Consider the following 71,281-nt stretch of genomic DNA (forward strand, 5'->3'; position numbering starts at 1 on the left):
TTTGCTCTGAAATCTACTTTCTTCCATACTAATATAGCACCCCACCCCCAGCTTTCTTTTGAGCAGTGTTATCATGGCACATCTCTTTTACATACTTTTACTTTTAACCTATTTGTGTCTCTGTATTTAAAGAGCATTCCTTATAGGCAACATATGGTTGGGTCTTGCTTTTTTTTTTTTTTTACCCAGCTTTACCATCTCTACTCTGTAACTGGGGTGTTTAGACCAATCTACATTAAAAGAAAAAATTTTTAAATGCTTATTCATGCTTTGAGAGAGAGAGAGAGAGAGAGAGAGAGAGAGAGAGAGAAAATTATGAGTGGGGGAGGGGCATAGAGAAAGGGATACACAGAATCTGAAGCAGGCTCCAGGCACTGAGCTATCAGCACAGAGCCGGACGCAGGGCTCGAACTCATGAACCATGAGATCATGACCTAGCCAAAGTCAGACGCTTAACCAACTGAGCCACCCAGGCACCCTTAGACCAATCTATATTTAATGTAATTGTTAATATGGTTAAGGGTTTTTTTATGTTAATGTATTTATTTTAAGAGAGGGCGTAGAGGAAGGGCAGAGAGAATCCCAAGCAGGCTCTGTGCTCAGTACAGAGACCAATGCGGGGTTTGATCCCACGACCATGAGATCATGACCTGAGTCAAAATCAAGAGTCAGACACTTAACCCACTGAGCCATCCAAGCACCCCAATATGGCTAAGTTTGAGTCTGTCATCTTGCTTTTGTTTTCCCTTTGTCCCATCTCTTCTTTGTTCTCTTTTTCCTCTTTTTTCTACCTCCTTTTGGATTGATCAATATTATTTTAATTCCATTTTATCTCCTTATTGGTTTATTAGCTTTACATCTTTGTTTTATTATTCTAGTCGTTGCTTGTAGGTTTATTATGTATAACCATAACTTAACAGTCTACTTTCAAGTGTTATTATACCACTTCATGAAGTTATAAGAAACTTATGTTAATGTACTTCAATTTCTGTCTTCTTGGATTTTACATTATTGTTATGCATTTTACTTGTACCCCACAATACACTGTTATTATTTTTGTTTAAACAGTTATTTTTTAATAGACTTTTTTTTTTAAGTAAACTCTACCCCCAGCATGGGACATGAACTCATGACTCTGAGATCAAGAGTCACATGCTCTACAGACTGAGCCAGCCAGGCACCCCAGTAGACTTCACTTCTTACATCAGTTTTAGGTTCACAGCAAAACTGAGCAGAAAGTACAGAGAATTTCCATATACCCCCTGCCTCCAAAAGAGTCATAGCCTACCCCACTATCTCAACATCCCACACCACCAGAGTGGCATATTTGTTACAGTTGATGAACCTACATTAATACATTATTACTACCCAAAGTCCATAATTTAGAGTTCGTTCTTGGTGTTGTATATTCTATGAGTTTTGACAAATGTACGATGACATATATCCACTATTATAACAGCATACAGAATAGTTTTCCTCTTCTAAAAATCCTCTGTGGTCTGCCTATTCATTCCCTTCTTCCCCCAATCCCTGGCAACCACTGATCTCTTTACTGTCACTATAGTTTTGCCTTTTCCAGAATGTCATACAGTTGGAATCACAAAATATGTAGACTTTTCAGATTGGCTCTCTCACTTAGTAATGTGCTTTTGAGGTTCTTCCATGTCTTTTCATGGACTGATGGCTTGTCTGGATTTACCACGGTTTATTTATCTGTTCACCTTCTGAAGGACATCTTGGTTGCTTCCAGGATTCAGCAATTATGAAGAAAGCACTATAAACATCTAAGTACAGGTTTTTGTGTGGTCATAAGTTTCGCTCATTTGGGCAAATTGAGTGTGATCGCTGGCCCAAATGGGCAATTATCTTTTTTTTTAATTTTTTAAATCTTTATTTATTTTTGAGAGAGAGAGAGACAGAGCACGAGCAGGGGAGAGGCAGAGAGAGAGGGAGACACAGATCCAAAGCAGGCTCCAGGCTCCAAGCTGTCAACAGAGCCCGATACAGGGCTCGAACTCATGAACTGCGAGACCATGACCTGAGCCGAAGTTGGACGCTCAACCGACTGAGCTACCCAGGCACCCCGGGAAATTATCTTTTTAAAACATCTTTATTGAAATAAAAATTTACATACAATTAATTCACTCATTTTATTTATTTTTTATTTAAAAAAAAATTTTTTTTTAACGTTTATTTATTTTTGAGACAGAGAGAGACAGAGCATGAACGGGGGAGGGTCACAGAGAGAAGGAGACACAGAATCTGAAACAGGCTCCAGGCTCTGAGCTGTCAGCACAGAGCCCGACGCGGGGCTTGAACCCACGGACCGTGAGATCATGACCTGAGCCAAAGTCGGACGCTTAACCGACTGAGCCACCCAGGCGCCCCTAATTCACTCATTTTAAATGTACAATTAATGATTGTCAGTATATTTACAATATTGTGCTATCATCACAATATGATTTTAGAACATGTTCATCACCCCAACAAGATCCCTCTTGCCCAGTTGCAGTCACTCCCTGTTCCCAGTACTGGGCAACCACTAATCTACTTATTGTCTCTACAAAGGTGTCTTTCCTGACTATTGCCCATAAATGGGATCACACAATATATCATCTTTTTGTATCTGATTTTTTTTCACTTAGCATGTTTTTGAGTTTCACCCACGTTGTAGCACGTATCAGTACTTCATTCCTTTTTATTGCCAACTTACATTTTTAATCAAATTTACAGAGGTATAGTTTATATGCCATAAGCTCATTTTAAGTTTACAGCTTGATAACTTAAAAAAAATTTTTTTAAGTTTTTATTTATTTAAGGGGCACCTGGGTGGCTTAGTCAGTTAAACGTCCAACTTCAGCTCAGGTAATAATCTCATGGTTAGTGAGTTCAAGGCCTGCATTGGGATCTCTGCTGACAGTGCAGACCCTGCTTGGGATTCTCTTTCTCTGCCCCTTCCCTACTCTCACTTGCTTTCTCTCTCTCAAAAAAATAAATAAATAAATAAACTTAAAAAAAAAGTTTTTATTGAGACGCCTGGGTGGCTCAGTTGGTTAAGCATCAGACTGTGGCTCAGGTCATGATCTCACAGTTCGTGGGTTCGAGCCCTGTGTCGGGCTCTGTGCTGACACCTCAGAGCCTGGAGCCTGCTTCAGATTCTGTGTCTGCCTCTCTCTCTGCCCCTCCCCCACTCATGCCATGTCTTTCTCCATCTCTCAAAAATGAATAAACGTTAAAAAAATTTTTTAAAAAAATACCAGCCAGATGTCACAAAAGATGGCAGAGCAGGACGCTCTAAGAATCCATCCATCCTCCTAAACAATTATTGAATTGGCAGGAACTGTCAATTGTAACAACTTGGAACTATGGAGTGTAGTTAAATACTTGCAGAGTCCAGGGGAGAGCTTCATAAAGAGGCTTATCAATTTTGGTAAATTTCTTCAAACATTGGCCTTTTACCCAGTAGTTTTCATCCCCCAGCACTAAGGCAGGTAGGTAAGAGAACAGTTCCTAGTGCAGCCTCCTGAAGCTTGAGTGGGCAATAAAGACATTGTCCTTCAACTATCAGGATCATGTGGTTTGATTGCTGATTGATGTTTTTGATGGCTGAGAGACTGGAACAGAGGCTGACCATTGTTTCAAACCACGTGGACTGAAGCAGATTACAGGGGGTTTAAAGAAACAGTACTTGGGTTTTTTGGTCTTTTGCTTCTTTCCCCACTCTGGGGACAGAGACATTTAAGGAAATCTTTGTCAGGTAACTGGCTGACCACAGAGATAACTGAACAGAAACTTCAGTGACCATGTACAACAAATAATACACACTTTACTATTCAAAATGTCCAGTTCTCAAAAGAATTTACAAAATATACAAATAAATATGAAAGTATGGCCAAGTCACAGGGAAAAGAGGATTTGAAAGAGGAAGCCCAGACAGTGGAATTACTAGTCAAAGATTTTAAATCAATGGTCTTAAATATGTTCAATAAGCTCAAAGAAACCGTGGATAAGAATTAAGTAAAATCAGGTAAACAATGTATGTAAAAAATGAGGGTATCAATAAAAGAGAAATTGCAAAAAAAATCAAACTGAAATTCTGGAACTGAAAAGTACAACAACTGAAATGAAAAAACTCACTAGGGGTCAATAGAAGATGTGAGAAGGCAAAAGAGATCAACAGACTTTAAGATGAGACCACTGGGGTGGAGGATGAGACCACTGGAGGGAGGGGAGATGAGACCATGATTTCTTTGAAATCATTCATTCCAAGGAAAAAGAAAAAAAAGATGATGAAAAATGAACAGAGCCTCAGTTGGTTAAGCATCTGACTCTTGATTTTGGCTCAAGTCATGATCTCATGGTTCATGAGACCAAGCCCCACGTCAAAGCCCCACATTGGGCTCTGCACTGACAGTGCAGAGCCTGCTTGGGATTCTCTCCCTCCCTCTTTGCCCCTCCCTGACACTCACATGTACTCTTCTCTCCCTCTCTCTCTCTTGCCTTCTCTCTCAAATAAATAAAACATTTAAAAAAATGAATAGAGCCTGAGGGACCTGTAAGACATCATCAAATGTACCATGGTACACATACTCCACATAGAAGTCCTGGAAGGAAAAAAGAGAGAGAAAGCAGAAAAATTTTTTAAAAAAATAATAGCCAATAATGTCCCAAATTTGAGTAAATACATGAATATATATGCCCAAGAAGCTCAATGAAATCCACATAGGACAAATTCAAAGTTCTATATCAAGATATATTATTAAGTTGTTGAAACCCGAAGACAGGGGCGCCTGGGTGGCGCAGTCGGTTAAGCGTCCGACTTCAGCCAGGTCACGATCTCGCGGTCCGTGAGTTCGAGCCCCGCGTCAGGCTCTGGGCTGATGGCTCGGAGCCTGGAGCCTGTTTCCGATTCTGTGTCTCCTTCTCTCTCTGCCCCTCCCCGGTTCATGCTCTGTCTCTCTCTGTCCCAAAAATAAATAAAAAAACGTTGAAAAAAAAAAAAAAAAAGAAACCCGAAGACAGAATTTTTATTTTTTTTTTAATTTTTTAACGTTTATTTATTTATTTTTTTTGAGACAGGGAGAGACAGCATGAACGGGGGAGGGTCAGAGAGAGAGGGAGACACAGAATCTGAAACAGGCTCCAGGCTCCGAGCCATCAGCCCAGAGCCTGACACGGGGCTCGAACTCACGGACCGTGAGATCATGACCTGAGCCGAAGTCAGATACTTAACCGACTGAGCCACCAAGGCGCCCCAAAGACAGAATTTTTAAAGCAACAAGGGAGGAGCACCTGGCTGGCTATCCGTTAATCATCCAACTCTTGATATTGGCTCTGGTCAAGATCTTGCGGTAATGAGATCAAGCCCTGCATTGGGCTCCATGCTAAGCATGCTGAGCATGGAGCCTGTTTGGGATTCTCTCTCTCCCTCTCTCTCTGCCCCTCCCCTGCTCACACCCTTTTTCTTAAAATGAGTAAATAAACTTGAAAAAAAAATAAAAAAGAAAGGAAGAAGTAAAATTATCCCTGTTCACAGATGGCATGAGCTTATATGTAGAAAACTCTACACACACACACACACACACACACACAACTGTTACAGCTAATAAACAAATTCAGCAAAGTTGTAGTCTACAAAATCAATACACAAAAATCAGCTGCAATTACATACACTATCAATGAAAACCACAAAGCACTGCTGAACTAAATTAAAGAAGACATAAAAGAATAGAAAGACATCCTGAGTTCATGGATTGAAAGACTTGGTATTGTTATGATAAAAATACTCCCCAATGTGACCTACAAATTCAATATAAATGTAATCTTGGGGCGCCTGGGTGGCTCAGTCGGTTAAGCGTCCGACTTCAGCTCAGGTCACGATCTCGCGGTCCGTGAGTTCGAGCCCCGCGTCGGGCTCTGGGCTGATGGCTCAGAGCCTGGAGCCTGCTTCCGATTCTGTGTCTCCCTCTCTCTCTGCCCCTCCCCCGTTCATGCTCTGTCTCTCTCTGTCTCAAAAATAAAAAAACGTTAAAAAAATAAAATTTAAAAAAAAAAAAAATAAAAAAAAAAAAAATAAATGTAATCCAAATTAAAATCCCAATGTATTTTTTTCTTGAAGAAATAGAAAAATCCATCCTAAAATTCATGTGGAATCTGAAGGGACCCTGAATAACCAAAACCATCTTGAAAAAGAACAAAGTTAGGGGCACCTTGGTGGCTCAGTCGGTTTAAGCATCCAATTCTTGCTTTTGACTCAGGTCATGATCCCATGATCCGTGGGATTGAGCCCCATGTCGAGCTCTGTGCTGACAACGCAGAGCCTGCTTGGGGTTCTCTCTCTCACTCTCTATCTGCACCTTCCCTGCTTGCATGTGCTCTCTCTCTTGAAATAAATAAATAAACTTAAAAAAGAAAAAGAAAAAGAACAAAATTACAGGACTGACGCTTCCAGATTTCAAAACTACAAGCTGCTACAAAGCTACAGTAATCAAAACAGTGTGGTACTGGCATAAGGATAAACATATAGACCAATGGAATACAGAGCCCAGAAAAAAATCCTCAAATATATAGTCTACTGATTTTCAATAAGATGTCAGAAAATTCAGTGAGAGGGTAGCCTGGGTGGCTCAGTCGGTTAAGCTTCCGACTTTGGTTCAGGTCATGATCTCACAGTCCATGAGTTCAAGCCCTGCATTGGGCTCTGTGCTGACAGCTCAGAGCCTGGAACCTGCTTCTGATTCTGTGTCTCCTTCTCTCTCTGCCCCTCCCCCACTTGTCCTCTGTCTGTCTCAAAAATAAACATTAAAAAACAAAAAAGAAGATTCAATGGGAAATTGACAGTCTTTTCAACAAAAGCACAGACAACAAAAGAAAAAATAGATAAATTGGAATTTATATAAAAATTAAAATATTGTGTGTATCAAAAGATATCAAGAAAGTGAAAAGATGGGGTGCCTGGCTGGCTCAGTCAGTAGAGCATGCAACTCTTGATCTCAGGGTTGTGAGTTTAAGCCCCACACTGGGTGTTGAGCTTACTTAAAAAAAAAAAGTGAAGGGGTTACTGGGTGGTTCAGTCAGTTAACCATCCGACTTTGGCTCAGGTCATGATCTCTTGGTTCATAGGTTCAAGCCCAGTGTCAGGCTCTATGCCCCGAGCCTGCTTCAGATTCTGTGTCTCCTTCTCTGTCTGTTCCCCACTCTGCTTGTGCTCTGTCTCTTTCTGTCTCTCAAAAATAATAAACGTTAATAAAAATTAAAAAAATCAAGTTAAAAGACAACATATAGAATGGGAGAAAATATTTGCAAATCATTTATCTGATAAGAGATTAACATCTAGAAAATAGAAAGAACTCCTACAAGTCAAAACAAGAAAACAAACAACCCAGTTCAAGAATGGGCAAATGACTTGAATAGATAGGTCTTCAAAGAAGACATAGCCAAACAGCCAATAATCACATGAAAAGATGCTTAATTCAGTAGTCATTAGGGAAATGAAAAACAAAATCACAGTGAGATAAAACTTCATACTCATTAGGATGGCTATGACTTAGAAAATGGAAAATAACAAGTGTTGGTGAGAATGTGAAGCAATTGGAACCCTAGTCAATTAATTTATGTCAAAGGAGGCAAGAATACACAATGGTGAAAAGACAGTTTCTTCAGTAAATGGTGCTCAGAAAATTGGGCAGCCATAGCCAAAGAATGAAACTGGACCACCATCTTACACATTACACAAAAATTAATTCAAAATGGATTAAAGATTTGAAGGTAAGACCTGAAACCATAAAACTCCTAGAGAAAACACAGCTAATAACCTCCCTGATACCAGTACTGGTATTGATTTTTTGAATCGGACACCCAAAACCAGGGCAACAAAAACAAAAATCAAAAAGTGGGACTACATCAAACTAAAAAGCTTTCACACAGCAAAGGAAATCATTACCAAAAAGAAAAGGCAATCTACTGAATAGGAGAAAATAACTGCAAATCATATATCTGATAAGGGGCTAATATTCAAAATATACAAAGAATTCATACAACTCAGTAGCAAAAAAAGAAAAAAAAGAATCTGATTTAAAAATGGGCAGGGGTGCCTGGATGGCTCAGTTGGGTAAGCAATCGACTTCAGCTTGGGTCATGATCTCACAGTTCATGGGTTCAAGCCCTGCATCAGGTTCTGTGCTGACAGCTCTGAGCCTGGAGCCTGTTTGGATTCTGTGTCTCTGCCCCTCCCCTGCTCACACTCTGTCTCTGTCTCTCAAAAATGAATAAACATTAAAAAAAAATTTAATGGGCAGAAAATCTGAATTAGACATTTTTCCAAAGAAGACATATAGATGGCCAAAATGTACATGAAAAGTTGCTCAATATCATTAATCATCAGGGAAATGTAAATCAAAACCACAATATCACCTCACACTTGTTAAGATGGCTGCTATCAAAAAGACAAGAAATAAAAAGTGTTGTGAGGATGTGGAGAAAAAGGAACCCTTGTACACTGTTTGTGGGAATGTTAATTAGTGCAACCATTACGGAAAACAGTCAGGAGTTTCCTTAAAAAGTTAAAAATAGAACTACCATATGATCCAGCAATTCCTTTTCTGGGTATTTAATTTTCTTTTTATTTTTGTAAGTAAACTCTACTCCCAACGTGGTGCTTGAACTCATGACCTCGAGTTCAAGAGTCACATGAGTTTTACCAAGTAAGCCAGCCAGGCACCCCTCTTCTGGGCATTTATCCAAAAGAAATGAAAACACTACTCAAAAAGATATATGCACCCACTTGTTAATCGCAGCATTATTTTCAATAGCCAAGGTATAGAAACAATCTAAGTGTCTTCCAATGGATGAAAGGATACAAAATTGTGGTACACACACACACACACACACACACACACTCACTCACTCTCTCTCTCTCTCTCTCTCTCTCTGAATGGAATATTATTCAGCCACAAAAAAGAATGAAATCTTGCCATTTGTGACAACAAATGTGACAACAAAATAGATGGATCTCAAGGGCATTATGCTAAGTGAAATAAATCAGATAAAGAAAGACAAATACTCTATGATCTCTCTTATATGTGGACTCTAAAAAAAACCAAAAAACAAAACCAACCTCATAGTTGCAGAATCCAGAATGGTAGTTGCAAGAGGCACGGTGTGGGGGGGTGGGAGAAATGGGTGAACTGTTTGTGTGTGTGTGTGTATGTGTGTTTAAACAAATTGGATAAAAATTTTAAAAAATAACTGGAAACATCATGTATTGCTGATGGAAATGTAAAATGTTTATAGCCACTGTGGAAATTGGTTTGGTGATTTCTCAGAAAGTTAAAAAAAAAAGTTACACATAGGATTACCATATGATCCAACACTCCTACATATATACCCAAAGAAATTGAAAGCAGAGACTCAAACAAATACTGGTTCATCAATGTTCACTGCATACTTGTACAGCAACATTCGCAAATAGGCAAAAGGTAGAGATGATCCAAGTGTCCGTTAACAGATGAATGCATAAATAAAATATTGTATATGCATGCAATAAAATATTATTCAGCTATAAACAGGAATACAATTCTGATACATGTTATAATAAATAAAAACCTTGAAAACATGATGCTAAGGCACAATAGTTCAGGCACAAAAGCTCAAATAAGCCAGGCACAAAAGTTCAAATATTGTACTATTCCACTCATATAAGGTACTTGGAATAGGCAAATTCATAGAGACAGTAAGTAGAATAGAGGTTACCAGGGGCTGTTGGGAATGGACAATGAAGAATTATTGTTTAATGGGTAGAGTTTCTCTTAGGGATGATGAGCAAGTTCTGGAAATAAATAGTGGTGATGGGTTATAAAACATTGTGAATGTACTTAATGCCACTGAATTGTACACTTTAAAATGGTAATTTCACGTTATATATATATTTTGCCATTAAAAAATAAGAAAGTAGGGGCACCTAGGTGGCTCAGTCGGTTAAGAGCCTGACTGGCTCAGGTCATGATCTCACAATTCATGAGTTCGAGCTAGACATTGGGCTCTCTGCTATCAGCATGAAGTCTGCTTTGCATCCTCTGCGCTTCCCCTCTCTGCTCTTCCCCTGCTCATGCTCTCTCTCTCTCAAAATAAATAAATAAACTTAAAAAAAGAAAATATATTTTAACCCATTTGACAAAGGCCTGATTTTATTAGTATACAAAAAGCTTTCCAAAGCAATAAGAAAAAGCAAAATGGAAAACTAGGCAAAGGACATGAGCAGCATACACACACACATTCACACACACACAAAGGAAAGACATGTGACTCTGAAGCATATTAGAAAGAAACTTAACCTTACTCCTGATAAAAAGATTGTGTTACAAATACAAGGAGATAACACTCTTTTCCTATAAAAATGGGGATACCAGAAAGTTTGAGAATACATTGTTTTGGCAAGGGTGTAAAGACACAGACACTCTTGTATTTTGTTGTTGGAATTGTAAATTGGTGTAACTTTTGTAAGCCAACTTATCAAAAACTTTTAAAAGTACATTTGACTTTTTAAAATGTTTATTTTTTTATTATTTATTTTTTAATGTTTATTATTTATTTATAGAGAACGAGCCAGGCAGGGAGCAGAGAAAGGGAGACAGAGGATCTGAAGCAAGCTCCATGCTGATAGGAGAGAGCTCAATGTGGGGCTCAAACTCACAAAATGTGAGATCATGACCTAAGCCAAAGTCCAACAATTAATGGACTGAGCCACCCGGGTGCACCAACATTTGACTTTTTAAAAACATGTTTATTTATTTACTTATTTATTTATTTATTTATTTATTTATTTTGAGAGAGAGAGAGAGAGAGAGAGCAGGAGAGGGGCAGAGAGAATCCCAAGCAGGCTCTGCCCTATCAGCACGGAGTCCAATGCAGGTCTTGAACCCATGACCCTAGCCGAAACCAAGATTCTGACGCTTAACCAACTGAGCCACCCAGGCGCCCCACATATGACTTTTTTATAGGTAACAGAAAACCCAACTACAATAGGTTCAAACAATAAAGCAGATTTATTGGTTCATACAAATACAAATTCTAGGGGATCAGAGACTTTGCAGTTGATTTAATTCCATGGATCAACAATATCACCAAGGACCTAATTTCTGTCAGATCTGTCTTCCAAAGTGTGAGCTTCATCATAAATTTCACTTCCTTCTTGGTAGCAAAAGGAATGCAGCGTTTGCAGCTTCCCATCAGCCACACCACACTGTCCAAAAGAAGAGACAAAGCTGGCTTCTGTTCTCTCTCTCAGAAGATCAAAGAACAAAACCAAAACCAAAAACCTTCCACCAAATACTTCAACAAACATCCTCTAATATTTCATTAACTTGAATTGGGTCAGTGGCCCATTCCAGAACAATCCCCTTGACAGGACAAGGGTATGCATTCATTGGCTATAGCCTGGTTGCCTGAACCAATCACTGAGGCATGGGGGATGGGCTTACCCTGATTGGGTTACAAGAGTGGTACACCCCAGCCAGAAGCTGGGGGTGAGTTCAATACCACCCCTTCAAACTTTACCACTGCTAAACAATGGGGAAGATACAGAATGGATGTTGGGCAGGGAATCACATCAACCACTAACTACTTTGATCCAGCAACCATACTTCTAGGAATTTATCCTATAAATGTACTGGCACATGTGTACCAATAAGTATGTTCAAGGAGATTATAATAACAGGATATATTGGAAATAACAAAAACGCCTGGGACTGGTCAGATCAATGATGAGGTAGCCATCAAAAAGAAAAGACAGCTATAAATGTTTTAATGACACAATCTCAAAGATATGTTAAGTGAAAAAAACAGAGTGAATAGCCTGCTGCCATTTGTGAAAAAAAGGGAGAAGAGATGCATATATATATATATATGCATATATATACATATACATTTTTTAAGGGGAAAGAGGAAAGTAAACTTCCATTTTCATCAATAAACCAGGCCAGATAGACAGAGATATCCAAACACATGTGCACGTGTGTGCGCGCGTATACACACACACACACACACACACACACACACATTTATACTTGCATATGCATGATTTGCATAGAATATATCTGGAAGATTCATGAGAAACTGACAATAGCAGTAATCTCTGGAAAGGGAACCAGGGGAACTAGGGACTAGAGGTAGGGGTAATGTGTAACTTTCATTGGGGCACCTGGGTAGCTCAGTGGGTTAAGAGACCGACTCTTGATTTCCACTCAGGTCATGATCTTATGGTTTGTGAGATCAAGTCCTGTGCTGGGACCCGTGCTGTGAGCACAGAGCCTGCTTGGGATTCTCTCTCTCCCCCTTCTCTGCCCAACCCCCACTTGCATGCATGGTCTACCAAAGATAAATGTTAAAATACATATATATATATAACTTTCATTGTATATCCTTTAATTTTTTTATTTCTTTTTTTTAATGTTAATTTTTGAGGGGGGAGGGGCAGAAAGCGAGGGAGACACAGAATCAGAAGTAGGCTCCAGGCTCTGAGCTGTCAGCACAAAGCCCAACGCAGGGCTTGAATTCACAAACTGTGAGATCATGACCTGAGCCAAAGTCAGATGCTTAACTGACTGAGACACCCAGGTGCCCCTGTATATCCTTTTATATTGCTTGAATTTTCTTATCATGTGCATGTATTTTCACTTAAAAACATGTATTAATTACAGGTTTCTATGTGTTACTTGTCATGTTGGCAAAGGTAAAAGTATTTGGTAATAGTTGGCAAAGATAGGATGCCTAGGTGGTTCAGTCGGTTGAGCATCTGACTTTGGCTCAGGTCTCACAGTTGATGGGTTCAAGCCTCGCATCAGGCTCTGAGCTAACAGCTCAGAGTCTGGAGCCTGCTTCCGATTCTGTGTCTCCCTCTCTCTCTGCTCCTCCCCTGCTAACACTCTGTCTCTCTCTCTTTCTCAAAAATAAATAAAGATTTAAAAAAATTTAAAAAAAGAAGGCACAATTCTACACAGCAATGAAAAAGAACTACTGATATATTCAACATAGATGAAACTCACAGAAAATGAATAAAAGATGTCAGAGGCAAAAAGAGTACATACCATTTATATGAAATCCAAGTACAGGCAAAACTAATCTATGACCATAGAAGTCAGAACTATTCTTGGGAGTGGGTAATAACAAATAGGGAGCACAAGGAGCCAGCCTTCTGTGGTGCTGTAAATGTTCTGTATTTAGACTTGGGGGGAGATTACATAGATGTATACACATATAGAAAGATCTACTTAAGATTCATGCATTTTACTAGACAAGTTATACCTTATTACATGATAAAAAGGAATGAGGTAGATTATATAGTGATATGGAACAAATTTCAGGATATATTTTTAAGGGTGTGTGATTATATATATATATATCATATCCATTCCATATACACATATATGGTGCACTGACAGTAAACAATGAATAAACACAACTCTGCTGGGTAAGTGCTAGAAAAAACTTTTGTTCTAAAGTCCTCTGATTCCTGGTAGCCTACAGCTTACATTTAAAAGGCCTCATGCTGGTACAGCAGCGTGGCTCAGTTGGTTAAGCAGCTGACTCTTGATTTTGGCTCAGGTCATGATCTCTTGGTTCTTGGGATCGAGCCCCGAGTCCAGCTCTATGCTGACAGTGTGGAGCCTGCTTGGGATTCATTCTCGCTCTCTCTCTCTCTCTCCCTCTCTCTGTCTGTCTCTGCCCCTCTCCTCTCACATGCTCTCTCTCTCTCTCTTAATAAAGATGAAAAATAAATAAATAAAAAATAAAAGGCCCCATGCTTACAAGTGTCCAATTGGAGTTCAGGTGAAGAACAGAGAAAACAGCGGAACGGCAGTATTTGAATAAAAAAATAGCTGAGAATTGATGAATCAATACAAGATTCACGAGTTCCAAACAGGAAAAACAAAAAAACAAAGAAAAAAAATCCCCACTCAAACACATTGTAGTGAAACTTCAGAACATCAAAGAGAATATTTTAAAAGAAGCAAGAGGCTTGGTGTCTACCTATAAAAGTATACAACACTATACCTATGACATATTATTGTCCCCCAAAAGAGGAAAAAGTAAAACCTGAATCTAAATCTAATCAAGGCTTAGATCTAATCAATATTCAGGAAATAAAAAGAACAGGGAATAACACCACAGGGATGCAATCACTAAAATCCATTCTATGGGAAGCACTACAGGACGAACAACCCAGTTTCTTCCACAAATAAATTCCATGGGGGTAAAAAAGGAGGGAAAGAAAGAAGGGGCATCTATAGATTAAGAGATTTAAGAAACAGGGGTACCTAGGTGGCTCAGGTGGTTGAGTGTCCAACTCTTTTTGTTTTAATTTTTTTAAATGTCTATTTATTTTTGATAGAGATGTTTATTTTATTTTGAGAGAGAGAGTGTGAGCAGGGGAGGGACAGAGAGAGAGGGAGACACAGAATCTGAAGTAGGCTCCGGTCTCGGGGCTGTCAGCACAGAGCCCGACACAGGGCTCGAACCCACAAACCGTGAGATCATGACCTGAGCTGAAGTCAGACGCTTAACTGACTGAGCCACACAGGCGCCCTGAGTGTCCAACTCTTGATTTCAGCACAGGTCATGATCCCAGGGTTGTGGGATAGAGCCCTGCATTGGACTCCATGCTCAGCATGGAGCCTGCTTAAGATTTTCTCCCTCTCCCTTTGTCCCTCTCCCCAACTTGCTCTCTCAAATTAAAAAAAAAAGAAGAGCACCTGGGTAGCTCAGTAGGTTAAGCATCCCACTTCAGCTCAGGTCATGATCTTGCAGCCCATGAGTTCAAGCCCCATATCAGGCTCTGCTGACAGCTTGGAGCCTGGAGACTGCTTTGGATTCTGTCTCCCTCTCTCTCTGCCCCTCCCATCTTTCTCTCTCTCAAAAAATAAACAAACATTAAAAAATTTTAAAAAATAGAGATTTAAGAAACATATCAACCGTGGCACCTGGGTGGCTTGGTCAGTTAGGCCTCCGACTTCGGCTCAGGTCATGATCTCGTGGTTTGTGAGTTCAAGCTCCATATTGGGTTCACTGCTGTCAACACAGAGCCCGCTTAGGATCCTCTGTCTCCCTCTCTCTCTCTGTCCCACTCGCACTCTGTCTCCCTCAAAAATAAATAAAATATGGGCTCCTGGGTGGCTCAGTTGTCCAAGCGTCTGATTTTGGCTCAGGTCATGATATCGTAGTTCATGGGTTCAAACTCTGTGTGGGCTCTGTGCTGACACCTTAGGGCCTGAAGCCTGCTTCAGATTCTGTGTCTCCCTCTCTCTCTGCCAAAAAGAAATAAAACACTAAAAAATAAATAAATACAAAGGTGACTAGGTGGCCCAGTCAGTTAAGCCTCTGACTTCGGCTCAGGTCACGATCTCATGATTCATGGGTTTGAGTCCCATGTCGGGCTCTGTGCTGACAGCTTGGAGCCTGGGACCTGCTTGGATTCTGTGTCTCCCTCTCTCTGCTCCTCCCCAACTCATGCTATGTCTCTGTCCCTCAAAAATACATAAACGTTAAAAAAAATTTAAAAGAAAAGAAACATATCAACCAATTGCAGTGTATAGTCCTCATTTGGATCCTGACAATCCTTGACAACAAACTAAACATATAAACGTTCATGAGACAACCAGAAAAATGTGAATAGTGACTGCACATGTGAGGATATTAAAAGAATTGTTAATTTTCATTATCAACAATAGCCAAACAATGGAAAGAGCTCAAATTTCCATAGACTGATGAATGGACAAAGAAGATGTGGTATATATACACAATGGAGTATTACTCAGGCATCAAAAAGAATGAAAGCTTGCCATTTGCAACAATGTGGATGGAACTAGAGTATATTGCGCTAAGCAAAATTAAGTCAGTCAGAGAAAGACAAATACTGTATGATTTCACTCATATGTGGAATTTAAGAAACAAAAGAGATGAACATATGGGGGGGAGAAAAAAGAGAGAGGGAAACAAACCATAAGAGACTCTTAAAGATAGAGAAAAAACTGAGGGTTGATAGAGGGAGGTGGGTAAGGGATGGCCTAGATGGGTGATGGGTATTGAGGAGGGCACTTGTTATGATGAGCACTGTGTGTTGTATGTAAGTGATGAATCACTGAATTCTACTCCTGAAGCTAATATTGCACTGTGTGTTAACTATCTGGAATTTAAATAAAAATTTGAAAAGACAAAAACAAGAATTGTTAATTTTTTAGAGGTGGTGGTTTTATTGTAACGTTTAAGAAAAGTCCTTATATTTTAGAGATACATACCAAAATATTTATGGATAAAATGAAATAATATGATGTATGATATTTGTTTCAGAATAATCTTGGTGGTGCAGATAGGAGAGCAAGGGTTAGGGGAATATAGATGAAACAAGACTGGCCATGAATCTGGGTGACAGGTACATGGGGATTTACTATACTATTCTCTTTTACTCTTGTATGTTTGAAATATTCCATAATTAAAGTAGGAAAAAACAGAGCTAGAAAGATAGATTACCTACAACAAAACAACTGACAGCTGATTTACCAACAAAAAAGAAATCAGTGTTTAGAAAGTGTTTATAGTATGACACTCTTTGTGTAAAAAAATAACATCAACTTATATATTTTTTTGCATATATTCTTGTATTTGCATTGATTTATCTCTGGTAGTTCACATAAAAATTGTTAATAGGAATTACTTCTCAGTAAGGGAACTGGGAAATTGGGGAACAGAGATGGCAACTCTTCACATACCCTTTTGTACTATTTGAATTTTTTCACTTGTGTTTGTAATACCTTAAAAATATTTTCTCAGTAGGCTAGGAACAGGAGAATTTATAACTTGATACAGAGTATAGGTGACAACTAAAATCATCATACTCAATGATGAGATATAAGGGGCATTCACCTTTAAGTCAGAACATATCAAGAATATTTTTTAATGTTTATTTATATATTTATAGAGAGAGTGTATGCGTGCACATGCAAGCAGGGGATGGGCAGAGAGGGAGAGAGAGAATCTTAAGCAGGTTCCACGCTGTCAGGGCAGAGCCTGACACAGGGTTCCATCTTGTGACTGTGAGATCATGACCTGAGCTGAAATCAAGAATCAGATGCTTGGGGCGCCTGGGTGGCTCAGTCGGTTGAGCGTCCGACTTCTGCTCGGGTCATGATCTCATGGTTTGTGAGTTTGGGCCCCATGTCGGGCTCTGTGCTGACAGCTCGGAGCCTGCAGCCTGCTTCGAATTCTGTGTCTCCCTCTCTCTCTCTCTGCCCCTCCCCTGCTCATACTCTGCCTCTCTCTGTCTCTCAAAAATAAATAAATGTTAAAAAAAAATTAAAAAAAAAAAAAGAATCAGATGCTTAATTGACTGAGCCACTCAGGTGCTTCCAAATCAGAACTATTCACTTGTTTTTACAAATACCATGCAACACTGCTCTGCAGGTTCTAGTGAAAACATTAAGACAAAAGAAGGTAAAAGTTATACATATTGTAAAGAAAGAGTCATAAAATGTCCTTGCTTACATAGGATATATAATCTAAGAAAATCAACTGAGAATTAAAATTAAACAAGAAAAGAGTTTATTTTAAATCAATAACTTCTCTATATAAAACCGCTGTCTATAAAAATATCCAATGAGAAAATATAATGGGAAAGAAGATTCCATTCATAGTAGTGGGAAAAAATGACGGAAATAAATCCAACAAGAAGTGTATAAAAGGGAGTGCCTGGCTGGCTCAGTTAGTAGAGCATGTGACTTCTAAAAAAAATTCTTTTTACGGGGCACCTGGGTGGCTCAGTCGGTTGAGCACCTGACTTCGGCTTAGGTCATGATCTCGCGGCTCATGAGGTTCAAGCCCCACATCGGGCTCTGTGCTACGGCTTGGAGCCTGCTTCAGATTCTGTGTCTCCCTCTCTCTCTGCCCCTACCCTGCTCGTGCTCTGTCTCTGTCTCTCAAAATAATTAAAAACATTAAATAAATTTAAAAAATTTTAACGTTTATTTGTTTTTGAGACAGAGAGAGACAGAGCACAAGCAGGGGAAGGACAGAAAGGGAGACACAGAATCCAAGGCAGGCTCCAGGCACTGAGCTGTCACCACAGAGCCCGACCCGGGGCTCGGGCCCATAGACTGCAAGATCATGACCTGAGCCGAAGTCGGATGCTTAACCGACTGAGCCACCCAGGCACCCCGAGCATGTGACTCTTGATCTCGGGGTTATAAGTTCAAACCCCATGTTGGATGCAGAGATTACTTAAAAATAAAATCATAAAACAAAGAAATGTACAAAACATTTACATAAGTAAAACTACAAAATATTGCTGAAGGCTATATGTATGAAGATATGAAAAACAGACGTACAATATTCCTGAAAGACGTTTCAGAAGTGAAAAAAATTTCAAATAACTATCACTTTCTATAACAATCTCATTGGGGTTTGGGGGGATAGGGTGGGAATACCAGACAAGTTGGTTCTGAAGTTTATCTGGAAGAATAAAGTAAAAAACTTGTTAAAGATGGAAATAAGGGGGGGGGGGGAAGAAATAAGGGAAGGCTTGCCTACCAAATATCAAATTACTGTATAAGGTTGTGATATGCTTCAAGAATAGACAAACAGATAAGTGGAACTGAATAGAGAGGCAGTTACGTGTGGGAATTTATTTATTTATTTATTTTTATTTTTTAAAGTAATCTCTACATCCAACGTGGGGCTCAAACTTAAAACCATGAGAGCAGGTCTCACGCTCCACTGACTGAACCAGCCAGGCACCCCTTATCTGGGAATTTAGTGTATGACAAAAATTGCATTTCAGAACCCTTCTGAGACACCACTAAAAGTGGTACATAAAATATGTACAACCCAAAAGGACAAAAAGTTTCAGGTATTCTCTAGAGGCAGGAAAGCCATTTGAGAAATGGTACGTGAAACAGTAGCTAGGAAGAAATTCTGGTCTAGTGCAAAAAAGGATACAGATGAGAAGGGGCCATTTTGCCAGTAAAACTATGGAAAGGCTCCAGAATCTGAGACAACAAGGTATAGCAGAGGGTGATCATGACATACAGGACTGAGAACTAAGTGTAATTAAAAGCCTGTACATGAATATTCAGTAAGACAAAAATGTTCACCCTTTCTTATAATCAGAGGAAATGCAAAATAAAAATGAGATACCATCATTTGCACATCTGGTCGGTAAAAATGTTTTAATTGACAACAAAGTGTTGATAAAGGTACTGGGGAAACTGGTACCTCATATACTGTTGGATGGCCATGTAAATTGGAACAGTCTTTGTGGAGGGATATTTGAGCAGTATCTATTTACATACATACATACATACGTACATTTTCAGTAATCTCTATACCATTGTGGGGCTCGAACTCACAACCCTGAGATCAAGAGTAAAATGCTCTTCTGACCAAGCCAGCCAAGCATCCCTCTCTCTATTAACATTTTAGATGTATATGCCTTCTTTCCAGCAATCCCACTTCTAGGAATCTATCTTCAAGAAATATTAGCACAAATAATCAAAGATACATGTAAAATGATTTTCATTGCTGCATAATTTGTAATAACAAAAAATTGGAAACAACCTAAGTGTCCATCAGTAGTGGAACAGATAGATAAATTATGGCATATATGTAGAATCAAGTACTTTGCAACACAAAAAAGAATGTCAGCGATGTATACATATTGATGTGAAAATATCTTCAAGGACTATAAAGTGGTATGTTTAATGATTAAGCAAGCTACAGAAAAATATTATAGAATGATTCCAAATTGACCAAAAAGAAAAAAACAAGTTTCTCCATATGTATATAGATAGCTACTCATACTTTTACTATGTTCCTACATGTTATATGCCAATATGCTTGCAAATGCATTGAAAATATTTGAAAGGATATACACCAAACTGACACTGACTTCCTCTGAAGAATAAATTTAAGGGTTCAAATATTTTATTCTCCATTTTATTCACTTTTGCTTTTTTTTAACGATGAAGGAAGCTCATTACCAGAAAGTTGAATATTTAATTGTCACATTGAAGATGGTACTCAAATCTATTTTCAATGCTTTTTTCATGAATTCCAATTTTGCATTTACAATTAACTTTCTGCTAGCAATTCCACTCATGTTTTGCCATCATTTCAAATTCATATCTAAAATAAAGTTCATTATCAGGGCGTGTGGGTGGCTCAGTCAGTTAAGCAACCAAATTCAGCTCAGGTCATGATCTCACGGTTCATGAGTTCAGGTTCATGAGTTCGGACCCCGCACCAGGTTCTGTGCTGACAGCTCAGAGCCTGGAGCCTGCTTCGTTTTCTGTGTCTCCCTCTCTCTCTGCACCTCCCTCTCTCTCTCTAAAATGAATAAAGAATAAAAAAATAAAATAAAATTCATTATCAGACTATTTAACTATTAGTTCTAGTTCCTGCCTCTATTTTTGTTAAAAGCACTAGCTTCTACCTATTAATATTGAAGTATGCATCTTATTCCATTCCATCCCTTATCAGAAAAAAAAAATCACTAAGTCCAAGGTTTATTTCTTCATTTTTAAGAATATCTCACATGTCTTTTTCCTGTCTATTCTTTACCATTCTAATTCAGACCCTTCATTCAACAAATATTTATTGAGCATGTATTATATATGTGCTAGGCAGTTTTACGTTCTGGGAATAGTGAATAAATACAGAATTATATTCTGGTGAAAGAGAGAAATAATGTACAAATAAAAAGCCAATTATTCATTAACAGTGTTAACCTTTTTATAATGCTTATCCTATACCAGGCACTATACTAAGCTCTTTCGACATGTTAACTCATTTAATACTACTAATGACCTTATGATATAGGCAGTTATTAATCCCATTTTATAGTTGGGGAAACTGAGGCACATAGCTCTTAAGTAGTCTAAGGTCATATAGCCAGTAAGTGGAGGAGTCAAGATTTGAACCCAGGAAGCCTGACCTTGGGTTCATCTTTCTGGTATGACTATAGGATAGACACGATGTCTGGCGTCTCTTTATGACCTTAGAAGCTATTGATCCTTACTATTTATATCTATTTATCAAGGATTGCCAAAGTAATGTTCTGATTTTATTATTTCTTTTTATTCATTGGAATAGTTTTGTAAAAAGATACATCCCCCCATCTGCTATTTTGTTCAGATTGGAAAGGCAGGATAAATGTTTGATTCTCTCTTTTTATTGATGAATTCTCTTTTTAAAAAAATGTTTTAAGTTTATTTGTTTATTTGAGAGACAGACAGACAGAAAATCCCAAGCAGGCTCCACGCTGTCAGCACTGAGCCCGATGCAGGGCTCAAACTCAAAACCGTGAGATTATGACCTGAGCCGAGATCAAGAGTCGGATGCTTAACCAACTGAGCCACCCAGGTGCCCCTATTGATGAATTTTCAAGATAATGAATTGGTTACCTATCATGAACTGAGACATGAATGACAGGAAGGAGCCAGTTATTCAAACACCTGGAAGGAGACTATTCCAGGCAGGAGAATCAGATATTACAGAGGCACTGAAGAAGGAGTGAGCTATTTAAGTTCAAGTAACATTACTTTCACTCCTACCTGTGGAACTATTTTGTTACAGACTGAATATGTCCCCCTAAAATTCATATGTTGAAATCTTATCCCCCAGTATGATGGTATTAGGAGATAGGGCCTTTGGAAGGTAATTAGGATTAGATGAGGTCATGAATAAGGTAAGATTAGTACCCTTATAAGAGTCATGGGAGAGCTTGCTTCCTCTTTCTGCTCTCCACCTGGTAAAGGGCCCTCATCAGAATTCAACTGTTTTGGCACCCTGATCTCAGATTTCCAGCCTCCACAATTGTGAGAAATGAATTTCCGTTGTTTATAAACTACCTGGTCTATAATACTTTGTTACAGCAGCCTGAACTAAGACATATCTCTTAAATCTATGACTCTCTCCTCCATTCTTATGACCACACCCACTTAAGTCTGGGGTCTTATCTTTCTCCCCTGGACCACTGCCAATTATCTTCAATTAGTTTCACTGTCTCCAAATATCTCTTCTACCCTACTCAATTAACTCCTTACTCATCAAAAGTTTTCAATTCAGTGTATCATTATTTTCAGTGATAATGCATCTATAATTTTATAACAGATTTCACTGGCAGATAGGATTCATTTAGTGGAGGGAGGTGTTTGCTGGAAAGTACTACTTGGACACCAAAGAACACAGGCTTTGTAGTCAAGACCTAGATTTGAGTCCCAGGCTCTGACTCTTGATAGCTGTGTGACTTAGGGAAATTTATGTAACCTCCCTGAACCTCAATTTCTTCATGTATTATGAAAATGATAATTACCATGCTTTTAGGGGCACCATGCTTTTAGGTGGTTCAGTTGGTTAGCATGTGAGTCTTGATTTTGGCTCAGGTCATGATCCCTGGGTTGTGGGATGGAGCCATACATCAGTCTCCATGCTAAGCTTGAAGCCTACTTAAGATTCTCTCTCCCTCTCCCTCTGCCCTTCACCCCCACTCTGTCTCTCTCTAAAATAATAATAATAAGGGGCGCCTGGGTGGCTCAGTCGGTTAAGCATCCGACTTTGGCTCGGGTCATGATCTTGCGGTTCGGGAGTTCAAGCCCTGCGTCAGGCTCTGTGCTGACAGCTTGGAGCCTGGAGCCTGCTTTGGATTCTGTGTCTCCCTCTCTCTCTGCTCCTCCCCTGTTCGTGCTCTGTCTCTCTCTCACTCAAAAATGAATAAACACTTAAAAATAATGATGATGCTTTTAATACACTGTTGTGAGAATTAAATAATATATATTATCATTTGAGATACATGTGTATAATATACAGAGACAAAAAAGATAAAAGAATAGACAGATTATTATTACAGTGCTTAGATCACAGTAAAGGCTCAATAAAGAGTAGTTTCTTTAATTTTTTGTTACTCCTCCCACCATGTCTCTTGCAGAAGCTCCAATTTCAGTGATGAATTCCACCTGCTTAAAAACCCAGTCATTTGCGAAGAGCTGTTCTAGAACCATTTGAGAATATCCAAAACTTAAGGACCCCACTGGGGTCCTAGAAGAGGAGCTTGATACCATGCCCCTCTAGCTTAAAAGAGTCCCTTTGACAAGCCTATCTAGGAACCAGTGAGGCCCTTGGTTAATCAATGATATCTCACATTGATGTAATACTTTTCCAAATAACTTTTAGGTCTCTGATCTCTTCATCTCTAACCTCAGTGGGACCCTTACATACTTTACCTCTCACTTCATCCAGATCAGTAATTAATTATCTCCCAGTTACACCAGATTCAGTGTTTTGGTCTCTGGGATCCCTGTTTCCACTGTCCCCTCTCTCCCTTTCTGCTCTCCAAATCCCAGGATACTGCTACAGGGAGAAACAAGCAGACCAATATAACTTCATGCTGTCCAATTTCAACTTGGCCCTTGCAGCTCTTTTATTCGTTTCATACATTCCCTGGCACTCTCCCCACAGAGGCTGTTTCAGACCTTCCTCATTCTCCTCAATCTCCCTGCTTCTACTTCCACAGAATTCATAGTAGACAATTTCATCAGATTACCTGGCACACCTGCAACAAATCAGTAAATTCTTTCTCCCTTCCAGCCCTGTCCTCTAGCCATCTAGTTCCCTTCTTGGGAAAGCAATCAATATTCTTGATCTCTTATTTAACCTTTCAGAGATATTTTATGACTCTACAAGCAAAAATATGGAAAACAGAGAACTTTCACTGTTCATTAAAGATAAATAGGATTTGGATACATGGAGAGAAAGGAGGTAATATTCTAAGCAGAAGAAACATCCAGGGCAAAAGCACAGAGGTGGGAATGAATGAATAAGTTACATTTAGAAAACAGGGTATATAGCAAGTAGAGTAATCCCCTGAGAAATAATCCCAACTGCTGCCTCAAGTACTACCTCTCCTTTCCCAGTTCTGACTTCAGCCCGATCACTGCTTCTTTGCCTGTTCTGCTCCACATACCAACAGAGTGGAAATCTGACACTCCATGGCCCCTCACTCATCCTCTCTTGCCTGGATCTCGGTTACTATTTATTGAGCTCTGACCCCAACCATCTGTTTCAGTGCTGCTAAAGAGTCCTAGCTCTTTTCTGAGTCACTTGCCAAGCCAAACACATTGGCAAGTGTTTCTTTGGTCACATGGACAATTTCCCCACCCTACTGAAAATAGGACAATGAATATAGAAGATGCATTGTATAGACATTGACTTTGCCAATATACACAACAGAGGTCAACGAAATATGTTAGACTATACAGCAGAGATGCAATCAGCAAAACTCAGACTGTGTGAAACTCTACTGAAAAATGATCTGAGTTCCTCAATAAAAAATTGTAAGGAAAAAAAAATAGATGAAAAGGAACCTTTAGTTTAAAAGTGACATATGGGGTGCCTGGCTGGCTCAGTGGCTGGAGCATGCAACTATTGACCTCTGGATCGTGAATTCAAGCCCCATATTGGGCATAGAGCTTACTTAAAAAATAAATAAAATAAAATAAGATAAAATAAAATGAACAAATAATACATATCCACCAATCACAATGTGTGGACTTTATTTGGATATTGAATCAAATAAAAAACCTATAAAAATTCCTTAGATATTTATGAAACTATTGGAAATTTACTGATTGGTAATAAATGATATTAAGGGAATATTGTGCTTATTTATGTGTGCTAATATTATTACAACTATGGTTTTTTCTTTTAAAAAGGATCCTTACCTTTTAAAGAAACATACTGAAATGTTTAGGTATGGAATATCATCTCTGGGATATGCTTCAAAATGATGGGGAAAGGAGGAAATGATGAAACAAGTGCATGGAGTTGATACTAGTTGAAGCTGAGTGTTTGGTAAATTAGGATTCATTATAATATTCTGTCTACTTTTGTACATGTCATAAATTCTCTATAAAGAAGCTTTAAAACAATGTTATTGAATTGTCAAGCATCTTGTGAAAGCGTGTATATGAGTCTAAAGGAGCGGAACAGGAGGAGCTGGAATTTGAGAAGAGGAAGGTCTGTTAAGATCCTCTGTGGGATGAGTGCCAGGGAACGTAGGAGACAAATAAAAGGGTTGCTGAGCAGCTGCCAGGGCCAAGTTGAAATTGGACAGCATGAATTTATATTGGTCTGCTTGGTTCTCCCTCTAGCAGTGTTGTGGAACTTTGTGAGCAGAAAGGGAGAAAGAGGACAGTGGAGGCAGGGATCCCCAAAACAGTAACACTGAATCTGGTAAATACATTGGAAAAGTGTCGCATCAACATGAAATAGCACTGATCAAAGGCCTCACTGCTTCAATAGGCTTGTCAAAGGGACTCTGCCAGGCTAGAGGGGCATGGTGTCATGTTCCTCTTCTAAGGCTTCTTTTTTCAGACCCCAGTTGGTCCTTATGTTTTGGATGTTCTCAAATGGCTCTATGACAGCTCTTAGCAATGACTGAGGTTTTAATTAGTAGCTATGTTACTTCCAAAGCATGCAATTTCCTTCCCTGAGTGTTGCTTTCCTCATTTATAAAAATTTGGGATAATACCTACCTCACAAGGCAGGTGTGAAGATTAAGTAAAATAATGTGGGTAGAAGTGGTGAGCACCGTGGCATTCTATACATGAGACTTTATTCCATCAGCAAGTGAATACAATCTCCCTTAATCCTGGAGCTGAAGAAATGGTATGTTAAATATGTTATCACTTTGTAGACCAGCAAGACCTGTCAAGAAAATCCTATTTTCTTATTGAAACATTATAAAATTGGATATTGGAGATGTGTCCCTCCTCTCCAAGAGAAAAAAAAAAACACCCCAACTTTCCTAATAGTCTGAAGTGAAAGCTTTTAGTAGAGAGAGGAATAATAGTAGTACTAATAATAGCAAACAGTTATATAGTGCTTACTATATATGTCAGGCGCTGTACTAAATATGTGTTAGCTATTATTTTTTCTAAGTTCATTAACTTATTTTGTGAGAGAGCACGCACGTGCACACACAGCAGGGGAGGGGCAGAGAGAGAGAGGGAATTGTGTCAGCTATTACTACTATAATATACAAATCTGGATCTCAAAGGAAAGATATGGCCTAAAGATAAAAATGTATGAGTCATCTACATGTGGGTGGTATTTGAAGTCATGGGCATAATCGAGAGTGTCTAGAAGAGTCATATATAAGAAGATAGGAAGATCAGGACTAAGTCCTGAGGAACTTCATCATTCAATGGCCAGGTAGAAAAGGAAGAACCCTGCAAAAGAGACTGAAAGGAATGGCCAGAGAAGTAGGAGGACAACCAAGAGGAGTGATGGGTCATAGAAGTCAATGTATTAAAAGTATTTTACGGAAGAAACCATCATGAGTGTCAAATTTTGTTTGTGAGATCAAGTAAGACAAGGACTAAAAGCATCCATTAGATTTAGTGACTTGATGGCCAAAAGTGACCTTATCACCACAGACTGAGCGGGTTGGAAGTCAGATAGAGTGTGTTTTGATGGTATCAGGAAGGAGGAAATAGAAAATCAATAGTTATTTCAAGAAGTTTGCTTATAAAGGAGAGAAGAGAGTTTAGCAGTTGGAAAGGGTTGTGTAGTCAAGGAAAATTGTTTTTATAAAATTGGAGAGACCTGAGCATGTTTAGATGTCAATGAAAATATCCAATGAAAGGGAAAGCTTGAACAAACAGGAGAGAGAAAGGATAATTAATAGTGTAAAGTTTCTGGGAAGGCATGAGGGAATAGGATACAAAGCACAATGGGAAGAAATGAGAAAGTGTAAAGGAGGTAAGGAGAGGATTCATGCTAATGTGAACAAATATGTACATCTGACGGTGAGAAGTGGGGGAGTAAATGAGGTAATGCAAGCAAAGCACTTAACACAGTGCCTGGCAGGTTAGTTTGTATGAGAAGAGGTAGCTATGGTTACTGCTGTTGTTATTACCATTAATGTTATGTACCTGCTTTACTGTCTTACATTTTAGGCTTTGGACCGCATAAGATGAGGAAGTACACTACTTTATTAATTCTGTGAACTTGAAATTTTATATATCAAGTTTATATACAACAAAGGTTACTTGAACTTTTTGATTTCCTCACCTTCATCCTCTCCAGGAATTCTGGGTAGATGCTGGTCTCCTGATTGTGATAAGATAGAAAAAAGTTGTACATTTAAGGTTAGTGCACTTTATGCACTTTTCTATATGCATTCTACACCTCTAAAAGCTTTAAACGTCCACCAAAGCCCCTATTGATGTCAACTCATCTGTAGAAAAATGACATTAAAAGTAAACTGCCGCCAGGGTTGGAAAGGATCTGAAGGGCTTGAGTCAAGGGGGAAACTTTATTTGCACCTCAAATCCATAGAATGAGAGCAGAGAAATGAGCCAGATTTGTTGAATATCCTGGAGGTCCAGGAAGCCCCTTGACCTCTGATCAAACTTCTCTGTGAGGCAGAGATGCATTCTTTGGATACATTCCCCAGGATCCCTTAATCTTGCCTCAATCTCCAAATCCTCAGCCATGCTATCCTGTGATCCCTTACCTTTGCTGCCCACGTCCATTCTCTCACTCCCATCTTACCTCTAGCTCCCAACAAGACCTTATATATTCCTTGAATCGGAACTGAGAGAAAATTGTGCTATGAAAAGAACTTGAGATCATTTTGAGGTTTGGCAAAGCTTCCTACTGAGGTTTTGTAGACTTTGAATCTCCCAGATTCCTGGCCACTCTGTTGAGGGAGTAAATCTCGCTCAAGAAAGGGAGACTCAAGAAAGAGATGATCACTCCTCTGATTAAAAATCTACATTAAAAAAGGGCCTATACTGCCTTTCTAACTCTGTTTTAAATAATGTTCAAAATCCTTCACCTAGAATTTTAGGCTCCTCCCAATCTAGCTACACTCAGCTAACTTTTTTGTCCCCTCCCTTAAACATACCCCCTGATATGTTAGCAGTGGTTACAAACAGCAAAGGGACTAAACTTGGAGAGAGTTTACATACTACATACTTCTGCACTGAGCATTTTACAATGACAATGTATTACTTCTGGAATGTAAAATAGAACACCTTCCTGCCTCAGCTTGGCTCTCCCTACTCTGCCATATCCACCCAATTCTCATTCCTACAAGTTTCCATTAAAAATTTATTTCTTACCCGTTACATTCATGGTCGGGTGATTTTAAACTAGGGTACCAAGACAAGCCAATGGGGACAGAATAGCCTTCTCAACAAATGTTGCTGGGACAACTAGATATCCATATGCAAAAACAAACTTGGACCCCTACCTCATGCAACATACAAAAAACAACTCAAAATGGATCAAAGACCTAAATGTAAGAGCTGAAAGTATAAAACTCTCAGTACAAAACAGGAACAAATCTTCACGACCTTGGATTAAACAGTGTTTTTTTTGCCTAGGGCATCAAAAACATAAGAAACCAAAGGAAAGATAAATTAGACTTCATAAAAATTAAAAATTTTTGTGTATCAAAGGACACCATCAAGGAAGTAGAAAGGCGAAACAGAATAGGAGAAAATATTTCCAAATCATCTACCCGACAAGACTTGTCTCTGGAATATATTTAAAAAATTCTCACAACTCAATAAAAAGACAGCCCAGTTAACAAATGGGCAGATTTGAATAGACATTTTTCCAAATAAGAACACAAATGGCCAATAAGCATATGAAAAGATGCTCAACATCATTAGCTATCAAGGAAATGCAGTTAAAACCACAATGAAATTCCACTTCACACCCACTAGGGATGGCCATAATAAAAAGGACAAATAGCAAGTGTTACTGAAGATGTGGAGAAACTGAAATGGTTTTACACTGCTGATGGGAATGTAAAATGGTACAACCTCTTTGGAAAACAGTCTGGCAGTTTCTCAAAAGGTTAAAGTTACCATTTGACCCATAAATTATACTCCCAGTTATATATCCAAGAGAAGTGAAGATGTAAGTCCACATAAAAACTTGTACATGAATGTTCATAGAAGCATTATTCATAATAATGGAAACAACCCAAACTTTACCTCAATTGATGAAATAAACATAATGTGATATATCCATACAGTGGAATATTCAGCCATAAAAGGGAATGGAGTTCTGATACATTTTATAACATGGATGAACTGTGAAAACATTACGCTAAGCAAAAGAAGCCTTTTGCAAAAGACCACATATTGTAGGATTCCATTCATATAAAACATCCAGAACAAGTAAATCCATAGAGGCAGAAAGTAGATTAATGGTTGCCCACAGCCATGAGTTTGGGGGCGGGGGGGAACTGGTAGTGACTGCTAACGCGTACAGGATTTCTTTTTGGAGTGATGAAAATTGGTTGTGGTTGCACAACTCTGAGCATACTAAAAAAAAACACTGCATTTTACACTTTAATGGGTGAACTGTATGAAATGTGAATTGTTTCCCAATAAAGCTGTTAAAAAATGTTCTTCCACGGAGCTCTCCCTTTCTAATGCAGTCCACATTAATCGCTCCACTCTCAACTCCTCCAGCTCTTAATAATTGTACCGTACAAGTTAACACTCAGCTAAACTACTTGATGTTTTTTAATATTTCATATAGATTAGCCTGTCGGCCAGACTATAATTTTCCTGAGAGGAGTAAACAAGCTTTCTGTTTCTCAGATAGCTCTAAACCACCTAACACACAACTGGGCACACAGTAAGTACTCAGTAGATTACCCGGTGATTATAAAGAACAGGTTGACTGTGCATGTGCTTGTTTTCACACACGTGTGTTAAACACACACAGAAGTTGGGGGGAGATGAATAAAATCTCAGGTAGTGAGGTGAGAGAATGACACTATGTGAAACTGCAGAATACGAGATTTATTTAAGGGAAAAAACAGCACGGTTTGGACACTTTTGTTCTCCCCTCCTTCAGCCTGCTGCTGCTCAATAACAACAGGACATGGCCAACCATATCCTGGTCTCTGAGATTCTAAAGGAACCACTGAGGTCCTATCTAGATAGTTGACTGGTGTCACTATTCCCCCATTGCTTCCTCCTCCTCCTCCTCCTCTGTCCAGCTCAGATCATCATCTGAATCCTCAGATTCTTCCTCATCCATCTCTAACCCAGTCCCTGCCTTAGCCTTCTCAGCTAGTGCATCAGGGTGCTCCAGCTGGGCCCAGGATCCTGGGTCAGCCTTGACCAAGGAGATTTCAACCCGAGATGGCATCAAGGAGACAGAGCTCTGCTCCACGTTTATGACCTGAGGAGGAGGAAAAGATAGAGGAACACAGAAGAAAGAGAAAATGAGGGTTTGTGGTCAGGGTGGGGTGGTGATGAATGATGAAGAAAAATAAACAAATGTAAGGTGTGGAAAACAAGACGGGGAGGAATAAAACAATACAGTAAGAAAGAGAGAAAGAGGAAAGAAACGGGAGAAGGAGGAGGGGGGAGAAAAAAGGGAGGGAGAGGGGGAGAGTGAGAGAATATCAAAGCAAATGAAGAGAAAACCTCCACTTTCCCACTATAATTCCTTCCCTCAAGACACCCTCTATTCATTCCAATCTGGTCCTTCTTTTTACCCCATATTCCTCCCCCTCCTGTGCCCCTTATCTTCACTTACCCCCCAGAGCTTCATCTGTGCTTGGAACACACGGTTACCATCAAAGACAATGTGGACATGAAGCTGAGGGAGAAGAATTACAGGGGTAGTAACAGTCTCAGAAGGTCAGAACAAGTTACTACAACAGAGAACCACGCCAGAGGTGTGATCCCTACATCAACAAGTCAGCCAGACAGCCCTGATCTACCAGCTCTACCTTCCTCTCAGGGAACTGTGGAGCCCACATGTTGACTGCACACAGCAACTCTGCCTGTAATATTGTAATAGTACCCAATCCACCAGCCTCCCATCCAGCATCAGACATTCCTCACCTCAGTTTGACTGGCCTTCACCCAATTGAACGCAGGAAGTGGAATCTGGCCATACACAGTCACCACTACTAAGGAATCTGTCTGGTGCCAATCATGACGGCAAGATGCTGGCAGCTAAAGAGAAGATGTGAAATGTGGGTGGTAAGAATGAAGTCTTAACCCAAGGGGAGGTCTCAAGTGTGTCTAGAGAAGAGACACGGAATCCAAAAAGATTAATACTACTTCATATTGCAAAGCCTCTGGGCTGTTGAGAATAAGGAGAAGAATTTTATCTGGTAATAGGAGGGAAAGTTATTTCTGGAATTTGGTTCTAATCAAAAGTTCGGGAAAGTTGGAACTTACCTGCTTTCCCCAGTCATGCCTACCAACTCTGCATCCTGGCTGTGCCAGGAATGCCCCAAAATCCAGGGTCTGGATGCCACAGCAGCTCCAGGACTTCATCCTGAGGTGGGAACATAATTCAACTGAATCTCCTCCCCTCCGCCATGAGCCCTAACTCCCACCTTATGATCAACATTGGGAGAAACCTGTCTCATAGGCCCCCCAGTCCCCTCTCTCACCCCTCATGGAATCGAGGTGCTCCTGGGTGGTAGGTACATGGAGTAGCATCACTCTCAGGGCTTTGGTAAACCTAAGATGGATAAAGGAGAATCAAGAAAAGAATTAGGTCATTCTAAAGTATACCCCACACAGCCTCGTATCTATACCCAGTCAACCCAGGTACAGGATTTCTCGGCCACATGCTCGTGCCCTCTATAAGCTCACTCACAGCATCACATCCTGGATTCTGGCAGCTGGAACCACTCCGGATCAGACTACTGTCAAGTCCTGGGCAAGGGAAACAGAGTCAGAACCTATCCATTTCCTCCACCTAATTGCCACTTTCACTAAATCCCAGTCTGCACAGCCTGTCCTACTAATGACCCACTTACCTGCTCCAGGTTCTTGGTCTAATTCCTTCTGTTCCAATGCCATTTCCAGGGCTTGGGATATATTTAGCGGAAGCAGCTTTGGAGGTAACTCTGACCTAGGGGTTATAGGTGGAGTGATTTAGTTCTGACCCATTAACTATGATCAACAGGTCCAACACTCCCACCAGTGGTAATGGTGTCAAAGTCTGGTGAAAGTGGGGCAGGATTGGAAAAGTTGGGTAGCAACTCCATCACCAATTTTTTTTGTGTGTGTGTGTACATCCCAAGTCCCTGAACCTTGGGGAAATCCCTAGGGCTTTTCTTGCCCATCTACTCAGTTGCTTTAAAAATTTAACATTTCTCTGCAGAACTGTATCATATCCTCATCCTTCTCTAATTGTGGACCTAACATGACTTTCTTCTGTTGCTCATACTTCTTCCAGAAAACTATTCTCTGAAGCCTTATAGCTGCCAACACTACATCTTTTTCTTGATGTAAAACTCATTTCAAAGCTTTTTTCCAAGGGGCACCCTGGTGGCTCCATTGGTTAAGTGCCCAACTCTTGATTTTGGCTCAGGTCATAATCTCATGGTTCGTGAATTTGAGCCCCACGCTGGGCTCTGCGCTGACGGCATGGAGCCTGCTTGGGATTCTCTCTTTCTCCTCTCTCTCTCAAAATAAATAAATTTTAATTTAAAAAAAAGTTTTTTTCAAAAAATGAAAATAAATCAAGTCATTCTCAACAATCCCCCTTGTATTATAACTAAGTATATATTTGTGAGGGGCTAGCTACCCTGTTGACTCTAACTACCTATCCCATCACCCCATACCAAACTTAAAGCAAAGGACAGTACTTCTGGACACAAATTTCCCCTTAAGATCTAAAATATACACAAAGCCCTGACACTTGGCCCTCCTCACATCCCTAGTCCCCAAGCCCCAGTGACCCGTTAATCACTTCTAGGAAGCTCCAGAAATGTAGGAAAAACCCAGGGACCTCCTCCTCTTTACTTGGGCCTCTCCCGACGCAAAGTCTCTGCTGACTTTGGAATCGTATTCAGAGGTTTTTGCTCCTGAAGTGAACTGCTTGTGGCAGGCACCTCAGGTTGAGGGGCCTCAGGGAGCTTCTCAGCACAGTGTGGTCCCACAGTACAGCCCTAGTATAGATAAGGAGAGAAGGATTAGGTATAGAATCCTTCTATCAGGGGCAGAATCCAAGGAAGTAAATAATTTACCTTGATGTTTAAGAACTCAGAGAAATCTGCAGTTCGCTTCCGGCAGCAGGACCAACCCTGATAACGAAAGACCCAGCGCAGCTCAGATTCCCGGGTAGATTTCCTTTGGGAAATGTTCTTACTGTCCCCCCTTGCTACTCCTCACCTTAAGTGCATCATGGAAGATTGGGACCCCAGGGTGATGGCAACAGGAATCTGTGGATACCAGCAGAAGGATCAAAGAAGGGCAACTATACCAACTATCACTTCTTATCTCTCCCCCAGATTTACATGCTCATGGGTTTTCTTTAGAATAAAAAGAAATAAGATTGAAGATCACCCACACCAATTAAACTAGGGTAGATAAACTCAAATTTCTCTACTCTCTTAATGGGCTGCCCACAGCTGACCACTCCCCCAGCACTCACAGAACCCCCTGGCACAGTCAGGATTACTCACCAGGAAGGTTTGCATTGGGGTCAAAGTGCTGCCCACAGCCTTTGTTATGGCAGAATAGAGACATGGAGGACGTTGGTAGAATTACTCAAAGGGTATTTCAAGGAGTCTGGCTGCCGAGTGGGAAACACCTCTTAGTCTGGAGGCTTTTAGCTGCCTGGAAGGGCCAGCTGTTTCTATCTTTAGTTCAGGAGGCGTACACCTCCTAACATGGGCAAGGGAACTTCAATTGGTCTTCTCAACCAATCAGAAGGAGCTCAGGAGCATTTTAGCTCTGAGGCTCAAGAAAAAAGGATCAAGCAGAGTAAGGCTTGGAACTTGGGTGAGGTCAGCTAACCACTGCTGAGACAGTTTTAGATTTACCAGGCCGATTCCAAGCCTCTGACATGCCAGCAGCTGCTCAGAAATGAATCCCAATTTTTAGACCCCTCTCAGCTCAATGAAGGTACCCCAGTTCCTCCAGCTCACTTTCTTCCTCTTTCAAAGCAGTAGCTTTCTTGTCATCCTCATTGCGTCTATGTACTGCCAATAGCACCAATCTTTGTCAACCACTTAAGCCATAGTATGCATCCCACCTCCCCAAGTTTGCCTAAATGGATTCATACTTTTGAGCAAAATGTGATAAAGGCTTAGCCTTCTAGAGCCTATGCTCAGCTCTTGAGTCAGAACGCCCCTCCCTCCATTCCCTTTCAAAAATAGCACAGAAAATTAAAAGGCTTAAAATGTATTTTAATAAGTTGATGCTGCATTACTGCTCCATTTCTCAGAAAAACTCCAAAGATATCAGGGACAAATCAAAACATGGTACACCAATAAAAAAATGCACAGCATAACTACCTAAGATAGGCAAGGCTAAGAGCTACTGTCTGACCTTCAGCATACAGCAACCCTGTTCCCAAGATTGTACTAGCCTATCAAGAAAAGCTGTGAACAGCAACATCATAGACACAAAAGGGCCATTCCTGGGTTACCCTTACCCAAGAAAAAAGATGGAGGCAACTTAACACAAGATTTTTTTTAAAGATACACTAAAATGAAAATCTCTAAGAGAAAATGTCTTCCTTAGGACACAAAGGGGTAATATATGGGATATAACAGAACCGTATGTATGTGGTCTGTGACCTCTGTGGACATTTGCCTGAATTCCCACCTGCCAAGTGGAGCAATGGGGCTAAGGTCATTGGGGGATGTTTGTTTTTGTGGTGTATGTGGCAGTGTCTCTGGGGTTGGAGGGTTTAAGAATGAGAAAGCAAAGAGAACAGGATGGACAAATAATGGAATGATCAAGACTAACAGGGGGTCTAACTGGATCCATTTTGTCATGGTCCCCCCGCCCAGGCCCTCAACAATCACAGGAGACTTCAGGAATGCACCACACAGAATCAATTAGTTAGACGATATACCACACAGAACTGATTTGTTAAATTTTATCGCCCCTCCCTTGCCCTCAGCCTCCAGCATACTCCCTTAGAGTAGTACAGGCAAGGAAGACCTAACTATTGGGAGGAATCCCTAACACTTTTTCCAGGGCAGAATTCTGGCTAGTCCAAAAAGGGTCTTTCTTTTAAGGGTTTTTGGGAAACTAGACACTGAAATTTTTATTAGTATCGGCGACGTTTGTTTGGAGCAAATTCAGCTCCAGGAGCTGCACGGTTGAACGCAGGAGGGGTTCCACCAATGGCCCCAATTCCTTCCATGGTAGCAGCTTGGCCAAAGCGTTCAGTTGTTGGTGGGGTCTTTTAAGAGAAAAAGAGAGCAATGTTACAATAGAACCTATGCCCCAAGCTTCCCACTCATCTGTAATACCTCCCCTGAAGGCCATTTCCACTTAACTATTCAAAGCTCTTTTTTTAAATGTTTATTTTTGAGAGAGAGAGCACAAGTGGGGGAGGTACAGAGAGAGAGGGGGACAGAGCATCCAAAGCAGGCTCTGCACAGCAGCAAGCCTGATGTGGGGCTTGAACCCACGAACCGTGAGATTGTGACCTGAGCCGAAGTTGATGCTCAACCAACTGAGCCACCCAGGCACCCCAATTACTCAAAGCTCTTGATGTGCTAGGGGTGACTAAGCCTGTTTAAAATCCCAGTGGACATCCTTGGGGCACCTAGGTGGCTGAGCCGGTTAAGTTTCCAACTCTTGGTTTCACCTCAGGTCATAATCTCCCGGTTTGTGGGATGGAGCCCCATGTCTAGATCTGTGCCATGCAGAGCCTGCTTGGGATGCTCTCTCTCTCTGCCCTTCCCCTGTTCATGCACTCTCTCAAAATAAACATTAAAAAATAAAGAACTCAAGTGGATATCCCTGAAAAGAAGGCTGTCTGAATTACAGACCCACCCAACTATCCTACCCTTATCTTTTTATCCCTATTCCTATTGATTAAATAATATTACATCCTGAATTCCCAGGTTGAATAATTTCCAGTTAAGTCTTTTCTCCTGAATTAAGTATATGAACAAGGACATGCCATCACTCTTCGGCAACATTAAGCCATCCAGTTTTAAAATTCTGATGCTATGACTATTAATTCAGGATTGTATGAGCCATAAAGCCTTGTGGATTTACATCTGTTTTATGTGATAATACCTAAGTTTCATTGCCTTCCCTCCAAAAAAAAAAAAAAAAAAAAAACCCATTAACCCAAGGTAGCAACTAAACAGAAGACATTTACTTAACTCCTAGACAAAGTATAGTTTGAGAATGGGTTTGTTCAAATCAAGACCTTGAGATTACATTTAATGGAAAACAGTGGTCTTAAAAACTATAGCAAAACTGTGGCAGACAGGGACTTTGAAAGCAAAGTCCTTTCTCCTATCATCATTTAGAATTACTGTAAGGCTCCACAGTTTATTACCAATCCCAAGGTTCCATCTGGCATCATAGTGGCAGGTCCTGGAGGAGCTGGGGTACCAGCTGGCACTGGAGCAGGGGGCATGGCGCCTCTGTTGTTTATGCCCATAGCACCTAAAGCAGAGCAGTGTGATCAGTACAGGAGACAGAGATTGTCAATCTCTGTGTGAGAGGAAACAATTCAACAAGACCTCTGAGCTAAGGACACGTTACCCCACCCAAAAACGATGCTCCCAGAAATGTCAGCCCCTTAAATCTGGACAATGTCTGAGAAGCTACATAGTTTACCAGAAATGAAACAAAAAAGGAAATCAGAACCATTAATCTCGTAAGTCCTTACCTCCCATGGCCATCTGGCCCATCCGTATCTCCTGTTCTCTCTGAAAAATAAGAAATACTCAAGACAGTCCAAGACAGCATTGCATTCTACCATTCACAATATACTGAGGACACACACTAAGGGAAGCAGATAGAGTGATCAACACGTTCCAAGTACATGGAGACCAAGATGAGGAAAACCAACATCTCCTTGCTAGTTGTGCAGTGGGTTCAAGGTTAGACTTACAAGGACTCAAGTCAGAGTCCCCTATTAGGAACAAAAGGAGAGGTAAAAGCCAAGGGGAAAGACAGTTGATTTCTTCTAGGACCCCAGTATGTGCAACAACTCCAAGGACACCAGAGAGCTAGTCAAGGCTGCTATAGGACTGGACAGATCTCATTGGGCAGTCACGGAGTCTAAACAGTATACACTGGCCCCAGCTCTTCATCCTAAATTGCCTATGAGACAAGAACTCCTCTTCAAACCTTATCTTTCCTTCCTATGAATTCTTCTAAAAGAGGAGTTTCATAGAATACAAAAACTGCTCATAACTTGTAATGTTTTAAAGTCCAAGTGGACATTTGGTGGGTCTGTCATATCAGGACTGCCCTGGCACATCATGGGCACATGGGAGATATACCGCATCAGGGAATGTTCCCTTGAATCCTTCCTGCTGTCGCCGCATCATTTCTTCCTGTTGCCGCCGCATCTCTTCTTCACGGCGCCTGCGCTCTTCCTCCTGCCTACAGAGAGTCACCAAGATATTTAGGCAGAGACATTCCAGAACTTGAGCAGATGATCTTAACAGGGACTCAGCCAAGGAAATTAAGAGCCTACTGAAAACTATCATAGCTTTCCAAAAAATTCACTGTAAATGTGTCCAGCCCTAAAAGCAAGTTCTTTCACAAAGGAGCCTCATGAGATCGGCACTCAGCTGCTTTACCTTTAGTGCAGCTCTGGATAATTCCGAGAACCATGGGCAGCCAAAATATTTCCCATCCAAAGGGAGAACTTGAGAAGCAGCCAGGAAATATTTGCCAACACATTTACAAATGCATGAGGTAGCATGGTGGTAGGAAACAGTAATGAGACATTACCTTTTAGAAGGATCAGAAAAAAAGGGTCTGAAGAGTTAGTTACCTGAGCTCCAGTTGCTTTCGTTTTTGCACTTCTTGGTTGTGCAGCTCTTCCATCCTCCGGAGTTCTTCTTGACGCCTCATCAAATCTAAAAAAACAGACTAATTTAGAGTATTCTTCGTTCTCCTCATACAGACCCAATAATTTTCCATAAATAAAGATCCAGAAAGCAAAGGGGATATATAATCCCTGAGTGGTCATCTGAGCTATCCAGATTCCAAAAATGAAGTCAAACGTATGATTTCTTTCTTCATAGAATCCAGTATTCTCTGCCACATCTCCAAGCTCATTTGACTACCAAGATCAAAAAATATTTCAGAAAATAAAAGCAGAGGTTTAGGCCTTTTTCTACTGAATGATACAAAGACCCTTCTGAAAAAAGCCATTTTGTTCTTGTTCTAGGTTTAAGACTTACAGGCCTATACTCACCCTGTCTCATTAACATGACTTGGTGCTCATGGCGAGCAGCCTCCATCTCCATCTCCAGCTTCTCACGAGCTTCCTTGATGTTGCGGTCCACTTGGTCCTGCTGCTGCTTCTCCATCTCAATGAGTGCCTTCCAGCGCATGGCATACTCATACTCAAAGGAGCCAGGCTGTGCAAATCTGGGTGGCTGTTCTCGCTCCCTATAGACAAAGTTCCTGGGCTATTAAAACTCTGTCAAAGATTCCCCCAACTAAGCACTGCATTACTCCTGAGGGCCATTGCCAGTGAATACATATAGCAAAGACCTGCCTCTTTTATACATCCCTTTACAAGCTTCCTTAAGAATAGTCAAACACCTAACACGGAAGTGATGGGACCACATACTTATGAAATTGCTGGTTCTTTATAACCAGCTTCTCTGGAAGTCCCTCTTCATCATCCAACTGGTCCATGGGCTCCACAGTCACAGGCCGAGGAAATCTGGAAGCAAGCAGCTCAGCATTAATCAAATTATACCCTATACCAGGGTTCCTCTCTACACCGGTCACTGGCACAGCAAACCAGTCAGGGGTCAGGAATGAACAATTAAACATATTTCTGAAGGGGTTTTTACACCAAGCCCCAAGTAACTAAGGTCTTTTGATGGCATTATGTGGAATCTGAGGTTGAAAGGATGGAGTCAAGCTTTAGATCTCTGAATATAGCCTCAAAGATGTTCAAAGTAAATAGGATACTTAAGTACCGCCTAAATATCCAGTATCTAGAGAATACCAGACAATCACTTTGAATAAATACATGCATATGTGTTTTGCATGCACAAAACAACTTTTCAGAATTCTTTTTCTTTTTAAATTTTTTTTTAACTTTTTTTTTTTTTTAATTTATTTTTGAGACAGAGAGAGACAGAGCATGAACGGGGGAGGGGCAGAGAGAGGGAGACACAGAATCGGAAGCAGGCTCCAGGCTCTGAGCCATCAGCCCAGAGCCCAACGCGGGGCTCGAACTCACGGACTGCGAGATCGTGACCTGAGCCGAAGTCGGACGCCCAACCGACTGAGCCACCCAGGCGCCCCTTAAATTTTATTTTTGAGAGAGAGAGACAGAGACAGAGAGCAAGCAGGGGAAGTGCAGAGAGACGGAGACAGAATCTGAAGCAGGCTCCAGGGTCTGAGCTGTCAGCACAAAGCCTGACACGGGGCTCAAACCCACAAGCAGTGAGATTATGACCTGAGCCAAAGTTGGATGCTTAACCGACTGAGCCACCCAGGTGCCCCAACTTTTCAGAGTTCTAAGACTTCAAGGTAAAGGGAGATTTAATGCTGATTAAATGACAACCTACTAAAAGACTAAAAGGTTTTTTTTTTAATATTTATTTATTTTGAGAGACAAAGAGAATGTGTAGGGGGAAGGGGCAGAGAACGGGAGAAAGAATCCCAAGCAGGCTCTGCGTGGACATGGGACTTGATCTCATGAACCAGGAGATCATAACCTGAGCCAAAATCAAGAGTTGGGCACTTAACTGACTGAGCCACCCAGGCTCCCCTGAAATGTTTCTTAATCCTCATAGTATTTTCATTAATTTTACACTGAAAACCCTACTAGAGAGCTGAAGTAGTATCCAAAGTCTTTAAGTGAACATAAGAACATGGTTCCTAGGGGCTAACTCTCCATACCACTGAAAGAAGTAGCAATCTAAATTCTATTTCTAAAAGCAACCCCTACTTACGTGGTTAACAGGAAGGAGCCTTCACTGCACCTGTCCAGAGCTTTCCGAGCAGCTGGCTTCCCTGAGAATTCAACAATGCCTTTTCCTGAGGGCCTTCCTCTATCATCCACGATGACTACAGCCCTTTCCACTTGGCCAAACACAGAAAAAGCTTCCTCCAGCAGTTCGTTAGAAACATACTGAGGAAGGTTTCGGACCGTGAGCGATGCACTATGGCATGCAAAGCGCACACGCAGCTGCTTTCCACGAAGTGGCATGTTGTCCAGCTCTACTTTGGCAATCTCTGCTAGGGTTCGCGTTTCCTAGGAAGCAGACAGAAATCAGAATAACTCAGTTTTGACAAAGACCACATCACAGCCATCGAGAGTCTAAAGTAGCATAGCTCAAAACAAAATGCCTCTCCCCCTAAAACCTTGACAACACACATATAAAGGAACCTTGATAGTACTGAAAGAATAGAGCTATGTTTCAGATAAATCTTTGGATGATAAATAGATAAACCTAACTGTTCTGATAGCCTTGCAATAAATCTATTGGGAATTCTAGAAGTAAATACTACTTACATGGTCATCAGTATCATAGGTTATTCTCCCAAGTGGTAATAGATCAGTGGGACAATGATGAGCCTAAAACCTACCCTTAAAATAGTAGCCAGAATATTTTAATTTCAGCTAGCTACATACAAGTTTAATGAGAATCATGTATGACCTCTACAAGACCTTTTTAGAACCACAAACCCTAATGGGAACCCCCTCTTATATTACTAAAGAGGAACCTTGAGCCCCAGAGAAAATGACTTGCCCATATACTCTTGTTAGTGGTAGATCTGGATTGGAAATTAGTTCTAACCGCCACTTCTAATAACCTTGCTAGCATATCATGTTCCTTGTTTATATAGATAATGTCTAGAAAAGATTCCCCCCCCATACACTTAAACATGTTTCCTAATTAAATCAGATTTTATGAAAAAAGATCTACAGTTAAAAATGGTTACGATAACCTTTTTTTAGCACAACTTAAAAATTTTTTAAAAATAAGATACAAATAAAATTGTCCCCTCATGATTTTATAAAGTCCTATGTAAGAACTTTTCAAAGAAATTATATAAACCCTAATCATTACTAAGATAAAATAAACTATGAGTTGATAATTATTGAAGCCGGGCATTAAGTATGTATACGTTCATATACTACTCTGTCTACTTCTATATGTTTGAAATTTACCAATTAAAAAGTTCCAACAGGCATACTTTAGTTTTAGCGTCGAAGGCAAATAAACCTATGTTGTCCTTGAAACAAAGCAAAAACCTATCAGGAAAAATAAAAACAAAATCTGCATTTTCTGTCCTCTGCTACCAACTCCAACTATAAACATTTAACAAACAGACCATCTGAGAATTGTTTCCACTGTCTAATTTTCCAAGTCCATCATTCCCCAGTTTCCCGACCTTTTAGAGCACACATTCTAAAAACCCATGGTTGCTCACCAAGCGGATAAAGCCAAAGCCCTTATCCTTATGAATGAAGACTTCGCCTGCCTTCCCGTATTTCTCAAATAGTTTCCTCATCTCCTCCTCAGTGATGTCAGGAGGAAGATTGCCCACAAAGAGCCGGCTACGTTGGGTGAAGGTCTTCTCTCCTGGTTTCCTAAAATTCTTCAGGTCAATAGTCAAGCCTTCATCTGAGAGAAGACATACAGTCACTCAAAGGATTGGACAAAGAGATCTACAGTCACTTTCTCAGAGCTACAACTGCTCCCAGATTACGAAACCTAACTGCTGTAGAGAAGTCAAACACCATTTCCCAATGCAATCTATCCACTAACCACTTATCAGTAAATTGTACCTTAAAATGTGAAAGCAGTATGCAGACATCTGAGAGGACTCAATGGCACTACTATGGGCCAGGAGCCACCCAGATTAAGTCAGAGACAGAAAGACAATACAGGATCTATTGGTCAAAGGGAAAATTAAGCAAGTCAAGGAGACTTATGTCAGAAGGGATCAGCTTTTTAAATTTAAAACATAATTGCTCCATTTTCCCAATCTCTCACCAATTTTCATAACCTTTTTTTTTTTTTTTTAACCAACCTTCATAACCTTAACAGCTCCCATTCTTTCATGCTTAGGTTAATGGAATGAAAGGAAATGAGTTAGGAAACAGTATTCTTTGTAGGGATCTCTGGAAATAAAAAACGGGTAAGGTTGGTTCTAGTGTTACAGGCACACAATAGGTGCTCAAAGTTGGCTAAATGAGTGGGAACGTGCCTTTAAAGAATGTTTACTCTGATTAAAAACAGGCTGGTACAGACCCCAGGCTAAAAGTATAACACTCAGTACCAGCCTTCTTTTCCATTAAAGACTTGCTCTATATTTTCTAACTACCAGTCATCTGATGATTACCTCTAAGAACCAAGCTCTGAGGTAAAATACAGACACGTCTGTTTGGCAGTAGACTATGCCAACACAGCACAGCAACTTGTACTCATCTGCTATCCAACACGTCTGCTCCTTGTTTCAGAGAATCACCCTTTTTCTATCCTGAGAAGTATTAGGAGATAAATAGGGAAAAGAAGAACAAAGGTGTGCCACAAAGGCTTATTCTTATAATCTCAAGACACTAATCTAAAACTACCCACTTACAAGTGTGAACTCACTTTGGCTGCTGGCTTGTTGCCCATTTGCAGGTATTGGTGGCGGTGGTGGCTGTTGCTGTTGCTGTTGGTGGTGCTGCTGGTGGTGATGCTGATGATGCTTCCTTGGAGTATGGTTTTGCTTCTCCAAGTTAAAGGTTTTATTGCTCTGCATTTTTGCACCCTAAAAGGAAAATGTGGACTGTCAAACATGATCAGGGCTTATCAGTCACCTTCCTGATGACATAATGCCACAAATCATCTCTGACGTCCTGGCTTTTGCCAGATTCAAACAACCGGGTATGTTGAACAAGTATGGCAAAGGAGTACCATTCAAAAATCTAAGAACAACCAGACATTAGCAGTTATGTTGCACACAGAAACTAGACAAGTACTGAATGAGAACAGGTTCACGAGAGTAACTGGAGGAAACTTCCAGTTCACTAATTCTATACATTAATTGGAAGCTACTTTCCTCAAAGAAGCCACCCCCTAAAAAATGGCCCTATCATAATATTAAAACACAATAAAATAGATTCTAGTTACCACAAGGACAAGAACTAGTAGTAAATCTTGTTCTCCAGCACACTGCACAGTCCTAGCCTATAGTAGATATTGTGGAATCAACAGTAGAAAAAGTATGAAATGTGGAGTTAGACTTAGATTTGAAGCATGGTCCTAATACTTAACAGCTATGTACTACTTAGTAAATTACTTCTTCACAAATTCCTTAAGCTGTTATAAAGGGGATAATAAAAACACCTACCTCTCAAGATGGCTAGGAGCGTTCATAAATATGTGAAAACACTAGTTCAGTAGTGGAATTTGGTAAGCACTCAGTAATTACTGTTATTAATCACAATAGAAAGATAAAGGACTACTAAAGCAATGAAAGCAATACACAAAGATGAATATACAATTGTAATTTTAAATCTCATCTAAAAAATCAATGTAAGATAAAAAAGAAAACAAAATGAAAATTCCTGGTACAATCCAGACTGAATTCACAAGTTGGTTTTAAAATGGAAATTTTCTAATTGATCTAGTTAACAAGCTGACAACCATCTTCCTCATTCAAGGACAGTTCTCCAGTAATTAAAGGAAAAAGCCAATCCTCAATCCTTCCCCCTAAACACAAGACCTTCTAGTCAGAGTTTAGCTGAAGGAAAGATGTGGAGAAGGACCTTGTCATGAATACTTGTTGTTTCCATTATATGAATCCTTTAAAATAAAGAAAACTATTTCTCAAAGAAAATGTGACAATGTCTTGATAACTATTGATTTTGGATGATAGATACATGACAATACTTTATGTATATAAAAACTTTCCTGATACATTTCATCATATCCCGCCAAAACTAAACAACAATTATCAAATTCTATATCCACAAATTGTTTTATAAGACAATAGTAAGAGCTATCAAGATGTTGGGGTGTCTGGGTGGCTCAGTCAGTTAAGCGTCCAACTTCAGCTCAGGTCATGATCTCTCAGTTTGTGAGTTCAAGCCCCCCATTGGGCCTTCTGTCGTCAGCACAGAGCCATCTTTGGAAACTGTCTCCCTTTCTCTCTGCCCCTCCCCTGCTCTCTCTCTCTCTTTCAAAAATAAACAAACATTAAAAAAAAGAGCTATCAAGATGTTAATATTCTGTAACTTAAGAAGTTCTACTCCTAGAAATTTATCCTAAGAATATAATTCTAAAATTTAAAAACCACATCCATGAAATAGTCACTTCAATGACCTTTACAGTAACAAAATGACTTAAAATACCCAAAATTTAAAAAAAAATTAGAGGTATGGTTTTTAATAAATTATGGTACATCTATTCACTGGAATGTTATACAGCATTAAAAATTATGAAGACTATGTAAACATGAAAAATGTTTAATCTTTTAAAAGGGAAAGGTTTAATAAAGAGGAAAAGGGTATTTTTTTTTTCAAAAAGATATGAATGAGAAACCTGGGTAGCTCTTGATTTCAGCTCAGGTCATGATCCCAGGTTGTGGGATCGAGTCTCATGTTGGGCTCCATGCTTTGTGTGGAGCCTGCGTAGGATTCTCATTCTTTCTCTCTCCCTCCTTCCGCTGCCCCTCTCCCCTGCTCCCACTCTCTAAATTAAAAATAAATAAATAGGGGCACCTGGGTGGCTCAGTCGGTTAAGCGGCTGACTTCGGCTCAGGTCATGATCTCACAGTCCGTGAGTTCGAGCCCCGCGTCGGGCTCTGTGCTGACAGCTCAGAGCCTGGAGCCTGTTTCAGATTCTGTGTCTCCCTCTCTCTGACCCTCCCCCGTTCATGCTCTGTCTCAAAAATAAATAAACGTTAAAAAAAAATTTTTTTAATAAAAATAAATAAATACGTAAATACATGAATGTAGACAAAGAACAGAAGGCAAGCAAAAATGAAACCTGTCCTGTTTATACGTTATTGATCAGTTTTCATATATACATATATATATGTATACACAAACACACAAATTGAAATATATTTCACTAACTCACCCAACAAATATTCACTGAATGTTTACTATTTGCTAGGCACTATTATAGGTGCTTGGGACGCATCAATGAATAAAGCAAAGATTCTTGACTTCAGTTGTGCTTATCTTCTAGTAAGACAAAATACACATAATTATATAGTACTTAATAAAAAATAAGTACTACTGGAAAATAAAGAAAAATGAGAGGGGGGAGTGGATAAGAAGTGAAAGGGATAAGACTGCAGGGTGCCTGGGTGGCTCGGTTAGTTAAGTGTCTGACTCTTGATTTCATCTGACTCCTGATCTTGGCCCAGGTCATGAACTCAAATCCTGAGATTGAGCCCCTAGTTGGGCTCTGCCCAACAGGGTGGAGCCTGCTTGGGATTCTCTCTCCCGCTCTCTCCCCTCCCCTGCTTGCCTGCATGAGTGTGAACTCTCTCTCAAAGTAAACATTTTAAAAAGGAAGTAAGGCTGCAATTTTATTTACTTTTTTGAAAGTTTATTTACTTTGAAAGAGAAAGTGAACTGGCAAAGGGCAGAGAGAGAGAGAACCCAAGCAGGCTCCCCACTGCCAGCCCAACTCACCAACCGTGAGATCATGACCTGAGCCAAAATCTAGAGTTGGACACTTAATCCGGTTAACTGAGCCACCCAGGCACCCCTAGACTGAAATTTTAAATACATCTGTGAGAGAAGTCTAACTGGAAAGTTGACATTTAAGCCAAGACTTGAATCTTATTTATATCATTTCATCAATCTTATGTTTCTCATTAATAAGGCATCTATTGGGGCGCCTGGGTGGCTCAGTCGGTTAAGCGTCTGACTTCGACTCAGGTCATGATCTCACGGTCTGTGAGTTCGAGCCCCGCATCAGGCTCTGTGCTGACCACTCAGAGCCTGGAGCCTGTTTCGGATTCTGTGTCTCCCTCTCTCTCTGACCCTCCCCCATTCATGCTCTCTCTGTCTCAAAAATAAATAAACGTTAAAAAAAAAATTTAAAAAAAAAAAAAAAAAAAAATAAGGCATCTATTACAAAACATACCTTTAATACAGAAAACTTAGAAATAAAAAAAAATCCAAAGACCCACCACTAGAAAATAGTCAACATTTACCCTTCCAGTCATTGTACATATACATATTTGTATATTATAGACAATTTTGCAACCTGCCTTTTCTACTTTATTACACGATAAACAACTTTTATATCACTAAATCTTCTACATTAATTAAAAAAAAAATTTTAATGTTTATTTTTGAGACAGAGACAGAGTGCAAGTGGGAGAGGGGCAGAGAGAGAGGGAGACACAGAGTCCAAAGCAGGTTCCAGGCTCCATGCTGTCGGCACACAGCCTGACGTGGAGCTTGAACACACCAACTGTGTGTAAGATGATGACCTGAGCCGAAGTGGGACATTTAACCGACTGAGCCACCCAGGCAAATCTTATACATTAATTTTTAATGGACATAGTATTTAGCCATCAACCAAGCACCTATTGTGTTGGACACTTGAGTTGTTCCTAGTTTTTCAACATTACATATAAACCATGTTCATAGCTAAATCTTGGAACACATCCATGAGTAAATATTCCTCCTACAATTTCGATTTTTACTTATTTACCTTCCAAAACATACAGTATCATTTCAATATAATGCAGTTATAATTTACCATTGTATATTCAGTTTTTCTTCACTTTTAGTGTGTCAGTATAATAATTTTTAACAGCTATACAAAGTCCATGTGGATATACACTAATTTACTAAACTATGAGACGTTTAGATTGTTTTCAGCTTTTTCCTATTATAATGTTGCAGTATCTTCTTGCTTATTGCTTTTCTAAATTATTTCCTTATAATAAATTCTTAAAATTAGAATTGAACCTATTTTTGTGACTCTTACCGCATAGTGCAGCACTGTTTCCTCCAAAAAAGGGAAATCATGTTTGTAAAAATAGGAGATTATAACATAAAAATTTATAAAGTCTACTCCAGCAACAGTTGAGGTTTGGGTTAGGTGGGCATTAGAATCAGATCTCTATTTGAGTCCCAGCTATTAAACACCTCCCTCTTCCCTGACTCCAAATTGGCCTATCGCAGAAACTTGAGTTATCTTCACAGCCGTTTCTCCAACTAGGTCCTCTTACCTTCTTACCCCTGGCTAGAATCCAAGGAAACTGTTTTTTTTCCCCCTTCCAGTCTTTAGTTTGGGAGTCAGTGGCCCCAACCTCAGTATCTTGCATCCCATTCAGAAATCCACAATATATATTGTGGATTAAATTACACATTACATTATATATATATAATATTACACAATTTACATTATGGGTTTATATTACACATCAATAAAAATTCTCATAGAGATCTATTCAAAACTGAAATATTAAAAACTCTGTATTTGTATTTACATCCTAACCAAACCTCACCACTCCATTTCAGAAAAACCATTTTACAACTTCTAAGAAATGATCTGCTTCCTTGAGGATAAAATGCTAGCACGTTCTAAACCACTTAAGATTAAACTTCAAGGGAGATTATTTTTGGTTTTAGAAAGTGGAGCCTGGTAGTTGAGATGATAATACCAGATATTTACCAACCACTATATGCCAAGCACTGTGCTAAGTCTGCATTATCTCACTTAATGCTCAAAACTATTACTCTCCCGGATAAGAAAACTGATGCCCATCTAAGGTCACTCAAATGTGGAGCAAAGAGTGGAACTCACATCTATTTAACTCTAAAGCTCATACTCAGCACAATGATGCAAGCTAACTAATCAAAGCTTGATTTCAAAGTTTAGGGTCCAACAAACTGACTAGCCATGTCACCTAACTTCTGAGCCTCAGTTTACTCACCTATAAGAAGAGGGTAACAACAGCAACTTCACAGGGCTAGTTCCTTTAAGGACTAAAATGAGATCCTGACCACAGCAAGCATTTGTTCCTGCTGGGAACCACTATCCCTATTCCTACATTTGATTGGTGCTCTAGTTAGACAAATGTCATTAATTTACATGCTTCCTCCTCTCTTTTGGATTCTAGGAAAAATCATTTTTTACAACCAAACTGCCTACCTTAGTGTTTTTGAATAAATGTCTCCACAATGCTAATCTTTATAATTTTCCCTCCAGTTTATTCTTTCCCAAGAAGGCATTCAATGGTGAAGACTAAATAATATCGTATAAATCACTTAAAACAGTGCCCGGAAAGTACCAAGTACTCAGTTAAGTACTGGCCCTGTCACTTATTTCTGATGATGATCACCAACAGAATTTGGAATTAACTGCAGAAATGTCTTGTGAGCAATAAATTCACTGCCCCTTAACCATTGGGCCTCTGAGAACTAAGCACAACGATCAGCATCAAGGATTTGTCTACTTACCTGTCCCAAGGACTAACTCAGATAAGGACTTTTGAGATAAAATATGTACTGCTGATTTAGAAAGACTGGGGCTATTGAACACAGTACAGTTGCACAAATGTGGTTTAGGTATAAGACCAAACACTACACCATACATATCTGAAATCCATTTTCAGGAAAAGGATCAACTTTTTAAGTGGAACCTGTGGGGGAAAACTGGTAAACATCTACTGACCTAGATGGCTGCATGGATATGGACTTGCCTTAAAGCTGTACAATGCACAGACATGGTAAGGTAGTTTTCTAAGTGTTTCTTAGGACCTTTCATTTATTAACAAGGAAGTTGGACAAACACACAGTATAAATCTAGCCAGATTTACAATATAAAGATACACAATATACAGTTAAATTTGAATTTCAGATTAAAAAAATGATCTTTTAGTATAAAGCCCAAGCAACGCATGCTAAAAAGAATTTGTTTCCTATGTGAAATCCAAATTTAACGGGGCATCCTGTGTTTTAGCTGGCAATCCTACCCCCTACACCTACCTCAACTTCGGCTGAAGATAAAGTTCCTCCCAAGTCCTCCCTAATCTCAATTTCTCTGTTAAGAACACAAAGAAAGGTTTCAGGGGACAACAAGTTTCCCCAAGGAGAAAATACCCAATAGGAAATCCATAAAATTAATTTTCATTTTTAAAAAGTGATGCTGTAAATGGGTCGAGTAACTAGGCAACAAGACTTAAAAAGAAAAAAAAAAAAGAAAAAAAAGAAAAAAAAAACCTGATTAGGCAAACCGCGGGGTCTGGACTAGCAGATGAACTTCCCAGCTTAGAGTTTTGACAAAGAAACATCGCTGGGGGGGGGGGGGCGGCACTTCTCATTCTGAATTAATGGCCTCGCGAGGCTGAGAGGAGGAGCGCCGGCAAAGCGCCTCCTCCTCCAGCAACGACTTCAGGGCTCTTGGATAATAGACCCCACACCCTCAGGCCCAGGGCGGGTAAAAGGCCGGGGAACTTACTGACAGAACTCGGATTCGAAGACGAGTCGCATAAAGAAACGGAGCGGGAAAGGCAACGGCAGCCAGTCAAACGAGAAAGCAAAGCGAGCTGAGAGCGATGGGCCCCCGCGGGTGGGCTGAGGACGCCGTGTGGCGGCGGGGACAAGGCCTCAAGGGGCCTTGGAACGAACGGCCAACCTCCCTCCAAACCTAGCCTCGCCCTAGCCTCTTGTCGCAGGAAATCCTACTCCCCACCCAAAGAAGAACTAAGTCGTTCCAAAACTCACCCTCTACCGACTGTTCTCTCCTCAGAGTAACGGCGACGCTACACGGCCTCTACCGTCCCGAGAAAAGAGCGCGCGACCGCCGGAAACGAGACGACGGAGCTCGGTGCCTCCCAAGGGGTACAAAGTGGTGTTCTTCATTGGTTACCTGAGTTGCCAATCAAGGTTTATCTCCAAAGGCGGAATCGGTTTTCCGCCATTTCTTCAACCGTATTGGCTACTGAATGCGAAAGGTTTGAGTTCGTGTGAACGACAGATGGGGACAAAGAGCGGGGCTGTCCACTTAATTCGCATGCGCAAACTGCCGCCTGCTCCAGACGGAAAAGGAAGGGGGAGGGGGATAGGTAGGGAGGGGGATGGAGGGTCGGAAGGAGAGATATAAGCGGGCTGACGGAAAGACTGAAAGACCCAGTGATGGGAGCGGCAAAGAAAGGGGAAAAAAGGGAGAGAGAGGAAAAGTGGAAAGAGAAGGGGAGAAAACATGCGCGTAGGCATGCTCTGAGAAATCTTGCACTGCGCCTGTGCAAGAAGCGAGAGTAACAATGTCATTGTATTCAGCGTGGTAGATCTAGCCTTTTCCTTCTGAAAAAATGCCCCGCCATGTTTCTTTTTTCACACTTCCTCATTAGGGCTTGCACTCTGACACTCCATACTTAATCAGGTTTCTAGTTGCTTCTGCTGCCAGGTCTACTCGTGAAGCCCAACTGAAACAGTCATCACTATGGTTATGGTTATGATTATGGTTATGGTTCTTGAAAGGGATGGGGGAGAGGACGGGGGTGGGGGGGCGGGTTGATACTTTAGTCTCTGTGATTGCACATAATTGTAACCAGCACCTATTTCCATGGTAACCAGGCAACCCAGCAATCCAAACACCACTATTGTTCCTGCAATTTACACAGATTCAACAGGTGTCGTCATTGCCATGGGTACATTGTATCCATGTACAGGTACAGACTGATTCTCTATTCTCTAGGATGCCAATCAGGTAGGCACTTTCATTTTTCAGGATTCAAGTTAATCAAGAGCATAAGGCTCAACTGATCGGTGTTTGTAGTTAGTTCTCACTAGTTAACTATTTCACACTCAGGGTTTCAGGGTGCCCAAACTGGCGTCACCTTATGTGGGGTCAGTGATCTAGATCTGCACTGTCCAATGCGAACTAATACAAGTATAGAAAGGTTATTTGCTCTGTTCAATGCAGTAACTACTGGCTATGCATAATGTGGCCACTGAGGACTTGAGATATGATTTGTGCGACTAAGGAACTGAATTGTGTTTTTTAAAATATTTTATTTTTTTAAAGAAAGATTTTCTTATTTTTTTAATGTTTATTTATTTTTGAGAGAGAGAGTGTGAGCGGGGCAGGGCAGAGAGAGAGAGAATCTGAAGAAGGCTCCAGCCTCTGTGCTGTCAGCACAGAACCCAACACGTGGAGCACTTAACTCACAAACTGTGAGATCATTACCTGAGCTGAAGTGGGACACTTAACTGACTGAAACACCCAGGCATCCCGTAAGATTTTATTTTTTAAGTTTATTTTTGTTTTGAGAGGGAGAGAGAAAAAAAAAGCGTGAGTAGGGGAGGGGCATAGAGAGAGAGGGAAGGAGATAATCCCAAGCAGGCTCTGCACTGCCTGCAAGGAGCCCAATGTGGGGCTTGAACCCTCGAACCATGAGATCATGACCAGAACGGAAGTCAGATGCTTAACCAACTGAGTCATCCAGGCACCCAGGTACTGAATTGTTAATTGTATTTAATTTTAATTAGCTAAAATTTAAATGCTTTATTTTGAGAGAGAGAGTATGTGCACATGCAGGCAAGGGAGAGGGGCAGAGGGAGGGGGAGAGAGAGAGAGAGAGAGAGAGAGAGAGAGAAAGAAAGAATCTTAAGCAGGCTCCATGCTCAGCATGGAGCCCAACAAGGAACTCAATACCATGACCTTGGTATCATGACCTAAGCCGAAATCAAGAGTTGGACACTCAACCCACTGAGCTACCCCAGGTGCCCCTATGTTTCTATTTTCTATATTTGTACTGACTTGGTCAACAAATGTGCATACTTTTTTATACACATAGGATTAAGCTAAACTATACATACTTTTCTGAGCCATGACTTTCTCACTTTAAAAAATAATTTAGCTTTTTTTGCATATAAGTGTATAAAGATCTATGAGGAATTTTTAATATCAAATATTTTACAGACACCCAAATGATGGTTTATAGTGTCTCTTGAATGAAAAATACAAATTATAAAAAAAGCTATGAATTCAATAACACTTCAATGAATGTATGCTTTGTTAAAAATCACAACAGCTGTTTATATTGGAAAATATTTGGTAGCAAAGTAAAAGAAAAATTGTACATTTGTGTATCTCCTCAAGACAATCACAACATAAACAGAGAAATGTTGATATAAACAAATAATTGCAATATTCTAGGCAAATAAAATAATAGCATATTAGAGGTAACTCATATTAGTGGTAACTCAAAGGTAGCAGGGCTCTGCATGAGTGGATCAGGAATGGTTTCACAGGAAAGAACACTTTTGAATTGGGTCTTAACCAAGAGGTTGAAGTCAGACCGATTTGCAACGGATCAGAGGCAGAATGACCTATGTTTTAGGTAATTTGGCATAGTTGAAGAAAAGTAGGGAAGCTAAGTCATAGGAAATTAGGCAAGAGAGATAGGCATAGGCCAAATTAAGGGCCCGTGCTGTGCTTAGAAGTTTGTACTTTACTTTGTAGGTGATGGGGAGACATTGAAAAGTTTGTTTTTTTTTTTTTTTGAGAGAGAGAGAATAAGTGGGGGAGGGGCAGAGAGCGGAGAGGAGAGAGTATCCGAAGCAGGCTTTGCCATAACAGGCTGACAGCAGTGAGCCCAATGTGGGGCTTGAAGTCACGAACTGCGAGATCATGACCTGCACTGAAGTTGGATGCTCAACCGACTGAGCCACCCAGGCGCTCCTTGAAGAGTTTTTTTTTAAATAATTTATATTGTTTTTTTCTGATAATAAAAGTAATATATGCTTTTTGAGGGCAAAACTTGAAAAGAGAAGTACAAAAACCATCATAATCCCATTATGGAGAAATTGTTGTTAACATTTTGGTATATTTTCTTCCAGATTACCACAGACGTGGGTATGCGTGCCTCTGTGTGTGTGTGTGTATTTATTTGCTCATTTATTTTTTACTTTTTTAAAGCTTATTTATATATTTTGAGAGAGAGTGAGCAGGGGAGGGGCAGAGAGAGAGGGAATGAGAGAAAATCCAAGGCAGGCTCCACGCCAACAGTGAGGAGCTCCATGTCAGGCTCGAATCCATGAACTATGAGATCATGACCTGATCCAAAACCAAGAGTCAGACGCTTAACTGACTGAGCCACCTAGGTGCCTCTTATTTATTTATTTATTTATTTATTGAGAGTGAAAGAGACTGAGAGACAGAATAAATAATAGAATAAATTTTTTCTATATCTGATAGGTTTGAACTTCAGAAAGATCACTGTATTACTGTCCTTTTGAACTTCAGAAAGATCACTGTATTACTGTCCTGAAGCTGTTGTAAAAAATTACCACAGATTAGGTGGCTTTAAAAAGCAGAAGTTTATTCTCTCACAGTTCCGGAAGCCAGAAGTCTGAAATCACTATCACTGGGAAGAAATTAAGATGTGGGCAGGGCCATGATTCTTCAGTATCTCTCAGGAAGCTCTAGGGGAGACCGTGTCTTGTCTCTTCCAGTTCCAGTTCTTGGTGGCTGCTGGCATTCCTTGGCTTGTGGCTGCATCACTGCAATTTCTGCCTCCATGGTCACATTGCCTTTTCCTTTGTGTGTCAAATCTCTCTCTGCTTCTCTAAGAACTCTTGTCATTAAATTCAGGGCACATCTGGATAATTTCCCCATCTTAAGAGCCTTAACTTAGTCACATCTGCAAAGTCCTACTTTTTTGCCATGTGAGGTAATATTCACAAATTCTAGGAATTAGGACATGGATATCTTTTGGGGGCCATTATTAAGCTTCCCACAATCACCCTTGCAACAGTGTGTAGAAAAGATTGGAGGAGATAACAAAGGAGATCAGGTCACCAGTTGGAATACAATAATAATTTCAGGTGAAAAATGAAAGCCTGAACTAAGTGGTTGTAGGCATAGAGAAGAGGAAACCGAATCCAAATACATAGAAGGCAGGATCAAAGGGGACTTAATAGCCAATTAAATGCAGGGGTAAGGAGTGGAAGATTAGAATGATTCCCAGGTTTCTGTTTGTGGTGCCTGGTCATCTGATTATGCCACTAACTAAGATAGGAAACAGTGGAGGCAGAGCACCATTGGGAGGGTGGGGCGAGGAGTCCATTGGTGCACTTTGGCCAAGTCAAGTTCAAGGTGAGAGGAGCCAGCCAAGCAACAGAGGAAAAGTTTGACCTCTGAGAGGTCAATATTTTATAATTATTATTATCAATCATATTTATTGAATACTTTAAAGGTATTGAACATAATAATATGGGATGTATCAGTACTAAGTATGATTTCTGTCCTTAGTAAGTTACCAAGTAACTAAATAAACAGAAAACATTAATCAAGAGAAAGTGGAAAAAGGGGGGCCTGGGTGGTGCAGTCGGTTAAGTGTCTGACTCTTGATCTTGGCTTAGGTCACAATCTCATAGTTTGTGAGTTTGAGCCCCACATCCGGCTCTGTGCTGTGATGGTCTGGAGCCTGTTTGGCATTCTATCTCTCCTTCTCTTTGCCCCACCCCTGCTTGTGAACTCACTCTCTCTCTCTGTCTCTCTCTCAGAATGAATAAAAAAACTTAAAAAATTTTAAAAGAGAAAGTGAAAAAAAAAGTGAACAGCCTGGTCTCCAATACTGTTTTAAGAACTATAAGTGATCATCACCTGCATTCAACATTGTACTAGAAGTTGTAGCCAGGGAAATTGGCAAGAAAAAAATAATAGGTGTCCAAAATAAAAAGGAAGAAGTAAAACTATCTCTGTTTGCAGATGACATCTTGTATATAGAAAACCCTAAGGAATCTGCTAAAAAAATTATTAGAACTAGGAAAGAGCCCAAGTGTCCATTCATATATATAAATATATACACAATGGAATATTACTCAGCCATGAACAAGAATGACATCTTGCCATTTGCAATGGCGTAGATGGAACTAGAGTGTATTATGCTAAGCAAAATAAGTCACTGAGAGAAAGACAAATACCATATGATTTCACTCATGTGGAATTTAGGAAACAAATTGGGAAGGGGAAAATAAGAGCGAGGGGGAAACAAACCATAAGAGGGTTAACAATAGAGAACAAACAGATAAAAACAAAAAAATTAAAAAAAAAATTAAGTTAAAAAAAGAGAACAAAGAGTTGGTGGAGGGACGTGGGGGGAGGGCTAAATGGGTGATGGGTATTAAGGAGGGCACTTTTATATGAGCACTGGGTGTTATATGTAAGTGATGAATCACTAAAATCTACTGAAACCAATGTTACAAGATATGTTAACTAACTAGAATGTAAATAAAAATTTGGAGACTTTGGAAGAAAAAAACTATTAGAACTAATAAATGAGTTCAGGGTTGCAGGATACAAGATCAATATGCAAATGTAAATTGTATTTCTATACACTTACAGTGAAGAATTTGAAAATGAAATTAAATCCATTTACAAAAACATGAAAAGGAATAAAGTGCTTAGGAACAAATTTAACAAAAGCATAAAACTTACACTCTGAAAACTACAAAACATTGCTGGAAGAAATTCAAGAACATCTAAATAAATGGACTTTGATTAGCAGATAACAAGTGTTAGCAAGAATGTGAGAAACTAGAAATCTTCTGATGGATATATAAAATAGTGCAGCTACTTTGGAAGATAGTGTAGCAGTTCCTCAATTAAACATAATGTACCACATGATCCAGAAATTCTACTCCTAGTTATATACCCAAGAGAAATGAAAATGTGTGTTCACATAAAAACTTGTATATATGAATGTTTATAGCAGTATTATTCATAATAGCCCAAAGGTACATCAACTGATGAATGGATAATCGAAATATGGTATATCCATACAATGGAATAATATTCAGGCATACAAGGAATAAATTCTGACATATGGTACAACATGGATGGACCTTAAAAACATGTCAATTGAAAAAAGCCAGTCACAAAAGACCACATATATGATTCCATTTATATGAGATGTCTAGAATAGGTGAATCTATGGAGACAGAGAGTAGAATGGTGCTTGCATAAGGCTATGGGGGATGGAGTGATGGGAGAATATAGCTAAAGCATACAGGTTTTCTATTTTTTTTAATGATAACAATGGGTGGAAATGCAAACTGGTACAGCCACTGTGGAAAACAGTATGGAGTTTCCTTAAAAAAATTAAAAATAGAACTACCCTGTGATCTGGTAATCACACTACTGGGTATTTACCCAAAGAAAACAAAAACACTAATTCAAAAGGAGACATGCACCCCTATATTTAAACAGCATTATTTACAATAGCCAAATTACAGAAGCAACCTAAATGTCCGTCGATAGATGAATGGATAAAAAAATGTGAGATACATATATATGTATATATGTATACATATATAAACATACAATGGAATATCATTTGTCCATAAAAAATGAAATCTTACCATTTACAACAACATGGATGCATCTAGAGAATATAATGATAAATAAGCCAGTCAGAGAAAGATAAATACCATATGATTTCACTCATATGTGGAATTTAAGAAACAAAACAAATGAACAAAAGGGGAAAAAAAGAGACAAAAAAACGGACTCTTAACTATGGAGAACAAACTCATGGTTCCCAGAGGGGAGGTGCATGGGTGAAATAGGTGAAGGGGATTAAGAGTACACGTATCTTGATGAGCACTGAATAATATGTGAAATTGTTGAATCACCATATTGTACACCTGAAATTAATATGGTGTGTTGATTACACTGGAATTAAAATAATAAAAAAATAAATGATGATGACGTAAAACTGAGGTAATCATTGCACACATCCGTGAATATACTAAAATCCATTGAATTATACAATTTAAATGGGCAAATTGTATAGTAAATGAATTCTATCTCAATAAAGCTCTCATTTAAAAAAAAAGTGTAAATGGAACTCAGAGAAGTAATATTTATGTAAGTTGACTTCCCAAGGGATAGTGCCATAGCAGAAAGTCTGTAGAGACCTTGGGACCCACATATATCCTAGAGTGTGTCTTATAAAGTCAGTTGATCTTATGGGAGTAAATTGGGATATGTTGCCTCCAAAGTTGGGAGAGATGTTTGGACAGGACAGAGGGAATGTTAAAGAGGGGAGTATAGTCAGAAGCATACTAGGTCAGATTGCCACAAATGGACTTGCTACTAAGGAGGAATTTTTCACTGCATTTCACTAATCCTTCTGTTTTCTAATTTTAATTCCAGTTAGTTAACATACAGTGTTATATTAGTTTCAGGTGTACAATATAGTGATTCAACAATTCCATATATTACCCAGTGCTCATCATGACAAATGCCCCATCACCTATTTTAACCCAACCCCTTCCCCTCCCCTCTGGTAACAATCAGTTTGCTTTCTATAATTAGAAATCTGTTTGGGGGCACCTGGGTGGCTCAGTAGGGTAAGCGTCTGACTTCGGCTTAGGTCATGATCTTGCAGTCTGTGAGTTCGAGCCCCGTGTCAGGCTCTGTGCTGACAGCTCAGAGCCTGGAGCCTGCTTCCAATTCTCCCTCTTTCTCTGCCTCTCCCCTACTCACACTCTGTCTCTCTTTCTCTCAGAAATAAATAAACATTAGGGGCGCCTGGCTGGCTCAGTCGGTTAAGCGTCTAACTTTGGCTCAGGTCATGACCTCACAGTTCATGAATTCGAGCCCCCAATAGGACTCTGTGCTGACAGATTGGAGCCTGGAGCCTGCTTCAGATTCTGTGTCCCTCTCTCTGCCCCATCTGCTGCTCATGCTCTGTCTCTGTCTGTCTCTCTCTCCCAAATATAAATAAAAAATTAAATAAATAAATATTAAAAAATTTTTTAAATCTCATGTATAAATTCTAAAAAAAAATCTGTTTCTTGGTTTGTCTCTTTTTCCCTTTGCTCATCCGTTTTGTTTCTTAAATTCCACATATAGAAGTACTGAGTAAATACCCAGTAATGCAATTACTGGATCATAGGGTAGTTTTTTTTTTTTTTCTTAAAGTAAGCTCTATGCCCATCATAAGGCATGAATTTACAATCTCAAGATTGAGTCCCATGCTAGGATAGTTCTATTTTTTAACTTCTTGAGGAACCTCTATACTGTTTCTACACAGTGGCTGCACCAGTTTGCATTCCCACCAATAGTGCACGAGTGTTCTTTTTTCTCCACATCCTCGCCAACACCTGTTGTTTCTTGTGTTGTTGATTTTAGCCATTCTGACAGGTATGAGGTGTTATCTCATTGTTCTGATTTGCATTTCCCTGATAGTAAGTGATGTTACACATTTTTTCATGTGTCTGTTGGCCAACTGCATGTCTTCTTTAGAAAAATGTCGGGGCGCCTGGGTGGCTTGGTCGGTTAAGCGTCCGACTTCGGCTCAGGTCATGATCTCATGGTTCGTGAGTTCGAGCCCCGTGTTGGGCTCTGTGCTGACAGCTCAGAGCCTGGAGCCTGTTTCAGATTCTGTGACTCCCTCTCTCTCTGCCCCTCCCCTGTTCATGATCTGTCTCTCTCTGTCTCAAAAATAAATAAACGTTTAAAAAAAAGAAAAGAAAAATGTGTGTGTCTTCTGCCCATTTGTAATTGGATTATGTTTTGGGGGTGTTGAGTTTTGTAAGTTCTTTATATATTTTGGATACTAACCCTTTATCGGATATGTCATTTGCAAATATCTTCCCTCATTCTGTAGGCTTTTAGTTTTGTTCTGTGCAGAAGCTTTCTGTTTTGATGTAGTTCCAATAGTTTCTTTTTGCTCTTGTTTCCTGTGCCTCAGGAGACACATCTAGAAAAAAGTTGCCTCAGCCTGTGTCAGAGATTACTGCCTGTGCTCTCTTCTAGGATTTTTACAGTTTCAGGTCTCATATTTAGGTCTTTAATCCATTTAGAATTTATTTTTGTGTATGGTGTAAGAAAGTGGCTAAGTTTCATTCTTTTGCATGTAGCTGACCAGTTTTCTCAACACCATTTGTCCTTTTCTCATTGGATATTCTTTCCTGCTTTGTTGAAGATTAATTGACCATATAGTTGTGGGTTTATACTAATCCTTCTTTTTAAAGATGAAGATTCCTTATTTTTGCCTTCCTGCCTTTGCTCCTCTCTTATTTCACTCTTATCTTTTTCCTTGTTAAGGCTTACATTATAGAAATAGTACTACAATTTGAGTTCATTGGGGGCTTTTTTCCTCTCTCTGTCCTTAATTCACTCATCCATCAATTCATCCAATAAACATTTACTGAGTATCAGGAACTATGCTAGATGCTGGAGATAGAGATGAGTAAAAACTGGTCTCTATTATTGAGGAACTGACAGTCTAGCATTTCCCAATGTCTCCCTAAATACATATTTCCTTTTCTTCATTCCAGGGTACTTCAGAATGGTATAAAACATTAAGAATCCATGTGTTTCCATACTTGATTCTAAAGAGTGAACTTCACTCTAATCAAATGATCGCCAAATAGCACTTCCATTTATTTGACCAGGTTATATGTAGGTTTGCCTGTGGTGAAAAAATAAAAGTTTGAGGGGCGCCTGGGTGGCTCAGTTGGTTGAACATCCGACTTCAGTTCAGGTCATAATCTCACAGTTGGTGAGTACAAGCCCCACGTCGGGCTCTGTGCTGACAGTCAGAGCCTGGAGCCTGCTGCAGATTCTGTGTCTCCCTCTCTCACCGCCCCTCCCCAGCTTGCATTCTGTCTCTGTCTCTCTCTCTCAAAAATAAACATTAAAATTTTTTTTAATTTTTTTTAATGTTTATTTATTTTTGAGAGAGACAGAGACAGAATGCGAGTGGGTTAGGGGCAGAGACAGAGGGAGACACAGAAGCAGAAGCAGGCTCCAGGCTTTGAGCTGTCAGCACAGAGCCGGATGCGGGGCTCGAACTCACGAGCTGAGATCATGACCTGAGCCAAAGTTGGACGCTCAACCAAATGAGCCACCCAGGTGACCCTAAAAAAATTTTTTTAATAAAGTTTGACATCCAAGAGTAATTAATTAAAGCATGGTACATCCAAATGATGAAATAATACACAGCCTTTACAAATATGTTCTAGAACATATTGTACAAGATAATTCCAATTTTGTAAAAAATATGTATGCAAAAAAAGGACCAGAAAGATATACATCAAATAGAGCAGTGGTTATCTCCGGGTATAATAGGTAGAATATAAGTGATTAGTGCTTTCCTCTTCAGGTTTTTCATGTTTTCCAAAATTTTTACAGTGAACATTTGTATTTTTGTAATCAGAAAACATATATAAGTATATATGTATGTGCATATATATATACACATGTGTATATATATTACATATAGACACGTATATATATAATTAAAATGAAAGAGCTCTCATGAGGACAGGGATAGAGATTTTACCTGCCTTATAGTGCTTGCAGCACTTCAGGAGTGCTTTGTAAATGACGACTAACAAGTAACACAATTGAGAACTGTGTGGTAACTAACAAAGCTGAAAATGACAGTGTTGAATTGCAGGCCACACTCTTACCCAACCCCCCCACCCAGTTCTATATTACAGCCTTTTATCTGTGGCTGGTACATATTCAGATCTATCAACTGTGGGCATTCTTGGCTTAAAGACAAAAATATATATATATATATTTATACAATATGAAGGTTTCAGGATACAAAGTCCCAGACCATGCATGAGGTCAGATATATTTCTCTTTCTTTTTAATTTTTTTTAAGGTTTATTCATTTTTGAGAGACAGAGTGCAAGCGTGGGTGGGGCAGAGAGAGAGGGAGACACATAATGTGAAGCAGGCTCCAGGCTCTGAGCTGTCAGCACAGAGCCTGACCCAGGGCTCAAACTCACAAGCTGTGAGATCATGACCTAAGCCGAAGGTGGACGTTTAACCGCTTAACCGACTGAGCCACCCAGGCGCCCCTATTTCTTTTAAAATGACAATAGTAACTGGGGCTCCTGGGTGCCTCAGTTGGTTGAGCTCCCGACTTCAGCTCAGGTCATGATCTCACAGTTTGTGAGTTCAAGCCCCACATTGGGCTCTCTGCTGTCAGCATAGAGCCCACTTTGGATCTTCTGTCCCCCTCTCTCTTAACCCCTCCCCCCCTCTCAAAAATGAATAAACATTAAAAAAATAATAATAAAATTATAATAGTAACCTATTAATCAGTACCTATTAAATACCTACTATAAGTCAGACAGTTGTACACCCCACTTAAGTGCATCCCTATGAGGTATAATCTCCAGTATTTCCTTCCAGTATTTTTCTGTGTATACATGTACAATTGACCCTTGAACAACATGGAGGTAGGGGCGGTGACCACCCTGTGTAGTTGAAAACCTAAGCAGGGGCTCCTGGGTGGCTCAGTCAGTTAAGCGTCTGACTTTGGCTCAGGTCATGATCTTACAGTTCATGAGTTCAAGCCCCACATCAGGGTCTCTGCTGTCAGCTCAGAGCCTGCTTCAGAGCCTCTGTCCCCCTCTCTCTCTGCCCCTGCCCCACTTGCACATGCACACATACTATCTCTCTCTCAAAAATAAACATTACAAAAAGAAAATCCAAGTATAACTTTTGACTCCCCCAAAACTTAACTACTACTGTTGACTGGAAGCCTTACTAATAACAGTTGATTAACACATATTTTGTATGCTATGTGCTTGTACTCTTACAGTAAGATAAGCTAGAGAAAAGAAAATGTTATTAAAATCATAAATAAAATACATTTACAGTACTGTACTTATTTTAAAAAATCCACATAGGGGTGTACCCACACAGTTCAAACCCATGTTGTTCAAAGGTCAACTGTATATAGAATTTCTCTACAAAGTTAGCATCGTATTTTAACTCCTTTTAAAAAAATGTAACATGGGGGGGAGCCTGGCTGGTTCAGTCGGTAGAGCACGGGCCTCTTGATCGTGGGGTTGTAAGTTCAAGCCCCACACTGGGTGTACAGATTTAAAAAAAAAATAAAAATGTAACATACAGGAGCATTTTTGTGTGTCATTAATTCTTTTAATAGATTAAAGTCTATGTTTTTAAAGATTCTTTTTAAAAAATGTTTATTTTATTTATTTTGAGAGAGAGCACAAAGGAGGGGCAGAGAGAGACAGAGAGACTCCCAAGCAGGCTCCATACCATCAGTGCAGAGCCAGACGTGGGATTTGATCTCATGAACAGCAAGATCATGACCTGAGCTGAAACCAAGGGCCAGACGCTCACCAAATGAGCCAGCCAGGTGCCCCAACTAAAGTCTATTTTTAGAGCAGTTTTAGATTTACAGCACGAGCAGGCTGAAAGTACAGAGAGTTCCCATATACTCCCTGCCCACCCCATACTCACCCCAGGGCACCCTCCCTTGACTATTAACATTCCTTACCAGAATGGTACATTAGTTACAACTGATGACGAATCATTATTATTCGAAGCCCATAGTTCACATAGGGGTTTGCTTTTGGGGTTGTACATTCTATGGGTTTTGATGATATAAATATGTCTCCATCATAATAGCATACAGAATAGTTTCAGTATCCTAAAAATGGTCTGTGCTATGCTGTCATTGGTTTTTTAAATGTTTATTTATTTTTGAGAGAGAGCAGGGAAGGGGCAAAGAGAGGGAGACAGAGAGGATCCAAAGCAGGTTCTGTGATGACAGCAGTGAGCCAGTGTGGGGCTCTATCATGACATGTGAGATCCTGACCTGAGCCGAAGTCACCCACCCAGGTGCCCCAGTCATTGTTTTTTTAAAATGTTAATGAGTATATCCATTGTATGAATAGAGACAAAACTGATTTAACTAATCCCCTATTATTGCGCATTTAGATTGCTTTCTTACCTGTTTTAAAGATGAGAAAATTAAGACCTGGTGACGACCTTGTGATTTGTCCAAAGTCAACTGACTAAAATGCAAGCAGAGTTGAGATTAGAATCCTGGTCTGTTTCTGTCTCCGCAGCCCACACGCTTTTATGCCACCACTCTGACACCATTAATCCTTCCTTAAACTGTCTCCCTTCAACTTGAAACCGGGTGTTCTGCACAAACAGACCAGCCAAGGATCCAAGTATGGGTTGAGAAGGGCCAGCAACACAAAAGAACAAGGTGGACCAACTGAGATGGAACAAATTGAAAATGAGAAGGGAGGTACAGGGACATAGAAATAAGCAGAAGGTAGGAGGTAGGTACACAGAATACTGGTTACAGTATAAAGGACACTGGGTTTGGGAAACTGAAGGGGAAAACTCTTGCTTTTATCTCTGTATGTAGGAGAGAGCAAAGATAATCTCAAGGCCATGTGGGGAGCCAGGAAGGATTAAGGTTTCTGTGAAAGTAAATGAGACAAGGGAGAATAAAACTCTCTGGGACTAGAAGGCTAGGAGAGGCTTAGTGTGGGAAGGAAGGCCCAGAGCAAAGAGGCAAGCTAGAGCAGGCACTGGACACCAAGCCTACACGTTCCTAAATCTGTGGCAGGACTCCCCTCCGGCCTAAGCCTCCTCCAGTATCTCAGACACTAGAAGCTCTCCAACCCTTAGGGGTTGGAGGAGGAAAGTAGGGGGCAGAGACTGCAAAGTGCACTAACTATAATGGGGACTGAGGAAGGATCCGGGCACACATATATTTTTTTTAAACCGGTAGGCCTAACGCTAGTGCCCCCTCCCCCTACCCCACTTCTCAAGCTTCACCCTCAGCCACACCCACACGCTAAGGACCATCCGGGAGTGGAGGGAGGGAGGGACGGGGAAAAGCGTGTGTGCGCGCGCGCGCGTGCGTGCTCGTGCAAACGAGAGGCAGAGGGACCGGAGACAGAGACTGAGACTGAGACAAAAAGAGACTGCCAGAGAGAGAGAAAGAAAGAGAAGGAGGAGGAGGAAAGAGACTGACAAGGACAGAAGGAGGGAGGGAAGGAAGAGAGAGGCTGAGAGAGAGAGAGGAGGAAACACAGCTCTCGGCCTTGGTGAGGAAAACTACTGTAGAGATAAGGCAGGGAGCTCCTGCTGGAAGACTCTGGGAGAAGATCCCAGAACTTACCCTAAGACCATTGAGGGAGTGGGGGAGTGTCTTTGCGGGGCCTGGTTTTGGGGTCATCAGGCAGTAACGGTTACTGCATAGGCGTTGTCACTGAGCCAGAGCCATTTAACCCGCCCTGGGTGGCTGGAAACCAAGCCTAAGACACCCCACAACTATGACATTCAGAATGGTTAGGGGAGCCCAAGGCTGCAGACAAGGGAAGGAGGGGCACGTGAGGGCTGGGTCCCTGCCTACCCCCCTCCCCACTCCGCTGTCACTCATTACCCCAACAGTCTCCCAGGGGGCGGGCCCCGGAGAGGTGGGGTTGGGGGGAGGGTAATCTTGGCAGGCGCCTGCTGCATGGCGTAGGTAGGGACTGTCGGGGGGGGGGGGGCGGACGCTGGGGGGTTGAACACGAGTGGGAAGCGAGGAGAGACACGGGGAGGGGGAGGGGACCGGGAACCATTTGAATGAGAGGAGGGGATCACGGGTAGAGTGGGCTCCAGGAGGTAGGGCGGGCACGGGTGTGACGGGGGGGGGGGGGGGAAGGGGAGAAGACTCTTGAGCCAGGTAAGAGAAGCAGGTGCGTAGATGTATTTTTTGTAGGTTAGTGTACTCGGCCGTTCCGTGGAGAGGGGGTGCCGCCTTTCCCGAGGGCGGGCTTCAAAGCTCCAGAGGCTAGCTTTTCCTCCTCAACTAACGGGGCCCCGGGCGGGGGCTCAAGCTCCATCTCCAACGACTACGTTCCACTCCGCAATTTCCAGGCGGCCACTGGGCTGGGAGTCTCGCGCCGGGGGCCGGCGCTGTCTCGCGAGCCCCCTCCACGAGCCAGCCAATGGGGTTGGTTGCTGGCGCCGCCCGCCCGCCTGGTGCAGAGCGCTGGGCGCTGTGAGCGGCGCTGCCATTTAAAGGGGCCGCGACCCCTGTCCCGGCTGCTAGGGAGGGAGGTGGAGAAGGAGCGCGGGGCCGTCGCTGTCTGCAGTTCTAGGCTTGTAGCCGGTACACTAACCCTGCCGCAGGTAGGGGTCGGGCCTGATCAAGCCGAACCGAACCTGCAGGCGGGATTTCGCCGTAGCCAGGAAGGGGGGGGGGGGTCTAAGGAGAGATCGTAGCTCCAAAATGTCTTCCTGTAAATGCCTGAGGTGGGGGGTGGGCAACAGGAGAAGGAGGACTAGGGGAGCAATAGGAAGGGGGAATTGGGCTGAGGAAGTGGGCGACCCTGAAAGGTAACTGGGGGGAGGGGTTAGGAAGGGCAGTTTGTGGGGGCGAGGGAAGGGCTGAGGGGAGGACCTTGCAACGCGGGGAGGGGGGGTGGGGCCAGACAGGGTGGGTAAAGACTGGGGAGCTGAGGGGCTCTGGGAGAGAGGGGAGGAGATAAGAACTGAGATCGCGGGGGTGGGAAAGGTTCTTGGTGGCAACAGCCCTAGGAGACTCTAAGGGGGGCGTTCAGCCCGAGTTGGGGGGGTAGTGAAAGGTAGAGGGGGAGGGGAACTGTGAGTTGCAGTGGGGTGGCGGGGGCAGGCGGGAGGGTGGAACGACGACTGCCTGGCTAGTGTGGGCACGGGGCCAGGGCGGGGAACGCCTCTCCCCACAGGGGGCGCTGTATGGGGGGGAGTGGTCATTCGGACTAGAGCCAGTGGAAATGCTTGTCGGTGTGGTGGGGGCTGTTCATGAGAAATCCAAGTGGGTGATGGGGTGTGTCCCAGAACCTATATAAGAAGGAATTCTGGCGAAGACCACCTCTTTTGCCCCTTCTTCTACCCCTAATCTACAGCCCATATCCAGTCATCCTCATGGACCCCAGTGACTTTCCCAGTCCGTTTGACCCATTGACCCTGCCAGAGAAGCCCCTGGCTGGAGACCTTCCAGTAGACATGGAATTTGGAGAGGATCTACTGGAATCCCAGACTGCCCCAACTCGAGGATGGGCACCCCCTGGCCCTTCTCCATCCTCAGGAGCCCTGGACCTGCTTGATGCCCCTGCTGGCCTGGAAAAAGACCCTGGAGTCCTGGATGGAGCCACTGAGCTGCTGGGGCTGGGGGGGCTGCTCTATAAAGCCCCCTCTCCCCCAGAGGTGGACCATGGTCCTGAGGGGACCCTTGCTTGGGATGCAGGAGATCAGACCCTAGAGCCTGGACCAGGTGGCCAGACCCCTGAGGTGGTACCACCTGAGCCAGGGGCTGGGGCAAATCCCTCTTCACCACAGGGGTTACTAGAGCCTTTGGCTCCAGATTCGCCGATAACACTGCAGCCCCCCCATATTGAAGAGGAGGAGACCACCAACATAGCTACAGGGAGAAGGGGCTCCCCTGGGCAGGAGGAGGAGCTTCCCCAAGGGCAGCCACAGAGCCCAAATGGTCCCCCCAGCCCTTCAGTGGGAGAGACTCTGGGGGATGGAATCAACAGTTCTCAGACCAAACCTGGGGGCCCTAGCCCTCCTGCACACCCTTCCTTGCCAGGTAGGTCACCTAATCAGCTGGAGAATCCAGGCTGGGGAGAGGGTAGGGGTAAGTAGGGGTGGTTGTGTGTCTGGGGAAAACATAAGGGAGGGGGAAGAGGGTGGACAGACAAGAGTAGGGATATGTATGGAGAAGGAGTTGGGAGCTTGGAAGGGAGGACGAGGGGCTGTAATGAAGATTAAGGAAAGTAGGGGTAGGGAGGCAGCTCAGTGGCTATGGGAGGGTAATAGGGGGGAGGTTTCAGGGGGTGGGTTGGGAAGAGTGGATTTGTTGGGAGAGGTTCCCTTTTTCTTACCCCCAGGGAGCTGTTGTGCCAGGGTCCTTTCTTTACAATTTGGAGAGAACACCAGGCTTCTTGGTGCTAAGATCTTTCCAGCTGTTTTGTTCTAGAAGAGAGTGGGGTTTCTGGGTTGGATGAATGATAACTAGGTTCTGGAGCCACCAACAGCATAGTGATTTCAGGGGAATGGTAGAAATGCAGGGCCTGGAATTGTGTCTCTGATAGGGGAGGAACAGCCTGGGCTTGAGAGGCTCTCATTTCCCCCCTCTTTCTGCCTAGTGGTGTGCCTCTCTCCCAGGTTGTGACCAGGGTCTTGGGACTTATATAACCACCTGAGTCCAGGGGAACCTCTCCATACATAATGCTTCCTTTTCCCTTTGCTACCTTTGGGTGCTTGCATTTGTTGTCAGTGAACTATAAGTTCTCTGATGAAAGACCTGTTATCTGTGTTTCCTTAACTCCCAATGATTGGGACAGAGGCTGGGGGGAAGGCTAAGATTTTTTTTTTTTAATGGAGAATAGCTGCCCCTTCCCCTCCCTTAGAACAGAGCTTGAGGTAACCCTGAGAGGGGCCCCAAGAAGCCACAGGCACTTGAGTTTTCCCTTTCAGTTTTGAGTATGTTCTTCCCCAGGAATGGAGGCACGGAAGTTGGGCCAGGGAGGGGGTGGTGAGGGCAAGCTCAAGATTTAGGCTGTTTTCTGCTTCCTTTGCAGGAGATGGCCTGACTGGGAAGGCGAGTGAGAAGCCGCCTGAAAGGGTGAGGGGGGGAGGGGATTGGAAGGAGTCTGGTTCCCCCTATAGCTCTGGGAAGGACAGACCCTTCATTTTCCCTCCCAGATGTTGTTCTGGGGAGGGCTTGTGCAAGGAGAGTTAGGAGGAAGGGGGGGAGCTCTTGTGTCTCCTGCTTCTTAAGGAGAAAGTCCAGCCTCCTTTTCTCCCCTCCTCTCAGGCCTGGGCTGAGGGTCCCTACTCTCCCTTCCCCCTCCCATCTCTGTACCCCCCCCCCCCACACCCTGCACCAGTGCAGCAGGCCCTTTAGCCTGCCCCTGGTGTCAGCTTTCCTCCCCTCCCATGTTTCCAAGGTGCAGAAGAGAAGCGAGCGCGTTAGAAGAGTAGAGCCTCCAAAACCCGAGGTTGTGGATTCCACTGAGAGCAGTGAGTAGGACTTGAGGAAGTGTGACCGAGTGGGATGTGGCGGGCCACAGATCTCCTGGCTCCCATAGTGCTGCGCCCTGCAGAGTGTGAAGTGCCTATCTCTGCTGTGGGTTGGCATGGGAACCAGGGGCAGTGGGGGAAATTGAAAACAACAGCAGCGAGAATGGAGTTTCCTGTTTCAGCCATGCCATCCCTGTCCTGAATCTTCTCACTCAGAGCCCTCCTGGGCCCTCCCAGGGAGAGTGCCACCAGTGGCTTAAGATGCCAGCATGATGCGGGTGGGGGCGCAGAGGAAATAACTAGGGGGATGGGGCTCATCCGAGGAGCCAGTATCTGCTGAGCTGCCCGTTGGTCAGAGGAGAGCTGGTCCAGTAGCTTTTGCTCATGGTCCGTGCCCCCACTTCCACAGTTCCAGTGTCAGATGAGGATTCTGATGCCATGGTAGATGACCCCAATGATGAGGACTTTGTGCCGTTCCGGCCCCGGCGCTCCCCTCGCATGTCCCTACGCTCAAGTGTGGCACAAAGGGCCGGGCGCTCTGCGGTAGGCACCAAGATGACCTGTGCTCACTGCCGGACGCCACTGCAGAAGGGGCAGACTGCCTACCAGCGCAAGGGGCTGCCTCAGCTCTTCTGCTCTTCATCCTGTCTCACCACTTTCTCTAAGAAGCCTTCGGGCAAAAAGACCTGTACCTTCTGCAAGAAGTATGTGAAGGTCCCCAGGGTGCAGGGAGGGCAGGGATCAGGCCAGGAGTAACTAGTGAGCCAGGGACTGTGGGCAAGAAGCTAGCAGAGTGGAACTGGGAGGGGGGTCCGGGATTACTTGGCCTTGTGGTCATCCATCCCTGCGGAGGGGTGGGAGCTGATGAAACAAGGGGATGGTACTGAGTGAACATTCCAACCTGCTTCCACCTGCAGGGAGATCTGGAACACCAAGGACTCGGTTGTGGCACAGACTGGTTCAGGAGGCTCCTTCCATGAGTTCTGCACGTCTGTCTGTCTCTCCCTGTATGAGGCCCAGCAGCAGCGCCCAATCCCACAGTCTGGGGATCCTGCCGACGCCACTCGCTGCAGCATATGCCAGAAGACTGGAGAGGTGAGGAAGCTCGATGGGGGCTGATTTGCAGAGCCTGGCTAGCCCTGACCTGCCCTGCCATCCTGGGGCTGCAGGGGCCAGGCCCTGTGGAAGAGGGGAGTGGGGAGGAAGGGCAGCCATCGTGAGGGAGCATATTCAAGGATAGAGCTTCTCCAGGATGTATGCAGCTGGCCTTCCTTGCCTCCCGGGACCTCACCATCAAGTCGGCAGCCCGATGTGCAGGTTGGGGGGTCCCTGGGCCCACTGTGTGCTGTGAAGGTCTAGGGTGAGGTGGGGCGGGCTGTCCTTGCTTCAGGGTGGGTGGTGGTGCCCAGGCCCTGGCTCAGGGTGTGTGTGTGTACGGCAGGTCCTGCACGAGGTCAGCAACGGCAGCGTGGTGCACCGGCTCTGCAGCGATTCTTGCTTCTCCAAATTCCGGGCCAACAAGGGACTGAAAACCAACTGTTGTGACCAGTGCGGGGCTTACATCTACACCAAGACCGGGAGCCCTGGCCCTGAGCTCCTCTTCCACGAGGGCCAACAAAAGCGGTTCTGCAACACAACCTGCTTGGGGGCGTACAAGAAGGTGGGGCCGAGGGAGTAGTGCATTAGAGGGCTGTGGACGGGGGTGCGGTTCCTGGGTGACAAATAAAGGTGCCTGACGGGTCGAGGGTTGGGAAGAATAAAACAAATAAAGGGGGTTTCAATTGTATCTGTTATGTTTTATTTTTGAAGCTGGCTGGTGGATACACAGGTCTTTGTTATATCATCATCTACCCTTTTTTTGTATGCCTGAAATATCTCATGTTTTAAAAAATTTAACAAATAAAAGCGAAGGGACAAATCCAGCCTCAGCCTCTCCTTCCCCATCCTCACAGAAAAACACACGTGTGTACCCATGTGTCTGGTGCAAGACCCTGTGTAAGAACTTTGAGATGCTATCACATGTGGATCGTAATGGCAAGACCAGCTTGTTCTGTACCCTGTGCTGTACCACCTCTTACAAAGTGAAGCAGGCAGGGCTCACTGGTAGGTGCAAAGCCCTCTTCTCTGAGACCCCTGCTGGCCTTCCTTCTACCTCCCGTACTCCCTTCTTCTAAAGTGATCCCTGCTGCCCAACCTCAGCCCCGACCACATCTTCCCATGGATTTCCTGTTCCATCTCTGCACTGCCTTACACCTTCTGTGTGCTCTCTCTCTCTCTCCTTCTCTCTCTGTCTCTCTCTCTTTCTTTCTCTCTCTCTCTTTCTCCTTTTCTCTCTGTGCCCCAGGCCCTCCCCGACCCTGCAGCTTCTGCCGCCGCAGCCTCTCTGACCCCTGTTACTACAACAAGGTTGATCGCACAGTCTACCAGTTCTGCAGCCCCAGCTGCTGGACCAAGTTCCAGGTACTCCAAACCCTGGACCAGGGATGAAAGAAGGGTGTGGTGACACAGGGTATGAGAGTTGGGGCAGGTAGGCCCGGGCAGAACTAAGAACGAACCTGACCCCCCCTCCCCACCGCCCCCACACACCTCCCTTACTTGTCTTCCTTCCCTCCAGCGCACAAGCCCTGAGGGGGGCATTCACCTGAGCTGTCACTACTGCCACAGCCTCTTCAGTGGCAAGCCTGAGGTCTTGGACTGGCAGGTAAGAACCCCACCCCCGCCGACATCCTGCCACATAGACCGGACAGCTGTCTGAAGGGGGCCTTCCCTCCACTTGGCTCTCGCCAGATCGGGATGTCACAGCTCTGTCCTCCCCGCCCTGTGCCCCTCATCTCAGGACCAGGTGTTCCAGTTCTGCTGCCGCGATTGCTGCGAGGACTTCAAGCGGCTCCGGGGTGTGGTGTCCCAGTGTGAGCATTGCCGGCAGGAGAAACTCCTGCATGAGAAACTCCGGTTCAGTGGGGTGGAGAAGAGCTTCTGCAGCGAAGGTAAGGAGGTGGGGAAAGGCGCAGAAGGGCCTGAACCTTCCAGCTAGACAGGGTGGTGGGGGAAGGAGGGGGGCTTGCAATGTGGCGCTTGGGGGGCGGTCGGGGGTCCCCTGCTCACTGTGTTGTCCTCCTCCCATCCCCTCCCCCTCCGTCCGTCTCTCCGTCCATCCAGAGGCTTCAAGGTACGAGAGGCTGGTGGAGGTTTTAGGTGGACCACCTTGGAAAGGTTGGGCCCCGGCCATGGTGATCTCTGGGTCTCTGGACTCTCTCCTCTTGCCCTCTTCCCAGGCTGTGTGCTGCTGTACAAACAGGACTTCACCAAGAAGCTGGGGCTGTGCTGTATCACTTGTACCTACTGCTCCCAGACCTGCCAGCGTGGAGTCACTGAGCAGCTGGATGGCAGCACCTGGGACTTCTGCAGTGAGGACTGTAAGAGCAAGTACCTGCTGTGGTACTGCAAGGTAAGGGGGGCAGGGCACTGGAAAGGAGGGAAGGGGCG

General features: G+C 42.0%; 3 protein-coding genes across 19 annotated transcripts in view; 1 reads left to right on the forward strand and 2 right to left on the reverse strand.

Moving 5' to 3' along the window:
* Positions 1–2,242: 2,242 nt before the first annotated feature.
* ITGB1BP2 (integrin subunit beta 1 binding protein 2) lies at positions 2,243–34,080 on the reverse strand. 13 transcript variants are annotated; one of them, XM_081792794.1, is made up of 13 exons: positions 33,509–34,080; positions 33,216–33,265; positions 33,071–33,127; positions 32,847–32,992; positions 31,856–31,950; positions 31,693–31,751; positions 31,484–31,554; positions 31,266–31,365; positions 30,924–31,037; positions 30,613–30,675; positions 27,112–27,150; positions 9,751–9,826; positions 2,243–4,604 (listed from the first exon to the last, which is right to left on the reverse strand). In XM_081792794.1, the coding sequence occupies exons 1-12, from the start codon at positions 33,570–33,572 to the stop codon at positions 9,788–9,790; spliced, it is 897 nt and encodes a 298-aa protein (XP_081648920.1). In that variant the 5' UTR covers positions 33,573–34,080; the 3' UTR covers positions 2,243–4,604; positions 9,751–9,787. The 13 variants fall into 13 exon arrangements, 11 of the variants coding, with proteins under 11 accessions (XP_081648920.1, XP_081648916.1, XP_081648919.1 ...); XR_014136732.1 differs by lacking the exons at positions 2,243–4,604; positions 9,751–9,826 and adding exons at positions 11,136–11,239; positions 25,572–25,743; XM_081792790.1 differs by lacking the exons at positions 2,243–4,604; positions 9,751–9,826 and adding an exon at positions 11,024–11,239.
* A 133-nt stretch (positions 34,081–34,213) lies between these two features.
* On the reverse strand, positions 34,214–49,843 carry NONO (non-POU domain containing octamer binding). The gene is made up of 11 exons (XM_081792788.1): positions 49,711–49,843; positions 42,617–42,776; positions 41,448–41,641; positions 39,962–40,263; positions 38,620–38,715; positions 38,239–38,435; positions 37,813–37,897; positions 37,313–37,415; positions 36,694–36,733; positions 36,358–36,467; positions 34,214–35,241 (listed from the first exon to the last, which is right to left on the reverse strand). Exons 2-11 carry the CDS (start codon positions 42,765–42,767, stop codon positions 35,107–35,109), a joined length of 1,413 nt encoding a protein of 470 aa, XP_081648914.1. The 5' UTR covers positions 42,768–42,776; positions 49,711–49,843; the 3' UTR covers positions 34,214–35,106.
* Positions 49,844–63,696: 13,853 nt separating this feature from the next.
* ZMYM3 (zinc finger MYM-type containing 3) overlaps positions 63,697–71,281 on the forward strand; it is a 16,030-nt gene continuing 8,445 nt past the window's right edge. The window contains exons 1-12 of one of the 5 annotated variants that reach the window (XM_081793674.1): positions 63,697–63,846; positions 65,674–66,359; positions 67,354–67,397; positions 67,723–67,795; positions 68,205–68,499; positions 68,713–68,890; positions 69,237–69,455; positions 69,748–69,898; positions 70,140–70,255; positions 70,410–70,496; positions 70,632–70,782; positions 71,071–71,243. In XM_081793674.1, coding sequence (XP_081649800.1) covers positions 65,693–66,359; positions 67,354–67,397; positions 67,723–67,795; positions 68,205–68,499; positions 68,713–68,890; positions 69,237–69,455; positions 69,748–69,898; positions 70,140–70,255; positions 70,410–70,496; positions 70,632–70,782; positions 71,071–71,243 — 2,154 coding nt within the window. In that variant the 5' untranslated portion in view covers positions 63,697–63,846; positions 65,674–65,692. Of the gene's footprint in view, positions 63,847–64,189; positions 64,269–64,355; positions 64,409–64,752; positions 64,919–65,673; positions 66,360–67,353; positions 67,398–67,722; positions 67,796–68,204; positions 68,500–68,712; positions 68,891–69,236; positions 69,456–69,747; positions 69,899–70,139; positions 70,256–70,409; positions 70,497–70,631; positions 70,783–71,070; positions 71,244–71,281 lie in introns of those variants that run through there. The other 4 variants (XM_081793673.1, XM_081793675.1, XM_081793672.1 and 1 more) reach the window with 4 other exon arrangements.

This window comes from Panthera onca, chromosome X, assembly GCF_046562875.1.
Source record: "Panthera onca isolate mPanOnc1 chromosome X, mPanOnc1 haplotype 2, whole genome shotgun sequence".
Taxonomy (NCBI): domain Eukaryota; kingdom Metazoa; phylum Chordata; class Mammalia; order Carnivora; family Felidae; genus Panthera; species Panthera onca.

Bases quoted from the DNA above. Each gene is read 5' to 3' on its own strand.
- NONO (XM_081792788.1), bottom strand. From the start codon at position 42,767: ATGCAGAGCAATAAAACCTTTAACTTGGAGAAGCAAAACCATACTCCA. The intron at 37,898-38,238 runs GTGAGTATAGGC...CTGTTTTTTTAG, and splicing joins AGTCATGTTAATGAGACAGG to ATTTGATGAGGCGTCAAGAA. The intron at 37,416-37,812 runs GTAACTAACTCT...GACTCTCTGTAG, and splicing joins CGAAAGCAACTGGAGCTCAG to GCAGGAGGAAGAGCGCAGGC.
- ITGB1BP2 (XM_081792789.1), bottom strand. From the start codon at position 33,572: ATGTCTCTATTCTGCCATAACAAAGGCTGTGGGCAGCACTTTGACCCC. The intron at 31,951-32,846 runs GTAAAGAGGAGG...TATAACCCCTAG, and splicing joins TTGCGTCGGGAGAGGCCCAA to GTCAGAGTTACCTCCAAAGC. The intron at 30,253-30,612 runs GTAAGTGAAGAT...CCTCCTCCTCAG, and splicing joins CACAGATGAAGCTCTGGGGG to GTCATAAACGTGGAGCAGAG.